Source organism: Melospiza georgiana, chromosome 20 (genome assembly GCF_028018845.1).
Source record: "Melospiza georgiana isolate bMelGeo1 chromosome 20, bMelGeo1.pri, whole genome shotgun sequence".
Classification (NCBI taxonomy): Eukaryota; Metazoa; Chordata; class Aves; order Passeriformes; family Passerellidae; genus Melospiza; species Melospiza georgiana.
This window is the reverse complement of record NC_080449.1, coordinates 4,263,555-4,334,882: the sequence shown is the minus strand read 5'-3', so window position 1 is coordinate 4,334,882 and position 71,328 is coordinate 4,263,555. Positions and strand designations below refer to the sequence as shown.

General features: G+C 46.9%; 1 protein-coding gene and 1 long non-coding RNA gene across 2 annotated transcripts; one reads left to right on the top strand and one right to left on the bottom strand.

The window, feature by feature from the left end:
- Window positions 1–47,370: 47,370 nt before the first annotated feature.
- On the top strand, window positions 47,371–51,848 carry LOC131091899 (uncharacterized). Its single transcript, XR_009115439.1, has 3 exons — window positions 47,371–47,485; window positions 47,748–47,849; window positions 50,608–51,848. It is a non-coding gene; the product is annotated as an uncharacterized LOC131091899 (long non-coding RNA).
- A 2,297-nt stretch (window positions 51,849–54,145) lies between these two features.
- On the bottom strand, window positions 54,146–68,838 carry TMEM268 (transmembrane protein 268). The gene is made up of 8 exons (XM_058038305.1): window positions 68,669–68,838; window positions 66,553–66,662; window positions 63,696–63,803; window positions 61,829–61,978; window positions 60,768–60,878; window positions 58,454–58,531; window positions 56,431–56,616; window positions 54,146–54,581 (listed from the first exon to the last, which is right to left on the bottom strand). Exons 1-8 carry the CDS (start codon window positions 68,766–68,768, stop codon window positions 54,426–54,428), a joined length of 999 nt encoding a protein of 332 aa, XP_057894288.1. The 5' UTR covers window positions 68,769–68,838; the 3' UTR covers window positions 54,146–54,425.
- Window positions 68,839–71,328: the final 2,490 nt, after the last annotated feature.

Genomic DNA, 71,328 nt, shown 5'->3' with positions numbered 1-71,328 from the left:
TATATTATATTATATTATATTATATTATATTATATTATATTATATTATATTATATTAATAATATAATATCATATTTTACGTTATATTACATTAATGCTATACTAAAGAAAGAGAAAGAATATATCAGAAGGTTAGAAAAGAATGAATAATAAAAACCTGTGACTGACCAGAGTCCTGACACAGCTGGACTGGGATTGGTCATTAAATTAAAACAATTCACATGCTGGGTAAACAATTTTCCAAATCACATTCCAAAGCAGCAGAACAGGGAGAAGCTGAAGCTTTTCCTCTCTAAAGTCTGTCCCCCTCTTTCTTACAAATCTCCTTTAAAGCCACAAAAATATCTCCTTGAAGCCTCCTCCTGTTATATAAGATCCCTTCTTGAGCAGCTCCTTCCTCTCAGTTATTTTTATGTGATAAAACAAATGTGGTTTTTTTAAGGGATAAAACATCCCCAGGCATTCATTCCTAAGATGTTTGACTTTTAACTCAGCCACTAAATAAACAAATTGTGTTGAGGATGCTCCAAAAAGCCAAGGACATGAAAACTCTGACAGACAGACAGAAAGATTCCCTGCAGTTATTCCAAGGATTGAACACTCCAAAACCTCTCCCCCAGCACCCCAATGTGTCCTTTTGAACACTGCTCATTCCCTAGAGCAAAATTAAGGAGTTGTTGGTGAAATTTGAGGTCAAAACAAGCAAAGGAGGAGAAGGAGAGACAGGATGAGCCCAGCACAGAAACGTGGAAACGGGAGGAAAAGCAGAACTGGGGCAGGACCTGGGCGCTGGAGACTGAAACTGCTTCTGCTCCACTAAACAAACACAAAGCAAAACCAAAAGTTGAATCTGAGTTCAGGCTCCTCCTTCCAGACCAGTGTCCCTGAGCAAGCTGTGATTATTTTGGGGTTTGTTGGGGATTTTCTGTTGGTTCTTCAAGATGAGCAACCTCACCCAGCTCCAGACACGTGGTGAGAATTACATCAGAGCAATTACACCCCCAAAGGCAGCAGCCACCTGTAACACTCCTCAGGTCCCTGAGCTGCTGGAAAGCCCAAATTCTGAGGTTTCTTATCAGCTAAAGCCTCTGGAAACCTGTGGGGAAGCAGATTTTAGGATCCTTTGGTGGCTGAATCCCCACCTGAGCAAGGCAGGTGTGGCTGGAACCCGAATTTCCATTCCTGGAGGCACAAACAGCTGGACCTGGTCAGTTCTGTAGCCAGAGCTCCAGAACAGCTTTTTCTCTTAGTAAGTCACCTCTGAATATCCCTGTCGTGCTCAGAGCTGCTTCTGGGGTGGTTTTAATCCAAACCTGACATCTCAGATGTTGAGGTTAGGAAAATGTGCTTTTCATGAATAGAGTGAGAATCTGACCATGCTGAGTTCAGGAATCCCACATCCTTCCTCACCTCTAAAAGTTCTGTACAATCTCCACCTGGAGCTCCCAGAGTTTGCTGCTCCTCTTCCAAACCCAACTCTGAAAAATACAAAAAGTATTAACCCCCCGCCCGAAAAAAACCCAAAAAACAAAACCAAAAAAGCCCCCAAACCAACCAACCAAACAAAACCCCCAAAACCAAAATTAACCCATTTTTTTTCTGTCTTTACTCCTCAGGTAAAAATCTTTGGAACCTTTAACCTCCAAACACACAAAGCTCTTTAGGCAGGCAGGGAATGAAATGTTGATTTCTCACAAAGTTTAAGGATTTTCCCTAAGCAAGTTTGATGATGGGAACATGGAGAGATTTGTGGCTTTAAAGTCCTGATCTATCACAGCCAAAAAACAGAACTTGCACCCCAGGGCAATTTCTGACATTTGGATTGGGTTTTCTTTACTTTAAAGTGAGATAAAAACCAGAAATACAGAAATTTGCTGCATAAAGATGCCAAATTCTTTTTTTCTGGGGAAAAAGGTGAAACAAAAACTTTTGTAATTTCTAAAGAAATGTATTTCCTCTCCAATGCCTGAAAATGCCTCCTCTGCTCATATCTAAATAAGGTTTTCCTCTATAATATAAAGCTCCCATTAAAAATGCCCAATTCCCATTAAAAATGCCCAATTCCCATTAAAAATGCCCAATTCAGTCTATCATTCATTGAATTATTAAGTAAAAAGATTTTATCCAACCTCCAGTTCAACAGCAGACCCTGAACCTTAATTAATAGCTTTCCTTTAATAAACATTTTCAAACCTCTGCACAGAAGAACCTAATACACAACAGAGGGACAAAATCTAGAATTAGGATTATTTTGATCCCTTCAAAATGTGTTTTTGTTTTGGTAGCACAGTGAAAGGACAAGGAATGAGCACTACAACCCTCGAAGGCAAAGGCATTGCATAGTACAGGAAATATTTGTGAGCTTTGCACATACTTTTACCACTGACAAGAAGCCAAAAAAATGACTCAGAGAATTTGTCAGAGGAGAAAATTTGCAGCTGAGGGCCTTGAACACATGAAATATGAAAAGAGAGAATGAGAGAGAATTGGGAAATGTAGCAGCAAGCAAAGAAATAAATTAAAAACTCAGGAAAAAACCCTCCAAATTTTACAAGGTGGTTTCCCCCAGAATAACTTTTCAGACATCAAAAAGGTCCAAAAAAAGGCAGAAAAAAAACTTTGTGAAGGTGAATGGGCAGAAGGGAAAGTCACCCACAAAATTCTTTGTTTTGTCTTTCTGCTTGATTTGCATGAAGCAACATCACAACTCACAGCTGCAAACGTTCCACAGGGTGAAATTTGGGTTTAAAAAACGAGGCAAACCAAGCCAAGACTTGCAAACAGTGACAACTGGATTGATTCCAAGCACAGCAAATTATTGACACTGCCTGTAAAGTCGGGAGCTTTTCCTCCCACTTTTTGAACAGCACAATTAATGTTTACTTTGACCTTTCCCAGAAAACATCTCCAGCAGCCTCCAAACCTGCAGGGACCACCCGGTGCCACCAGAAAATTTATTTTATTCCTTTTGTTGGGGTTCTTTTGAAGGCTGTAAGGCAGAGCTGCTGGCTGGATTGAAGCCTTGACAGGAGCATAAATAACTCCCTGTCTCACATTGCGTTTTCCATCCCTAATTGCCTTTGGCTGGCAGAGGACACCACACTCATTCCATGACTCCTGGCTGAGGGGGTTTTCCTTCAATGAGATGGTTCTGTGGAAAGATTGCTGGAGTTGACAGGACCTGAGGGAAAAGCTGGGAAATTTGGGGGTTTCCTGCTATTTACTCTTCTCCTCCTCTTATCTCATCGATGAGCTGGAGCAGGAGGTGCAGTTGTGGTGCTTTGATGAGTGGAGACAAGAGCACATCCCTCAGATGGCTCCTTCAGGGGGACCGGGGAGCCTGGCAGAGCCCTTGGTGTCACACCCTGCCAGGACACTCCAGGGAAGTCCTGCAGCAGCAGCTGCAGCCAAATTTTGGGGTGTGCTGAAATGCAGAAGGGGGGTGTGCCAGCCCTCCAGAGCCAGGAGACAGAGGCACCACAGAGCAGGGCTTAAACAGAGGAGTTTTAGTGAATAAAATCCCCTGAGGTTACAAAGTTGGGTCAGAAGGGAGACATGGAGCATTATTATTATTATTATTATTATTATTATTATTATTATTATTATTATTATTATTATTATTATTATTATTATTAATTTTTTATTTTCTTCTTATTTTTTTATTAATTCCTTATTATGTTTTTATTATTTTCTTATTATATTTTCATCATTGGGACATTGTTTTTATGTTTATGTTTATTAGTAGTGTTATGTTATTATTATTGTTATTATTATTATTATTATATTTTCTTATTCTTTTTTATTATTTTCTTATTCTTTTTATTATTTTCTTCTTATATTTTTATTATAGGGACATTGTTTTATGTTTATGTTTATGAGTTGTGTTATGTTATTATTATTATTTCTTTTTATTTTCTTTTTTTATTATAGGGACGTTGTTTTATGTTTATGTTTATGAGTTGTGTAATGTTTATTCTAATTCTTATTAAATTTTATTATTATTTGATTATTATTATTATTATTATTATTATTATTATTACTACTACTACTATTACTATTATTTATCTTTTTCTCCTCTGTCCATCACATCAAAGATTGAGGCACTCAGGACCTGAGTCCTGCCAAAATCCCCTAAGGTTATAAATTTGGTTCACAGGGGAGACATGAGGCTGCTTTTTTTTTTTTTTTTTTTTTTTTTTTATTGAGACATTGTTTTTATGTTTATGAGTTGTGTTATGTTTATATTTGTTCTTATTCTTATTAAATTTCATTATTTTTGGATATTATTATTATTATTATTATTATTATTATTATTATTATTATTATTATTATTATTATTATTATTATTATTATTATTATTATTATTATTGCTATTATTATTATTGCTATTATTATTATTGCTATTATTACTACTATTATTGTTACTATTACTATTATTTTATCTTTTTCTCCTCTGTCCATCACATCAAAGATTGAGGCACTCAGGACCTGAGTCCTGCCAAGGACAAGTGTCCCCTGCCCTGCTGTCCCCTCCCTGGGCAGGATGGAGCTCTGGCACAGAGACACCCTGAGACACCCAAACCCTCAGTTTGGCTTTGGCACCTCCAGGCGGGGACAGGGAGCCCCAGTGGCACCAGAGGCAGGGAAAATGAGCTGCTCATGAATAGAGACTGAAATGTTCATGAATAGAGAGTGAAAATCTCCCTGTGCTGAGCCCAGGTGGTGCCTGAAGGAGATGCAACAGAGGCTAGAGGGAGTTAAGGGGAATAAAAATGATATTTATAGAAGAGTCTTCAAAGGCCACAACCTGGCAGCACCCAGATGGCTCCAGATGGAAGCAAAGGAGAGCTTAGAAATGTATTTTGGGATCATTTTGGTTCATCTTGGGTGCAGCCCTGGCTGGGCTCTTGTGCTGCCCAAGGTGCATCCATTGAAGCTTTTAATAAATCCCTGCTTTATTCTTTAGCTCTGTTCAGCCTCTGTTCTAGAGCAGCCTGCACAAGGCATCAGCAGTGAGATCTTGTGATTTGCAGGTTCAATTTCCAGTGCCACTTTCCAGTTCTTCACTTTTTAAAATATCCCTTTTTAAAATTCCTCTTGTTAAATATCTCTTTTTAAAATATCTCCTTTTAAAACATCCCGTTTTAAAATATCCCTTTTTAAAATACCTCTTTATAAAATATCTCTTTTTCCTGCCTTTCTGCAGCTGGTCCTGAGGCCCCCTTCCCAGCAGTGAGGATGAACTTCCTGAAGCTGATGCAGTGAAGAAACAGCAAAAAGCTCCCAGGAAGACTTGAAAGAGACCAGTGAGGATGAGAAGCTTTGAGGTTTTGAGCGGCTTCAGGAGTGTTGCAAAATGTGATTAACTTTGGCCTAGAGCGTGGAATCAGGGAATAAGGAAACCACACATGGAAATATGAGAACACACAAAACCCCTGGCTCTCCCTCAGCAGGGGAGGAAGCAAACAAATGTTTTCTTTGTTAGGAGAGGCCAAAGCAGCCCACAGAACTCTTCCAGAAGAGTTTGTAACTCTGTGATGCAAATGAGTGAGCAAAGAGAGGGTTCCCTCCCTGCTGCCTCTTTTGGGTGCCAATTTCGAGTGAAAAACCTTCTCAGAACAAAGCTGAGTCATGAAAACATGAAATAACATCACTGTGCCTTGGAGCTGAGTCATGAAATAACATCACTGTGCCTTGGAGCTGAGTCATGAAATAACATCACTGAGTGCAGGACAGCAGTGCCAGAACCTGCCTGTGCCCTACAGAGCCCCTGGATGCTCTGGGGACAGCCCCAGGGGCAGTGGAAAATGACATTGAGAGGAAAAAAGCACAGAACAAAGTCTGCAAAGAACTCAAGACGTGCTCTGTGACACCCAACTCAAGGATTGAATTGAATTTTCTGCCTGGGGTGTTCAGTTTGTGAGGAAACAACCCCAAAGAGCTGAGATTGCCTGAGGCACAGGGAGAAAACCCTTCTTGTGTGACAGTGTTCACAGGGGTCCGAGGATGAGGGAAGAGACAAGGATCTGACTCCATGTTTCAGAAGGCTTGATTTCTTATTTTATGATATATATTACATTAAAACTATACTAAAAGAATAGAAGAAAGGATTTCATCAGAAAGCCAGCTAAGAATAGAAAAAGAAAGAATTATAACAAAGGTTTGTGGCTCAGACAGAGTCCGAGCCAGCTGACTGTGATTGGCCATTAATTAGAAACAACCACACGAGACCAATCACAGATGCACCTGTTGCATTCCACAGCAGCAGATAACCATTGTTTACATTTTGTTACTGAGGCCTCCCAGCTTCTCAGGAGAAAAAATCCTAAGGAAAGGATTTTTCAGAAAATGTGTCTGTGACACTTCCTGGACAGAAAATGGCCTTTCATGGCTCACAGATGTTACCAAGTGATCAGCAGAGGCTGTTCCTCTCTCAGGTGGGTGATGCCCAGTTCTCCCCCACCAGTTCCAGCAACAGACTGGGTTTCCCTCAAGTGTTCCTGTTAGAGCTGGGTAGGAGCAGGGGACCCAATGTTGTAATAATTAAGAAATCTAATTTAATTTCCAGTTGAAATGCCAGGAAAATAATTTGATTTTCCTTTTGATTCAAAGGTCTCATCCAGCTCTAAAATGCCACTGCCAGGTGCTGAGTTTACAGGAGGAGTGGGAACAGCCTCAGGCTGGGCCAGGGGAGGTTCAGGTTGGACATCAGCAGGAATTTCCCCATGGAAAGGGTGATTAAACATTGGCAGAGGCTGTCCAGGGAGGTTTGGAGTCCCCATCCCTGGAGGTGTCCCAGGAACCCCTGGATGTGGCACTCAGAGCTCCAGGGTGGTGACAAGGTGAGGATTGCTCACAGCTTGGACTCGATGATCCTGGAGGTCTTTTCCAACCTCAGCGATTCTATGACTCTGTTCCTCTGGGGAGCCAACCTCCATGACTTCACAAACAGGGATTTCATCACCTTTTATGAATTATTTCCATGACCCCTCTTTAAATCCTGAGGTGTGAGGAGCCCCAAGCACACCTCGCCCCAGGGGCCCTCCCGTTTCCTCAACAGTACAAACGATTCCAGGGCAATTACACCCAGAAACCTTGAAATGAAACCTTTCCCCATCCAAGGGCACAACATCTGCAGTCAAAAGGCTCCCCAGCCTCTCCCTTCCTGTGCAAACAGCATCCCACATAGGGATTAATCATTCCTCAGGAATAGCACAACCGATTTTAGAGTGCTTGGCACCTCTCCCATCTCCTGCAGAGCAGGGAACTCGACCCTGCCTGAGTCACCTTCCCAGGAGCTCTCTTCAAGCCTGAACCCATCACCTCCCAGGTGAGCAGACTTTTGATTGTCAGCTCCCAGCACTTTCACTGCTCCACTCTGGGCCAAATCAAACCTCCTGAAGAGGAGGAGCATGGCTGGCACTGCTGAGTGCAAACCTCACCCCAGCCCAGGCAGGGCAGCTGATCAGGGCACAGCTGAACAAATTTATTAGCTTCCTTTTGCTGGGATAGCAAGTTTGATTTGTTCTCCCATTCTCTGGAGTTTAGCAATGTTCTTCAGCACTTAAGAGTAAGAATAACAAAAATTAAACCAGAAAAAAAAACCACAACAAAATCAGATCACTGGTGGAACTCGCATTCCCTTTTTAGCACAAAATCCCCTTTCTGTTTAATAAGATTAAATATTAAATATTTAAATAAAGACATTTAAATAAGATGTCCTATTAAATAAGACAATTTTCTGGCCTCCCAGTCCATTTTGGATATGAACTTGCCAGGAGGGAAGTGGCAAAACAGCCCTGGAGCAGCAGCACTGCCCTGGTGCTTGCCCAGGAGCTGCACTTCGAGCTTCTCAGGTACAGAGCAAGTTAGGCCAAAAACTGTTTCAAAAATGCCACATTTACAATGAAAAGGGTGAAAATTCACCACCTATTTTCTTTCCTTCTGATGCAAAACTGGGGTTTTACTTGCACCCTAGCAAGGTGCAGAAAAAGAGGGAAATGCAATCCAGCAAAAGGGAGGATTAATGAAATAGGGGTTCAGCAGCTCATGGAGCCACTTGATGTTCAACACAATATTAACCCAAAAAAATCCACTTTTCTGTGCAGGATCGAACCAGGAACTGAGATCTAGACTAGGCCTGGACCCAAATGTTGTTCTGTTAAAGCAATCAAGGTGCTTGGGCAGATGAACATATTTGTCCCTCACTGATTTGTCCCTCAGTCTTACACAAGCTGGATGTTCCCAACATTTTGGAGCCAGTAAAATTCCCATACAAGCCTCCAAACTGATGGCACTGGAAGAAAACACGTGGGGCTTTTCCTTCAGGGTCAGGTGACAACAACTGCACAGCTGCAATCAGATCCAGAGCAGCTGTGAACAAAAATTAAAGGTGAGAAAGAAATTTGAGCGCTGTTCTCAGTGAAACTCCACCAATGATTCACCCGTGACAGAGAATCAAAGGCACCAAGACAAAAACAGAGATTCACCTCAGGCACCCAAAATTCTGCTCCCATCCATAACCTAAATCAGGATCTACCATGATAAAAATTCTTTCTGGTGGCACTTTTAATTTCTACAAGTGGTGTGAAATTTTAAAGCTGCCTTGTGCAAGCAAGAATTCTTCCCAGTAAGTTTGTGTCTGCTCATCCCCAGCATTAACTGAATAAAATGAGAATTTTCCCTTGCCTTGGCCTGGCTCTGGCATTGCTGCAATTATTCATGAGGCAACAGCTTGAATCACTTCCAACTGAAATTATATAAAGCTGTGGATAATGAAACCTCTATCAGCTCTGAAGCAAAGGATTTAGTCTTTATTATACCTGCAGGGACTTGAAGTTCTGTACTGAAACTTAGAGAGGGAGATGGGCTAAAGAAACTCTTGATGAACTTGAATATATTTCCAAGGAGTGTGGAAAATTCCTTGTGTCCTTCAGTAGAACACCCCAAAGGAAGCTCATTTGGAAGTGATGAAGACTTCTTTTTAAGAGTGTCTTAAGGAAGGAAATTTCAGCAGCACTGATGGGAGCTGATGAGGATTTCCATCCATTCCTGGCTGCACAAGGTCCTGCCAGGAGCTCAGCTCAGGGATCCCAGCAGAGCCCTGCAGCCCTGCCCCAGTCATCCCACTCTGGGCAAGGATGGCTCAGAACATCACTAAATGCAGCTTTCCAACCCCACACTGAGAGGTTTTGTGGTTTCTTTAACTACATCACCAAAAACAACCTTCATTTACACATGTAAGAAACAAAAAACCAATGTCAGTTATGGCAGCAGAGCTTTTCTACCGGTGGTAGAATCTGATACTCTGTGGGACACATTTTGTTTTAAATTCAGTGCCAAAGACACATTTTATTTTCATAAGGCTGTTCAGCTCAATTGCACAGATTTAAAACATCCTACAATGATGATGGACTTCAACAAATGAGCAACTAAAATATACATGCTTAATTTTCCCACATCACTAAAGACCTGCACTGGGCTTTTAAACTGGGAGAGATTTCCAATGGCAGATGCAGGAACTGAAATCATTCTATCCTCTCCTAAAATGTTATTCAGCTGTGAAAATCCCGTGGATTAAAGGTTGATTTAATGTTGCTTTCTTTGTTCAATGTTTGTTGTTCATCAGGAACTGCATGGTGATTAGACAAGGGGGAAACTGAATCAGAGGAGGTTAAGGTGGGATGTTGGGAATTAGGAATTGTTCCCTGTGAGGGTGGGCAGGCCCTGGCACAGGGTGCCCAGAGCAGCTGTGGCTGCCCCTGGATCCCTGGCAGTGCCCAAGGCCAGGCTGGAGCACCTGGGACAGTGGGAGGTGTCCCTGCCATGGCAGGGGTGGGATGGGATGGGGAAGAAATATATAATATTTTATATGTTACATTAAAAATATAATATGTAATCCTATAAAAATATAATCCCAGATTCCTGTTCCAAGGAGCATTGTGGAGCTAAATCATAGAGTCACAGGTTTAGGTTGGAAAGAACCTTAAACCTCATCCCATCCTACCCCTGCCATAGCAGGGACACCTCCCACCATCCCAGGCTGCTCCATCCCAAACCATTCCATGATCCTGTGATTCCATAAATCCTGCAGCTATTCACTCCATCCTGCTGGAGAATCTCAAATCAATTTGCTTTTCCTGTTCATATCTGCATGTAACCAGTGGTTATCTTTAACAAGGAAAATTCTGTTTGCAGCAGATGAAATTCCCTCCAGGAGGGTCCCACACCAGCCCAGGCTGGAGCAGGCACAGAAGCCCTCATGGCTCATGGACTCCAATCCCTGGGAATGTTCCCCTTGTGCTGGATAAAGGCTTGAGCTCAGTTCTGCTTTAGCATAAGAGTGAAAAATCACATTTCTCACCCTCCTCAGGGGACTTTTCCATAATTAAATGAAAAGCAGCACTAAATAACCAAACATGTGTCTCGTATCTGTTCCTTTGGCATTGACAGATGTTCCTGTTTCAGTCCTGGAGTGAAAAGGAAGCCAGGCTGCACTCAGATTTTGTTCTCTAAATGCCTCACAAACAGCAACAGATGCCAATGCAAACCTTCCTGCAGGTCCCTTTGGTAAACAGCTCCTTCTGGGAGGAATTTGGGCATGAGATCAGCAGTGCTGGGAATCCCCATGGCAGAGGGAGCTCAGGGGCTCTTCCCCAGCACAGAAATGGAGGAAAGGAGGAGGAATATTTCACTTTGGGCTGAGAGAAATCAGATTTCCCTTCCCAGAACCCACAGAATGAAGGGGAAATGGGTGCAGGGAGGAGAGAAACACTCAAAGGGAGCCCAAAGGATGCTGTCACCCAAAATCTGCTTTGTCCTTCACCTTGCCACAGGGACATCCACATCCTGTGGTGTGATTTCCATGCTTCTCACAGACCAAGCTGGGATTTTCATCCCCAGGCTTGAGTCTGCAGGGGAAAGCTCATAGAAAATCTGAGTTTCTTGCTCACAAGGAGGAAAACAGACTTGTTTAGGGAAGCAGGGTGGGAAGCAGATAAGCCTGCCCTAAGCACTGAGTGATAAAGAAGATATGCAGAGGCAGCTATTTGGAACTTCTCAGACAGTAAAAGCAGGGGAAGATTGGGAGGAAAATGACACATTTGAAATGAGGTGGCTGTCTAGTGTGCTATTTGAATTATTTTCACATGATGTAAGGCAGAAATGACGTGGTTTTGTTCCTTGTGTGATGAGGAAATTGTTCTTTTTAGGGAGACATCCTCTGGTTGCTGCCATGTGGAGTCAGGGCCCGTTATTGAAGGTGATGCAGAGATCTGAAGGCACTGAGAGGATGCAAAATCGGTGTGTTCAAAGCACAGAGATCACAGACAGGGTGGTGCTGGGTTAGAGCCACAGCCCCTCTCTCTGGAATCACCCCTTCCACCCTGATTTTGGTGGAGATGGGAAAAGTTGACTGAGTGTGACCCCCTCAGCCACAGCTCACAGACGTCCAAAAGATCCAAAATTACCACAGAGCTGCATGAATAATCCATGGGAAATGGGGAGATCAAGGACCTCTCCCAGCCTGTGAATCCCTCAGTGACTCTGCAGATCCTTCAGCAAACCCAAGCTGTCAGCCCCACCTCATCCCTGAATCCTCCCAAGCCTTTCCCTCTGCTGGTGGGTGACACCAGCTTCCCTCAGCAGTGGGGTCACCACCCCAATCAGGTCATGCTCGAAGGAAACAGCCATCAGGGAGTTTCCAGGGAATGTAAGGAATCAGCACTTCCCAGAAAAGTCACATTTTCCTTCCTTTTCACCCCCAGTAACTGGGTGGTCTCTGAGCTGAGTTAGCAATTGGTGGCAGAAGAACATAGGGGTGTGTGGGACAAAGCCCTTTGTGACCCAGAGATGTGGCAGCTGAGAGGTGTTTTAAAAGCATTTATTCCATTTTCAGTCTCATGAGAAGGGTGAGACAATACAGATGTTATAATATAAGGGTGAGACAACACAGATGTTATAATTCAAGCCCAAGCTGTCAGTCCCACCTCATCCCTGAATCCTCCCAAGCCTTTCCCTCTGCTGTGGGGTCAGCTGCCCTCAGCAGTGGGGTCACCACCCTGCTGCTCCTTTCCCAGGGGTGTATCCCAAACCTCAGACGTGCCTTGAGCAGCCAGCAAAGGCTCCTGAGCTGCCCACTGTGAAGAACCAGGTCATGCTTGAAGGAAACAGCCATCAGGGAGCTTCCAGGGAATGTAAGGAATCAGCGCCTCCCAAAAAAGTCACATTTTCCTTCCTTTTCACCCCCAGTAACTGGGTGGTCTCTGAGCTGAGTTAGCAATTGGTGGCAGAAGAACATAGGGGTGTGTGGGACAAAGCCCTTTGTGACCCAGAGATGTGGTAGCTGAGAGGTGTTTTAAAAGCTTTTATTCCATTTTCAGTCTCATGTGAAGGGTGAGACAATACAAACGTTATAATTCACACCATCACAATCAGAAGCTAATTACTTCCTAATTACAATATATTATAAGTGTTTCTTGGCCTATCAGCTTTAGCCATACCATGGTGTAGATGCCTTAAAGCCAATCATCTAAAATTACCCCTCATGGGTCCCACTACAATGTATATTTCATAGTTCTATTTCTCCAAAATATCCAGTCTTATTTGCAAGGCCATCTTTGGGAACTTTTTTCTAACTTTTTTCTCTCTCAACAATATCTATCCTATCCCACAGCATTTCTAAGCCAGCATTTCTTATCTCTAAGTTTATATAGAGACGCACATCCTTCTGTCAGGCTTTGAGATTTCCCTACAAATCCATTCCCCACACTGATCAGAGACCTCTCAGGTGTCCCAGGAAAACCAGTGGTGGGAAACCCAGCTGTGCTGCTGGCACAGGGAATTTGGAGAGCTGGAGTCTCTGATGCAGATCCAGGCAATGGCCAGTTCCTGCCATGAACCCTCCTGGCCATGGGCTGCCCCTGGGGCTGAGCTGGGAAGGCTTTTATGGGCATCCAGCTGCTGCAATGGCTCTGAGTAATAAAGGGCTAATTTTGTGTGTCCCAGACAGAGCATCCAGACACAACAGAGCTGCTCCTGCAGGACCTCAGGAAAGGAAGAAGCACAGCAAGACAGGAGGGATAACTCTGGTGGAGGGGTCATTCCTGTAATGAGATTACAAAACAGCCCAGCTGGTCCTTAACCTTTAGTGCTGGCTGAAGGAGGAAGGCAGAGTGTGGGCTTTGCCAGGAGCTGTGCACGCTCTGGGCTTGTGCCCTGACATCTGGGAAGAGGTGTGAGTTTTGTACTTGCTGGGAAATGTCCCAAAAAAGGCAGAAATTATGAATCTGTCTCCATGTTCTTAGAAGGCTAATTTATTATTATATTGTATATTATATATTATATATTATATATTATATATTATATATTATATATTATATATTATATATTGTATGTTGTATATTGTAGTAAATATAATATAATATAATATAATATAATATAATATAATATAATATAATATAATATAATATAAATTATTATTTATAAATATTTGTTATTTATTATTTTATTATCTTACTATTTATTATTTATTCATTTCTAATTATTATTTCTATTCTATTCTATTAATCTAAAGAATACAGAAAGGATATTTACAGAATGGTAAAAGGATAATAATGAAAACTCCTGACTCTCTCTAGAGTCCTGACACAGCTTGGCCCTGACTGGCCAAAGAGTGAAAACAACTCCCAGCAGAATGCAATGGAACAATCACCTGTGGGTGACAATCTCCAAACACATTCCACATGAGCACAACACAGGAGAAGCAAATGAGATAAGAATTGTTTTCCTTTTATCTGAGACTCCTCAGCTTCCCAGGTGAAGAACCCTGCGTGAAGGGATTTTTCCAGAGAATGTGAATGCCACAGTGTGGATGATGGAGGACTGGCCACAGGCTCAGAACAGCCTCAGTTCTCCCTCAGAACATGGGATTCCAGCCTGGGATCCAGCTCCCAGCACAGCCTGCACTTCCAAGGGATGAGTTGCTCCTGTCTGACACAGCTATCACTGTCCTCCTCATGGGGATGGAAAGAGGAGGCTGGAGAGGTTCCCAGCCTTTGGTGTGATTCATTCCCAGCATGGGGGCATTGCCTTGCCTTGGAATTGCCAGATCAAGTGATTCAGAAGCGTCCTGAAGCTGGGATGTGAGGCAAATCCAGGCAGCCATAGCCATGTTAGGAAATCATCTCCAAATGAGTAAATTTGAGTATATTTAACAGACACCAGATTTGTGCAATAACTGGTGTTGTTCCAGGGATTTCACAGACCTGCTCAGGCAGCACACAAGTGAGAGGTGACAGTGGCACTGCCACGTCACAGGCACCATCAGGACATGGCAGAGATGCTTTGTTCCCCTTTTCTCCACCTCAGTCCGTTCTCTTTGGGCTGGACCCCACAGTCACTGCTCAGCCATGGCTCCCCCTGACCTGTCAGCATCATTTCAGGGAGTTTCACTGTGTTTACCCTCTGCAGCACCACTTGAACATCCTGCCGCAGAAGGTCCCTGCATGTCAGAACCCAGGACATTCCTCTGGCTGCCCTGGATACCCTGGCAGGGGGCTCAGAGACCTTGGCACAGAGTCAAAACCACCTGTGCCTTTGAATTTAGCCCATGGAAAAAATCCCCAGCTTTGTGTGAAGACTTACAAGCCACAACGGTTTGAATATAATGATAGTGAATTTATCACCAAGTGAAAATGTAGAATTTTGGGGATTTAGAATGGGGGTTCAAGAAGCAGGATGGAGGAATCTGGGTGTGTCCTGTCCTCTTTCTTCTTATTGTTGTCCTCCATCTCCTGCTGTGATGGTGGCACTTTTGGATTGGTTTAGAGTAGAGACAAACTGTCTAACACAGGTGATAGGTATTGGAAAATTATTGTAAATAAAGTACATGTAGTTCTTAGTATAAAAAGTTAACACCACCCCAAGGGCAGGGACTGTGCCACAACCCAACCTACTGGACAGATCTCAGCAGGTCAGAGAAGGGATTTAATAGATAAGGAAAAATTAACAACCTTGAGAAGCAGAACTGATGAATCTCGACTTCTTCTTCAGTCATAGGGCTGGGAAAAAAGAGACTTTTTAATACTTCGGGGGTCATCTCAAGCACAGAAACCCGAGACTGCAGCTCAGGGCCAGGCAGGGTTGGTGGCTGCAGTGTCAATGAAGGCTCCCAGACAGGGCTGGTGCCAGGCCAGCGCTGTCCCAGCAGCTGCACCTTGTCCCTGCCTGCGGGAAGGAGCAGCCTGAGCAGCAGGGTTGTGTTGAAGTGAGGGGACAACGACTATCCTTTAACGCATCGAACTCAAGTTTATTGATCGATCAGCCAGTTTAAATAATAGTGTTAACGAACTTCATGCATATTCCAAAATCCAGGTTCATGATAGGCTAACAGAGAAAACTCTAACCACTCCTTTTGTTTTACAATACCGTTGATTGTTTACACAAAATAAAATCAGTGTTCCCACTGTGATATGAAAGGTTCCCAAAACTTCCATATCTGTTCCCAGGGTGTCATCTTTTCCCAGAGAGGGTGTTTCACTTGTTATGAGAAGACTGCCTGAGAACCTTATTGTTTATAAAGTGATGCCTGAGAGAGTCTAATTGTTTATAGAAATCAGGCTGGGAACTGCTTTTGGAACTGCTTCACAACTACCTTTTACTTTTCTCTCAATTGCATGGCTTCATGGCCTTTTTCTTAAGGCCATGCTTGAACTAAACTCTCCACAGGGTTGCAAAACCCCTGAAGGGGAACTGCTGCTTTCCCAAATGCTTCCCCCAGGCAGCTGGCACAGAAAGGGGAACCTGGGGACAGCAGGAACCTGGCAAACACAGAAATGCCCCAAGAGGGGGAGGAGGTGAGGCTGGGCCACAGCCACCCTTACTGTCAGTGTCCTGATCCTGGGGAGTGAGAGCAATAGTGAATTTGTCTTTACAAACAAGCTGTGGGTCTGCTGGGAGATAAAACTAGCACTCTCTAGTAAAACACAACATAAAAATATAAAACACAAAATAAAATATCTGGGAGAAAATAAAAAAAATATAAAAATAAATAATGAAAATAAATAAATAATAAAAATCAATAGAAATCAATAGAAATAAAAAATAAAAAACACAAAATAAAATATCTGGGAGATAAAACACTCTCTTGGGAGAGAAAAGAAACAATGGGAAGGATTCCACTGATTGATGAATGGAAAACGATATTTGCTTTTACAAATAAACTTTAGGTTTGCTGAGAAATGAAATTAGACATTGAAAGATGAAAGAAACAATGGGGAAAAAAACCCCCTAAATTCTGTAAGAATTAAAAATTAAAAGGGAGGGTTATACATTGGAGGGAAATCTTTGGTATCAGGTGTTCTGGGAAATCTGTACCTCTCAAGTACCTCAGAAAGGGGGAAAGAGAGAAGGGAAATGTGGCTGGAAATTGGGATAAAAAGGAGGCTGCATCCTCCAAAAATGTGAGAGACCCCAGGGGAATGTCCCATGGCCTCTCCCTTTATTGGAATAAAGCAAAAGGACTCCTCTGTCTCCTTTTTGGACATAAACCTCTGGTGTTTGTGGATTCATTTTCCTGACAAGAGGAAGAACAGCAGAGCTGGAAGAGCCTGCAGCCAAGGAGAGGGTTAGGCCAGCCAGGACTGAGCTGAGTTTTACTGGACTGGTCCAAAAGGTGATGGAAATGTGGAAAATGTGGTGCCCTCACAGTCGCCCACAGCAGAGGAGTCACTGCAGAGGGAGAGGTTTGGCAGGAGCTCCAGGGCTCAGGAAGCTGATGGAGCTGGATGTTCTGCAGTCTAGGGAAAGCTAAATTAAGTCATCTTTTTATATGTCAAATGAGTTAGCAGGACAGGCTGGAGGCTCCAGCAGTGTTGGTCTGACCTGGGAGGAGCTGCCAGGAAGAGGAATGTGAGGCTGAGTAAAACCATCAGGCACCATCAGGCGTTTCCAGGCACTGGCTTTCCAGCTGGGCTGAGGAATGTTGGGAATGTTAATGGCACGGGTGCTTAATGGTTTCTTGAGGTTTGGACTGAAGGTATTTGAGATAGTTTATGTCTGGACTTATGTGTTTATTATTTTTTATTAGTAAAATAGTCTCACAAGTATGAGTTTGGCAGCCTTTCATTAGTAAGGTACAAAATGGTTCACTATTTTTTGTGAGAAGGTCTTTTAAGACTAAACTATCCAATTAAGAAATGACACTTAAATTATTTTCCCTTTTAACCCAATAACTGATTTTTCAAAGTCCACAATGCAGACTATTCTGTCCAATTTCAAAATACCACTCAAGCCGATGAAGAAGAAGGAAGAAGAAGGTGAACAAGAACAATTTGCTTCTGCCTTAAAACTTCTACTTTGCTTCATATTTATTTTTATACTCTAAAATCTCAAATTTCAAGTTTTCTACTCTGTGATATTGCACACTTGTAACTAACTACACACTTGTAATCTTAGTGTTATTAATTCAATTTGGAAGCTTTCTCTACAGCCTTAGGTTAAATGCAGTGTTCTCTTGTGGGTCTGTGCTTTTCAGCACAGAAAGTTTAAAATTCTCAGCACCCAAGATTCCAACAGGAGCTGCTCAGTGCTTTCTCTATTGTCACACCTGGGACAGGTGACAGAGCACAGGGACCCTCCTGGGGGGACCTCCAGGCAAAAACTGCAGGGAGAGCCACAGTGAAGCATCTGGACCATGGAAATCCTGGAACCCTCTATCCCTCCTTCTCTGGACCATGGAAATCCTGCTACCTTTTATATCCCTCCCTCTCTGGATCTTTAAATACTGGAGCTTTTCCCCTATTCCTCTCTAGTTCATATAAATCCTGGAGCCTTTTATCTCTCTCTTTTCCTCTGGATCCTTTAAATCCTGGAGCCTTTTATTTACTCCCTCTCTGGATCATATAAATCCTGGAGCCCTTTACTTACTTCCTCCCTGGATCAATCCTATAAATCCTGGAGCCTTTTATATCCTTCCCTCTCTGGATCATATAAATCCTGGAACCTTTTACATCTATTTTTCTCTGGACCATATAAATCCTGGCATCCTTTATCTATCCCTCTCTGGATCAATCATATAAATCCTGGCATCCTTTATCTATCCCTCTCTGGATCAATTATATAAATCCTGGCATCCTTTATCCATCCGTCTCTGGATCATATAAATCCTGGAACCTTTAATATCTCTTTTTTTCTCTGCATCATTTAAATCCTGGCATCCTTTATCCATCCCTCTCTGGATCCTATAAATCCTGGAGCCCTTTATCCCCCCCTCCCTCTTCCCAGACATTTGTGATGCTCCAGCCAACTCCCAGCTCAGCGTGGGGCACATCCCTCACAGTTGGTGCAATACTTTATTTCATCTCTTCCCTGATTTAAAAACCTCTTTACAAACCTCTGAAACAACTCAGGTGGCCAGAGAAAAACAGGGGATGCTGCAATTCCTGCTCATAAATTGGCTGCAATCATATTTCAGTTTAAAAAAGAAGCAAAAATAAAGCTCTGCCATTGATCTCAGCGCTGCTGTTCTAAGCAGTGAACTGAGTTTTGCTTAAGCCTGCCACTGAGCAAAAAGGGAAAAACAATCACCAGAGATGCCTGGATGAAGCTCCTGATGAAGATAAATTTTGGTGGTAAAAGCAAAGTTCCAGGCCTGAGCAAAAGGAGCCCTGAGGCATTATGAATTAATATTGATAGAAATTGGGCCAGCAGACTCCTGCAGGGGAGGGTGGATTCAGGAGTGGGGAAGGAGGTGGAGAGGCTGAAGTGAAGCTCCATGGGTCTGTAGGAGAAATGAAGAGAAAGGGGAGGAAGGGAGGGGAAAACAATGTTCAAGGGAAAGATTTTTGGGGGATTCTGGGGATCAGCCCTTCCTCAGGCACCTGAAAAGGGACTGAGACAATAAAAGCAGCTACAAAGGATTGAAAATCAGCCTCTCTTTTGGTCAGTAGAGCCAGGGCCAGCCCAGCAGCAGCGAGGGATGTTGAAGATTGCAATGCAAGTTGTTTTCCATTCCCATCTGTATGGCAGATTATCTTTTGCCAAGTGGGCAGTTTGCCTTATCTCTCTCTATGAGTGACCACAATCACTCCTCCCTTGGGAGGGGATATCTGCTGATAACAGCTACTGAATGTCACTGCATGGCTGATAAGAACTGTAACATCCCATTGGGAGATGCCCCGCCCAGAGGGAGGAGCCAAGCATTGCTACCCAGATATAATCCAGAGGGTTTGAGACACCAGCACGGCTTTCTGCACTGGATTCCCCAGAGGAACAGCAGCTGCCTCTCCTTCCACTGGATCTTCAGAGGAAGAATACATCCTTCTGTACAGGATCCCTGCTCCAACAGAACCACCCCTGACACTGCAGGAGGGCTGCAGCCACATTTCCAATGGCACTGCCACCAACACCCTGACCCACAGGGTGTCAGGTTGGGTTCTGACTCTGTCAGTGTTGTTCTAGTGCACTGCATTGTTTATTTTATCCTTCATTTTTCCCCCTTCCCTATTAAAGAACTGTTATTTCCTGCTCCCATATTTTTGCCTGAGAGCCCCTTAATTTCAAATTTATAGCAATTCAGAGGGGTGGGGAAGGTTTACATTCTCCATTTCAGGGGAGGCTCCTGCCTTCCTTAGCACGCTCCTGTCTTTCCAAACCAAGTCAGAGACCATGCTGAAAACACTCAGAGATGTTCCTGCCCTTTGGGAAAGAGCAACCCCAGCCAAGCTGTGCAGTCCTGGCTTTCATACCTATGTTTGTGCATCCAGCACAGGAGATGACTTCAGCTCTCACTCCTCTTGTGATTCCCCTGCCCTGCTCCCTCCCTGGATGGTTTTTGCTGTTGTTCCTGGGAGTTTTGCCAATTGACAACGAGTGAAAACCTGTCCTGTGGCAACCAGGCCTTGCTCATCACTTCTCCCTGGTCTGATGGTGTTCACAGAGGTTTTAGGATGAGGGAAGAGACGAGGATCTGACTCCATGTTTCAGAAGGCTGATTTATTATTTTATTATATATATTATATTAAAACTATACTAAAAAAATAGAAGAAAGGATTTCATCAGACGGCCAGCTAAAAATAGAGAAAGAAAGAATGATAACAAAGGTTTGTGACTGACTGAGACAGTCCAGACAGCTGGGCTTGATTGGCCATTAATTAGAAACATCCACATGAGGCCAATCCCAGATGCACCTGTTGCATTCCACAGCAGCAGATAATCATTGTTTACATTTTGTTCCTGAGGCATCTCAGCTTCCCAGGAGGAAAAATCCTAAGGAAAGGATTTTTCAGAAAATATCATGGCTACACCCTGGGATGAACCAGGGGATAACAGGGTTAAACTCCAGCTGTGAGCTGGGCATTGAAAGCATCCTGGGCTGTGCTGGCACTGGTGTTTGGGCAGGATGAATTCTCTCAGGCTGGCTCTGAGGTTTCTCACACCAAGGAATTGAGGATCCATTTGCTCTTTCCTTATTTTCTTCCCTGGCAAAGCCACTTTGGGCCCCTGACCATGGCTCTGCTCCCTGCCCTGCAAGGCTGGGCATTGCATCCAGACTCCACCACCTTCACCTCCTCCTCCAGATCATATAAATCCTGGACTCTTTATCTATCCCTCTGAGCACAGACAGGATCCACTCCCCCTCCTCTAAAATCAGCCCCTTCCCTCCATCCCTGATGGCAGCAGGAGCACGGGGTCACTCCTGTCCCTGCCACTCTCCTTTCCCTGTCCCTCTGGTTTTGCCAGAATTATAGAACTCCACAAGAAACCACCTTCATTTTTCAGCCCTAGATGGTGGCACTGAGAAACAGCCGCATTTGTCACTCACTGAATAAATTTCTGTTTCACATCCATCATAAAATTAAGGTCAAAGCCATTAAAAACTTTTTTTTCTTCCTGAACATGGAGTAAAAAATTGTCAGGGGAAGGTCAGGGTGTCAAATTAAATCTTCTCATGGAGACTAAGCTTTTTTTTTTTTCTTTTTCCCTTTTTAATCAAAAGGTATCTAAATTTAACACCGGGGCCTCATTTAATAATGTAACATTGAAACATTCCATTCTGAAAAATGCTGAAATGCAGCACTCTGGGCTTCAAAACAAAAAAATTGAAAATCAATGCAGAATTTGACAGATTGTCTTGGTTGTCCTCAATTTGAGATTTCAATGGATAAACTGCTGATAAAAATATCTTGTCCAGTTCTAATTAGCACCATCACCATCAGCCAGGGGCTACCACTACAGTCTTGAGCTCTTAATAAAATGTAAGAGTGAGATAACCCCAAATGCAAAAAACTTTCCAGTCTCCTTGCCAGAATCTTGCCGTTTCTGTAATTCTCCATCATTTTTTGCATTCCCAGAGTAAGAGAAAAGGCTGCAGCAGCAAAGAGCAACACAATTGTCCAGACTTGATGAAGACACAAGGAAGGACACACATCCTGAGGCTGCTCCCACAGAGGGAGGGATGAGAGCAGAGCCCCTGGACAAGGAGCACTGGTTGTCAGCTCAAAGTGCTCCCAACACCCAGTGTCTGCTCACTCTTTGAATTTAATCAGTTTTGTGTCGCTTAATTTAGGTAAATTTAGTTAAACCTCAACTGGTGAGGGCACACCTGGAGTGCTGTGCCCAGCTCTGGCCCCTCAGCTTGGGAAGGACATTGAGATGAGAGCATCCAGAGGGGACAACGAGGCTGGAGAGGGGCTGGGAACACAAACCCTGTGAGGAACCCCTGAGGGAGCTGGGGGTGCTCAGCCTGGAGGAAAGGAGACTCAGGGCTGCCCCCATCACTGCACAGCTCCTGAAAGGTGCCTGTGCTCAGCTGGGGCTGGGCTCTGTCTGCAGCAGCACTGACACAGCCAGAGCACACAGCCTCAAGCTGTGCCAAGGGAAATACAGGTTGGATATTAGGAAAAAGGTTTTCACTGAAAGAGTGATAAAGTTGTGGAATGGCTGCCCAGGGAGGTGGTGGAGTCCCCATCCCTGGGTGTGTTTAACAAAGCCTGGATGTGGCACTGGGTGCCAGGGTTGAGTTGAGGGGTTGGGGCTGGGTTGGACTCAATGGTCTTGAAGGTCTCGTCCAACCCAGTGATTCTGGGAATTCTGTGAATCAGTGAAACCCAAGCAAGCCATAGAAACAGGGGCTGAGGAGCTGACTCTGCTGAAAAATGGCAGCTGTCTGGAAGCACTCAGAGTTCACAGACTCATATATTTACACCTGTAAGGATGGCTGCAAGGACTGCTTAACGAACTTGACTAATTAAAACAAATTCACGTTCAGGGGGGCTGAACCAAGGGGAGCATTGTGAGAAGGCAGCACCAACTCCTGAGAGAAACCCTCCTGGACGGGCAGGATAACCTTGGGATCATCCCCAGCCACAATGAGGAGATTTTCCTTGCCAAAGCAAAGCTCTCCAGGTCCATCCTCTCTATAAACTAATTAATCTGGACATAGATTAACACATAGGGCTCTTATTCCCCACAGTGCTTTGTGATGCTGCCTCCTCCGGGCTTGAGGGAGGTGAAGGGATTCAGCTCAGCCCTATGCCAGTCCCAAAAGTCCCTCCATGGCTCATCCCAACCCCTTCTGCAGCAACAGGAGCCCTCCAACCTCTGCATCTGCTGAGCCTCCTGTGAGAGATCAAAGGCTGATCCTTATCCCAGCACATCTGGGAACAGATGGGCCACGAGCCAGGTTGGATTTCCTCCAGGAAAAAGGGCTGGGATGGCTGGGAATGAAACAGGCAGTCCTGGAGATGTTTCCTTTCATTCCTCAAATGCCAGGAAATGCATGGACCCATCCCATCCATGCTGAGGAGATGTGTGCAGACATGAGGGAGTTGTTCAGGTGAAATATTCGTGAGTTTTCACTCTGCAAACACGTCAGGCATGTTCCCATGCAGGGATGTGCCAAGGGAAGGAAACCCCCAGCTCTCCATGCCAGCCAGCCATGGCAAAGTGTTCCCCTGAATGACCTTTGGGCAATTTAGCTTTTGATTTATTTGTAATGGAAATTAAATAGGTAATGTCATAAAGGAAAATTACCTCAGCTAACTGGCATGTAACGCCACGAGAATAAATTCTTGTTCTTGATGATTAAAATTTCCATATCTTACTAGAAATGGAACCTTTTTAGTCTTGATCTTCCCAGAGAGGTGGGCACACACCCCTCACACATCCACCTCAAAATTTATTTTATTTTTATCTGTTTTATACATTTTTATATATTCATATATTTTTATTTATTGTTTTGTTAAAAATAATAAATCCAGCTCAGCTCTCCCATTCCCTGGTGGGAAAAAAACCCCACCTTTTCTGCTGAAACAATCAAACCAGCGTGGCTTGCAATGCGTTTTAAACAGTAAAAGTGAAAAAGGAAGCCAGAATTTGCGGTGCAAAGTCCAGCCTGTGGACACAGAACACCTGAAACGCTGAGTCAGGTGAGTTTCACCCAGGGAAAATCTGCTTCACGCCTGGGTTTTGTTCCAGCTGACAAAGCCAGACACTTCAGAGTGAGAGAATTGGCTCTCACACTCGTTTCTGCGGGTGGGAAGGGAAAGCAGAGCTGCTGCCCGTGCCCTGCAGTGGCTTTGGGAGCTTGTGCCCCAGCACAGAGCAAAATCCTCTGTGCAGAGCTCCTGACCCAGCTCAGTCTGTCTGGATTTCCTGCTGCCTTCATCCCGATGGAGGAGGAGCTGCTGGGACAGCCTGGGGGAAAACAGCTCTGTTGGAGCAGCAGCCTGGAGGGAAAAGTGGAGAAACCTCTGAGGAAGCAGCTGCAGAAAGGGAGGTGAGATGGCAGAGGGGTGATTGCAGAACACAGAGCCAGTCCCGAAGGGCTCCCTGTGCCTGCACAGCACCAGGGGACACTGGAGGACACTGTGCTCTCTTCACAGAGAGCAGCAGGCACAGCTTCTCCAAGGATTTCTCCTGGAGAAGCACAGAGAGAAGAAGAGAAAACAATTCTTATCTCTATTTGCTGCGCCTGTTGTTTGGCACATGTGGAATGTGTCATGGAGATTGTTTACCCAAAGTGATTTGTTAAATGGACACCAGTGAGTGTCAGGACCCAAGACATCCCTCTGGCTGTCCTGAGAAGCCAACACCCCTGCCAGGGGGCTCAGAGACCCTGGCACAGAGCCCAAAACACCTGTGGGTTTGATTGTGACCCATGGAGCAAATTACCAACCTTATAGGAAGATCAGCAAGCCACAACAGTTTAGGTAGAATATTAGTGAAGTTATCACAGGGTGGAAAAGTAGATTTTGGGGTTTTTAGAATGGGGTTTCAGGGGGCAAGATGGAGGGATCTGGGCATGTCCAGCCTTTCTCCTTCTTCTTCTTGGCCTCCATCTTCTGCTGTGATGGTGGCACTTTTGGACTGGTTTAGAGTAGAAGCTCACTGTCTAACATAGGTGATAGATATTGGAAAGTAATTGTAAATATTGTACATGTAGTTTTTAGTATAAAGACATAACACTGCCCTGGGTGCAGGCAGAGTGCCTGGAACTGTCCTGCTGGATGGACCTTGGCAGGACAGGAAAAAGAATTTTATAGATAAGACAAAATGAACAACCTTGAGACCGAGAAATGAAGAGCTCTGACTCCTTCTTCCAGTGCCAGGCTGGGAAAAAGAGACTTTCCAACTTTTCTTGGGGTCACTCTGACAAGCTAAAGATCCTGACAAGTGAGGTTGTTTTGATTCCTTGGCCAACTGCGTCAAAGCTGTGTCCTGGCTTTCTGAGACAGTCATGAGGTTTTCTTTAGTATCTTTTTAGTGTAGTTATAGTATAGTATTAATGTAATATAATATAGCTTAATAAATAATTGTTCAGCATTCTGAAATCATGGAGTCAGAGCACATTATTCCTGGGCTGGGAGAACCCTGCATCAATAACACTGCAGGGGCATCCCTGTCCCCATTTCACTGCTGGGTTTATGGAAGTCAAACTTCTGCCACTCTCTGAGGCTGAAAACACCTCTGGGAGAAAAGCACCTGTGCAAAAGCAGTGTGAGACCCCAGCAGGGGAGCACTTCCACTGGTGGGAGAGTCCTGCACTCACTGCCTGCCAGAACCAGCCAGGGCTGTTGGGAAGGATGGAAGTTTGACAAGAAAGTCTCACAGCTCTGTGTGCTTGGCAGAAAGATCTCTGAATGTAGAACCTGAGAGCAGAATAGAGATGGGAACAAGTTTTGATATAGAAGAACAATGGATGTGTAAACTGAGGATTGCTGAGCCAGTCTTAGTGGACAACTAAAAAAGCAAAGGTTAAGTCAAGTTGGAAAGAGATTTTATGATTAAAGGATATGTTGACCACAAACAAAAATATGTTTTTTCCAAGTAGAAACAGCTCTTAGGAAAAGCAGAAAATACCACAGGCAAACAGACATGTTGATGTGGCAAGTAGAAAAAAGGGTCTAAGAATTTTCCACTGCAAGAAAACTGAGAAACAACTTTAAGCTTAAATTGTACCATACTAACTCATGTGATTGGATATTATCGAACATAATGGTAATAATAGTTATGACAGGCTATAGGTAAAAGTAAAGGTATTGTGTATAATGCTGATTGGTTGTTATGTATTAAGATGCTCATCACAGAAAAATATATAATGCATTGTAACCAGAACTAAAGGGGCTTCAGGTTTGTCTATAGCTGTAGCTGGCAGCTTTAGGTGTGGCTCTGTTACCATGACCCAAAACTGCTGTAAAATCTTCTATACAATAAACTGCATTTTGAAGAGCTGTAATATACAATAAACAGCATTTTGTATACAATAGAGAGCACTTTATATACAATAAACAGCATTTTGGGAGTCCCACATCTCAGGCTCTTACACAGGGCAGATGGGCAAAAGGCTGAAGTCAGGTTTAGTTTTCCCTCTGGGGTTCATAACTCACCTACAAACCTGTCTAGGTTTTGTGCTTTGTGCAGTGTGGGTGGCTGGGTGAGCAAGTGCTTTTTCTCCCTGAAGAAATGACTGAAGTACATAAGAAAAATGCTCTGAAACAGTTCCTTGTGCTAATATTTGTAAAGCATTTCCAGCCCACAGGAGCTCCAGAATGCCACCACAGGAAATCGGTGTTTCCCTCTGGGACAGGGCAGGGCGAGTTTGTGCAGCTCAGGATTATTCCATGCTGTTTCTAGGCATGGAGAAGAGGCTGGTGTGCCCCCAAAAAAACTCACTTTGTGTTATTCTCTGAGAAAAAGTGCATTTTAAAGACATTTTTCCCTACACTCCTGTTCTGCAGCTTGGGTATGGCCAAGTGGGAGCTCTCCAGTGCTGTTTGAGAGGATCTCTTTCCTTCAGAAGAAAACTGGAAGATGTATTTCATTATAGTCTAGAGAGCAGCCAGCTAGCAGAAACAATGAGACAGAACTAATTAAGTTTTGAAATTTATTAGGATGGGCTTTTTTCCTTGCATCCTGCTCTGTAGTGATGCCTTTTGGGGCTACCTAAAAACAGAGGCCAGACAAAATTAAGGCAATAAAAAGCAGGAATATTTATTGAAGGGCCTTCAGGCACATTTCAGGCAGACAAAGCCCTCCAGGGCCTACACCCAAAATGGATGATGGTTTCATAGGTTTCACACTTTTATAAGTTTGGCCATTTGTATATTGGGGTTAATCTGCCAATTACAGCTTCAGGTAATGAAGTCATTGACCCAAGTTTGCTCCAAACTCACTTTTGTTTCCATCTCTGGGGCCTGAGGCAGTGAGGTGTCCTTGATTGCCAGGCCTGGAGAGGAATTGTTGTGTCTGCCCCAAATGGGGAAGCAGCAGCTCACACTGTGTGTGGAGTTTGGAGTTACACACTAAAGAACTGCAGGGTTATAAAGGTAGGGAAAATATAAAAGCTAAAATGTAAAAGCAGCAATGGCTGCTGGGGATCTCCCTGAGGCAGCAAACACCCAGGCCCAGATTGAACCGTGCTGCTCCAAACAACCTCCCAGTGACATTCCACAGCCTCAGGAGAGCTCTGCTCCCAAACTAAACCTTCCCTCAGGGATATTTGCTTTGCCTCTTGGATGGGGAGAGTTCTGAGTCAAGTGAACAGCAGGTACATCTTGTAATGGAAAGGACATTTCTCTCTCTGAGTTTCCTGGCTCTGACGTAACTGGGAAGATGATTTCTCAGTGTGTCAGCTTTACTGTCAAGCCACAGCCTCGTGCTCACCATCAGGGCTCCAATTTGCTGTGCCACACCAGGTTTTACAGCTGGCATTTCATACCTGGCCCTCCCTGAGTGCTAATCCCAGGCTGGCCCTGCAGCTCCACCAGGGCTTGGGCAGCCAAGGGATGGAGGCACTGCAGGAAAATGCTTCTTTTCCTTCTAGCCACCTCCATCCCAACCCTTTCCATCTCTGCTGTGCATGATGGTTGGCAGAGGTGATGGGAAGTGATGAAGAGCTGCAAAGCTCTGAGCACTTTGAGTGTTTACCTGAGCACCAGAATCTTCTGGAGTTTGCAAAACCAGGCCGGAAATTGCTCAATGACAAAATTTCTATTCTTTCTCCTTCCAGTCAGGCTAAAAATAAAAGAAAGCCCTTGTGCCAGGCTCATTTCTGCTGCAAGCACACTGGTCTGAGCAGAGTTAATGGGGGTAAGGATGGGCCTTTACCATGTTGTTTTTCAGCAGTGCAACTTCCAGTCACAGCCAGAGCAGGGAAACAGAAACCAGTGGTGGGTGAAGCAGCCCAGCACTGCTCCCCTGGGCTCCTCACACCAGCAGCTCCCCAAGTTCCACCTCACCTCCTGCTCAGCACCAACAAGGTGTCTGTAAGGCAGCTTTTGGCTGGAGAGAACTGGGGCAAGGCCCAGCTCAATCCCATTCCTGTAAAGTCCAGGCTTTGTGTTTAGGCAGGACCTGGGTGCACCTGGAGGAGGTTTGAAGCTCTTATGGCCTTGCTTTTCCCCATCTTTACAAAATTGGCATCTAATTTTGGTTTTGTTTGCCTGTAGGTGATGAATTTCTCCTGGAAGGCCCATGAAGAGTGGAGAAGACAATTTGTTATTTCACCAAGGGTGAGAAGGAGCATTGCCCAACCCGATGGACAAATGGCCTGTGCTTCCACCCCGGCAGGGTCACAGCTGCAGTGGGACTGAGTGAGGGCTGTTCATGGAATTCCTGACATCCCAACGAGGTGCTGGGAGACAGGAATATGGGACACAGCCAAGACAGCAAGCTTCTGGCTGGACACTCTTTCCCATTCCAGGTATTTCCCCATTCCAGCACACCTATCTCCCACACAGGGGTAATTTTGCACCTGAATTTCCATCCCAGCATCACCCCCCAGCTGGGCTCAGGGGAAGGACAAAGCTGCCTTCATCCCCATGGAGGGAGGAGCTGCTGGGCACCCTGAGGGAAAACAGCTCTGCTGGAGCAGCAGCCTGAAGGGAAAAGTGGAGAAACTTCTGAAGAAGCAGCTGCAGAAAGGGAGGTGAGAGGGCAGAGGGGTGATTGCAGAACAGAGAGCCAGTCCTGAAGGGTTCCCTGTGCCTTCAAGACCCAGGGAGATGTCCCAGCACCAGGGGACATTTTGCTGTAGCACGTGACAGAATATCCTGAGCTGAAAGGGACCCCAAGGGTCACCCAGTGCCAGCCTTGGCCCTGCCCAGACCCCCAGCAATCCCACCCTGTGGTCCCAGTTCTGGTAAGGAGGAACAGGAACACAGCCTGGGATTAAATCACTGCCTGTGGGGGACAGGATCTGCACTTGCTGAAAAGGGATGGGAAACTCAACTGGTGCTGCATGGACTGAGGGAATCAGAGTAGCACAGAATATCCTGAGCTGGGAGGGACTGAAGGGATCTCCCAGCCCAGCCCCTCAGTGTGTGAGCAGTGACTGCAGCCCATAAATAACTCTCTCTTTTACAGCACCCAGGGAAGTGTCACCAATCCCCAAGGGCACACATTGTTCCAGTCATCACCCCTCAGAGCCAGGGAAAAGAACATTCCCAAGGATGGCTTAGTGTGTGCAAAGTGCCTCATGGTTGGTGCAGGGCAGGCAGGTGCTGGTACAGAGCTGAGCACGGGAAATCCTGAGCTGGAAGGGACCACAGGGATCATCAAACCCAGCCCCTGTCCCTGCCCAGCCCCCCCAGCAGCCCCACCCTGGGCACCCCTGGCAGCGCTGCCCAAAGGCTCCTGGAGCTCTGGCAGCCTCGGGGCCGTGCCCATTCCCTGGGCAGCCTGGGCAGTGCCAGCACCCTCTGGGGGCAGAGCCTTGCCCTGAGCTCCAGCCTGAGCTGCCCTGGCCCAGCCCCAGCCATACCCTCACAGTGCCCTGTCACTTGTCAGTGTGACAGATTTGTGTCTGTCCTTCCTCATCCTCTCACGAGGAAGTCACAGGTCCACAGACAGTGATAGGAAGGTGACATCAGCTCTGGCTGTGCTGAGCTCTGCTGGGAACAGGAACTGAGCAGCACAGGGCAGGGCTGGCTGTCCCACTCAGCAGCTGAGGACGTTGCAGAAGCCACAGGGTGACCTGAGATGCCTCCTGAGAGAGTCTGGGCTGTGCTCAGGGGTGGCTGCGTCACTGCTGCCAGGGGAGGAGGGAACAGGGCCCAGTTTGGCGTTTAGAAACCAGCAAGTCCCAAGTGCCTTTCAGGAACTGTTTGTGTGTGGCCCTGAGCCAGGACATGGCTCTTCCTTTGGACCCTGTGAACTTCCCACCTCCCCCATGCTGCCGCCCACCCTTCAGAGATGTGTCTGTACATCCAAGGGGTGTTAGAGGGCTACACTCAAACACAACACCCAGCAGAGTCACTTCAAAACAGCCCTTTCAGAGCCCTCGTGCTCCTGCCACACACAGGAGAAGCTGCTCCCACGAAAAAGTCACACTCCAGCATCGTTTGACATCCACAGCTTCCTCCACAGCCACTGCCAAGCTCACAGAGACATCTCTGAGCACTGCAGAACAGAAACCTGTCCCTGCACAACACCACCATGTTTGTTCAAAGCAAACACAAACCTCTCCACCTCCTGCCAGGTGAGGAATGGCTCAGCCAAGAGGAGAAGCTTTGGGTCTCCCTTTTCCACCTGCTCCACATCAGCCTGGATCTGCCCAGGGCTCAGGTAATCAGGATGGATCTGGCTGCATTCCTGGAGGTTCCCTGCTGAGCCATTCCCAGGGCCATGGAAATGTCTCAGATGAGCAAAAGGAATCAGCTGGGGGCAGTTTCTAACACAGCAGAACCTGTTGCTGTTAATAACTGCAGGCTAAATCTTACCTGGCTTGGAGCAGGCATCTCCTTTCCTTCTGCATTCAAAAAAAGGTGAAACCACCCCAATTCTGGCGTTGGAGCTCAGAGCTTCAGCCAAGAGGTTTAATGGTTGTTCTGGTGCCACAGCCAAGCTCAGAGAGCAGCACCATAAACCCGGTTTGGGTGTGGACCTGCTGCTGTAAGTTCAGATCAAACAGGAGGGATGTGCCTGAACAGGACAGGATTATCACTCGCTAATGAGCATTTCAGTGAGAGGTTATTGCTCTGCTCTGCGTGACAGGAGGGTGAGAACTGGGGCACTGAGGTGACAGGAACAGGAACAGGGCTCCGTGGGCTGTGTTATCACAGGCTGGAAGGAGATAAGGCTCAGCTCCCTCTGCAGAGATTTCAACAAAATTGATAATTTAAAACTCTTGCAATGTCTAGCAACAGTAATTATATTTCATACCTCAGATGACTTAAAAAGATTCTCCAGTATCCTATGGTATCTGTGACAGGGAGAACGTGGGGCTGAGCATTCCCTTGGGGCAGGATGTGCAGATCACTGGGAAAGAAAAGAGTGGATAAGGTTAGACTGACGTGCAGATCCTGAAATTTTTCCAACCTTTTCTCATTTTTTTAAACAGTTCTGAGCTGTGGAGGGAAAAAAAATTAAGCTGAAGGACATTTAATTTATACATCCAAAACAACAGAGTTGGGACCTTGAGTTTCTGACCCTGACTCCACTTACTCAGTTACCACAAATGACTTCAGCAGCCACCTCTTAAATCAGCTCAAAAAATGCATGGAAATATTTAGCAACAACAACGAAAAAATCCACCTCATCTTTCCATTTAGTCAGACACACACTGGCAAGCACCTTTTGGGCTGACACAAAAGCCAACAGCAATGGCTGAAAGCGTCTGCGGTCCCCTAAAAGTCCCCTGGCCCCTGCTGGCCCCTCTCTCGGTTAAAGTTCACAGAGAACAGGTACAGGGGACAAAGCTCAATCAGGAAACAGAGTATGGGGTGGAAGGGGAATTCAACAAAGCAGGCCTGCTGGTTGTGCTGAGGTCGGGAACACCTCCCAACACCCAGTGCTGACGGTGTGATGTTCACTCCAACCACATGAGAAAGGACTGTCAATGACTGACTGCTGACTCAGCTGCCACCATTACTCACTCACTCTGTCCCTCCTGCTGCTTTCTCTGCTCTCCTTCATCCTGCCAGGCACTGGGAGGCACCTCAGTCTGTGCCTTCATCACCAGCTGCTCCTGCCAAAGGGGACTGTTAGGGAAGATGAAACAGGAAAGCCTTATAAATATGATTTTCTGGCAAAAGATTTTGAACATATGGAAACTATAAGTGAGATTGAAATGAAAACAATCTTTGAGATACCTCAGTTACTGAACAACTGGAAAACAATGGTGTGGCCAGCTGAAGGTGATCCCCTTTTGATGGAACAACACCCTCTGCTTGCAGACAGGCCCAAGGGTCAGAGCAGACCCTACAGCTTGGCAGAAGGGGCCCAAAGAGGAGTTTTGAGGGTTTAAAATGTAACACAGTGTGGTGATGTAATGATTCTTATAGGCTGTAAATGCTATAGGATTTGTATCTTGTACTAGATTGGTTAGTGAGAATTAGAATCTTCAACACAAAAGAAGATTTATTGTATTGTAATGGGAACCTCACTCTCTTACCCTTTTACGCTCTTACCTTTTTAACTCCCTTACTCTCTCACCCTCTCACCCTCTCTCCCCTCTCTTCTCTCATTCCTGCTCTGAGCTGTGTTTGGCAGCTCCCAGCAGGGCCCTGCCCCCAGGCCCTTTGCAATAAACCCCAAGATCCAGACCTGGCTCCAGAGATCTCTCGTCTCCATCCATCCATCCCAACCATTCTACCCCCCGACACTCCTACAGGGGACAGCAGGCAGAGAGGACACAAGGTTGAGCCCAAAACTCCCCAAACCCAATGTTTCATCACATCCCACCCGCCTGCACCAAACAAATCAAACCTGCCTTGAATCCTGACTTCCTCCAAGCATCTCTCATAGCCCAGAGAGGGACCTGCAGCAAATCTGTGCCCTGAAACCCCACAGAGCCACAGAAACCTTGTGTCTCCCCCCTCTTTTCCACACAGCCAGGCAGTTTTGCAAGCAGAAGGGTTGATCAGGACAATCCTGCCAATTTGCCTCATCACCCACAAGATTTTCCTAATTTTGCTGAGATTTGGAACCACCCCAAGAGACTTGATAGACTTTTTTATTTGGCTGTGAGTGCTGGCTCAGGCTCTCTACTCCTCCACCACTTTGACAGTAGCCAGAGGTGTCTGGATGTTTGCACAGGAGACATCTGAAAGGTGGATACACCAACAATTCCTGATCTCAGATATAAATCACACCTGTGTGCTCTGCTGCCTGACAGTGGCAGCTCTATTCATCAGCAGATCAATTATGCTAATCACACTCATAAATAACTCTCCTGTTGGTAGAAGTAGCTCTAGGTGTGAATGTGACTTGTCTAACATGCTGAGGGGCAGGATCACTCATCCAGCATGAACTCAAGCAGAGTTCTTAACCCTGATTTTTAACCTGATAATTCCACCCAAGAAAACTTGTTCACCCATTCACTTTTATTGTTCTGCATCCGTTGCAAGTTTGGAGAAATTTCATGCCTGCCATTCCTACTCTGGGCTTTTCCCCATCCCCAGGTGCTGCCGTGTCAAGCAGTGTGGGAATCTACAAAATTAGAGGGAAAATTAGAGGGTTTTGGGAAAGCTGCAAAAGGCAGGCTTCAGATACAACAGAACTGTGATTAGAGCTAAGCAGCAGCTATGAGATTGGTCAGCAGAAAAATTATTTAAACTGTAGAAAAAGCAAGGGCAAATAGAACAATGGCCTGTGTATTAACGCTTGCCTAGAATAACTCCCTAAGCTACAGAAAAGTTTATCTAGCAAGATATTAGGAACATTAAAGCTTAATAATGGAGCTCTGTGTGTTATGTTTTAAGGCTCACAAGCAGGTATTGTATTCAAAATAAGCAAGCATTGTTTGAACCAAAGGTCCGTGTGCTTATAGTGATTGGATAGAACTACTGTCAGTGTGCTTTTGCTTTGTATGATTGGTCAAGAAGCTTATAAAGTAAGTTGTAACATTAAGTTTTTTGGCCTGCTGCCTAGATTATGAGCTGCTGGCATCTTCCCATTGTCATAATCATGTAATGAGACTGATGCTGGAAAATAAACAGCTCAAGGCGCTTTCTACAGCAGTCCCATCTCATTCGCATCTGTAAATAGCCCCCCTTGCTGGCATCAAAGCAAAACCCACTCAAACACCCAGAAATTACTGGAAAGCTGCTATTGGAAAGCAGAGATGCTCAAAAATCCTGCAGCTTCCTGTGGGCCAGGCCCTCACTCCTGCTGTCATCACCAGCTTCCCCTGTGAGCAAAAACCACGTCTGGCATCCTGTGCCCACAGCTGGCAGGAGGTGACGTGATTCTGTCACTTGGGTGATTCACAGGAGGTGAGTCCCTTCACAGCAAGGAGCTGACAGGGCACTGGGGACTCATCAGCCCTGCCCACGGTCCCCACAGTGTCACCATGGTATTTTCTGAAAAATCCTCTTTGCCCAAGATTTTCTCCTGGGAAGCTGAGAAGCCTCAGAGAGGAATGAAAACAACAATTATCTGATTGCTGCTCCTGTGCTTGCTGCTTTGGAATGTGGCTTGGACATTTTTTACCAACAGGTGAATGTTTGATTGGTTCCATGTGAATTATTTTTAATTAATGACCAATCATGGTCCAGTGTGTTCAAGGCTCTGAGGAGTCACAGGTTTTTATTATTCATTCTTGTGAAGCCTTCTGATAATTTCTCTTTCTTTAGTATAATTTCAGTATAGCATAATGTAATGTAATGATTAATATAATATAATATAATATAATATTATATAATATTATCATATCTATCAGCCTTCTGAGAACATGGAGTCAGATCCTCATCTCTCACCTCATCCTGGGCACCCTCACAAACACCACAGCTCCCTGGGGTTGTCACCAGCACTGGGGAACAAGGTTGCTGTGCTGTGTCCTGTTAGTCTTAAGAGCTCAGGGTGGTGGAAATGGGAATGTGATCAGCCCAAGCAGGACCAGGGGACCTCTCAGGGTCATCTCCTGAAAGCCTGGAGACGTGACAGACCCTTCAGGCCAAAAGATTTTCCATGCCTGGAGCCCATCCCAGCAGCTGTACCTAACAAAAAAAAAAAAAAAAAAAAAAAAAAAAAAAAAAAAAAGTCCTCTTTTTGTATTTTACTTTTAAGGGGGATTGGAAATGACCTTAAAAACCATCTCACCCCACCCCCTGCCATGGGCAGGGACACCTTCCACTATCCCAGGTTGCTCAGACCTGGACTTCGACACTTCTAGAGATGGGGCACTCTATGTTTTGAAGATGATTCCAGGATTTTCTGCAAACCCAGCTCCTCCAGGAGGCCCTAGAGCCCAGCCAGGGAAGGGCTTTGAGCAGCTTTATCAGCACTCATGTGACACGGTGGGGCACGGGGTGTCAGCGCTGCTCCCTGCTCGGTGATAAGGCTGTCACAGATCCCTCGGGCTGCACACACCCAGAGATGCCTTTATCACCCATTTCCTACTGATAAGGGGCTGAGACACAGAAAAACTCAGCCTGCACTGGAGCCCCAGTGCCTCACCCATCACTGAGTGTGTGCTGCCCTGTTTGAGCAGTGACTGCAGCCCATAAATAACTCTCTCTTTTACAGCACCCAGGGAAGTGTCACCAATCCCCAAGGGCACACATTGTTCCAGTCATCACCCCTCAGAGCCAGGGAAAAGAACATTCCCAAGGATGGCTTGGTGTGTGCAAAGTGCCTCATGGTTGGTGCAGGGCAGGCAGGTGCTGGTACAGAGCTGAGCACGGGAAATCCTGAGCTGGAAGGGACCACAGGGATCATCAAATCCAGCCCTGTCCCTGCAACCCCACCCTGGGCACCCCTGGCAGCGCTGCCCAAAGGCTCCTGGAGCCAGGGAGTACTGAGAACTCTAATTTTCCAGTTAAGTGAGGAAGGATGATTTATGAGATCTTCCATTATTTGCATTATTTGCATCATGCTGTTTCATGTACAGAAGTCCATAGGCATGTAATACTCCATTGTGGCCTCTACGCCCTTCAGTTTCAGGCTTACCTATAGGCAAAAGCTCTTCCCAGACAACTCCAGATGTGAAAAAATTTATTCAGATGTGAATATCAATTAATTTATTGAAAAGAGTTTAACTGAGAACTACATCTTTCCCCAAACCCACATATTCTTCCATTGCATCATTGGGTCACTGAGAAGAACCTTTCCCTGAGCTCAGCCTGAGCTGCCCCAGCCATTCCCTGGGCAGCCTGGGCAGTGCCAGCACCCTCTGGGGGCAGAGCCTTGCCCTGAGCTCCAGCCTGAGCTGCCCTGGCCCAGCCCCAGCCGTGCCCTGGCTCCTGTCCCTGGCCCAGAGCAGAGATGGGAGCTGCCCCTCGGGAGGAGCTGCAGCCCCGGGGAGCTCTGCCCTCACTCTGCTCCAGCTGAGCAACCCCAGAGCCCTCAGCTGCTCCTCACTGCCCCTCCAGAGCCTTCCCCATCCCTGTGTCCCTCCTTTGGACACTCTCTCACAGCTTTAGGTCTTTATTGCAGTGCCCAAAACTCCCCCAGCACTTGAGGCTGCCCCAGCCCTGGGCAGGACAATCCCTCCCAGCCTGAGCAGTGATGCTGTCCCTGATGTCCCCAGGACAGGGATGTCCCTCCTGCCTCCAGGGCACTGCTGACTCACATCCAGCTGGCCAAGTCCACCACCCCCAGATCCTTTCCAAGCTGCTGCTCTGTGTTTTCCTCCAGCCCTTTGCCCTGGCTCCATTGCTAGACTGGGAATTCCCACTGCAGGTCACGAGCTGCACAAACCCCTGGCTGGTTTGCTTTTCCACCCTGTAAATAACCCTCATTTCCCAGCCTGCCAAGTGGAAGCAGCTGTTTGAGCAGTAAGGTGCTTATCTGGGAATGTAAAGCCCTTGAATGAGCTGTTCCAGAGCGGGGAGCTCAGATCCGGTAACCCGGGCTATTTTTAAGTCTCTTGTTTTATTCAACACAGCTGAATTTCCACACTAGCCCAGATATAAATAGAAATAATCCAGGATATAAATAGAAATTAATCCAGGCCTGGTCATGGTTATCTCCTGCAGCCCTTGCTCCTGGCAACCAGACAGGGGAGGAAGGACCCAGACGTCACCAGGAACGTGAGCAGCCTTGGCCCTGCTCACACAACAGAGATGAGGTCACCCCTTTGTAAGGAAAAAATGTCAAAAATTACTTGCCCAGGACAAAAAGAGGCCTGGGAATTCATCCCACACTCAGCTTGGCACACACTGTGGGAAGAGAAGGATGGTGCTTACAGCAAACTCAGCTCTGTTGCTGCTCCAAGCTTCTTTGGCTGCCAGTATCCCAGTGAGGGAATGGGCGCCTCTGGGTGCTGAAATGGGGTGAATTCCCTGGCCAGGGATACACAGAAAAGGATGGTGGGAGGAAATAAAATCCAAAATGTTGTGCCTAGCATGGGGGAAGAAAATATATGATATTTAATATATTATATTAAAAATATATGTGATTCTATACAAATATAATCCTAGAATCCTGTTCCAAGGAGTGTTGTGGAGCTAAATCATAGAGTCACAGGTTTAGGTTGGAAGGGACCTTAAATCCCATCCAGTGCCACCCCTGCCATGGCAGGGACACCTCCCGCTGTCCCAGGTGCTCCCAGCCCTGCCCAGCCTGGCCTTGGGCACTGCCAGGGATCCAGGGGCAGCCACAGCTGCTCTGGGCACCCTGTGCCAGGGCCTGCCCACCCTCACAGGGAACAATTCCCAATTCCCAATATCCCATCCAGCCCTGCCCTCTGGCAGTGGGAGCCATTCCCTGTGTCCTGTCCCTCCATCCCTTGTCCCCAGTCCCTCTCCAGCTCTCCTGGAGCCCCTTCAGGCCCTGCCAGGGGCTCTGAGCTCTGCCTGGAGCTTCTCCTCTCCAGGTGAGCACCCCCAGCTCTGCCAGCCTTTCCTCACAATATATTTCATATTATGAGGATATAGATATAGATATAGATATAGATATAGATATAGATATAGATATAGATATAGATGATATAGATATAGATATAGATATAGATATAGATATAGATATAGATATAGATATAGATATAGATATAGATATAGATATAGATATAGATATAGATGTAGATATAGATGTAGATATAGATAGATAGATATAGATATAAGGCCAATGACTACGAGAGAGTCACCAAATTCCAGCATTTTCCCAAAGGGCTGGCTATTCCACAACAGGGGCTGCTCAGAGGATTTGTTTCCCTTTTCCCAACTAGAGTAAACAATGGTCCTGCCAGATGGCAACTGAGGAAGAATCTGCACAGGGATCCAGCCAGCAGCATCCTCCAAAGCAGCTGCACATCTGGGAAACCTCACAGCCCTCCCTGCCAGCTGCCAGCACATCTGCACCAGCCCTGCCCCAGAGCTCTCCCTGCCCCAAAAAGGGGCTTTGGGGTGGGTTTGGATCCAATAGCACCTCCTGGGTCACCCCCTAGTCCCCTGCCAGGTTTCAGAGGTCAGGGCTGTGAAAGTGGCTCTGATCCCTGCAGGACTGTCCAGAGCTGCACTGGTTTTACTCCTTCTGGACAAATTATTTGAGCTTCCCAAGGAGCAGCCTCTCCCTGATCCTTCTTTGAACTGGCATCTCCCAGCCTGGCACAATCAGCTTTAGGGAAGGGGCTGCACTGAGAATTCTGGTTAAAAATAGTTAACAATAAATCATTAATAGTTAATAATAAATCAGGAGTAGTTAATAATTAATCAGTAGTAATCAATAATAAATCATAATAAAGCTAATAGTTTAAAATAGTTTAAAAGAGGGGATCATTGCCTTAAATGCTTTGTGGGGAGATACAGAGCCCTAGAACAGGAGAAGGGTTTGAGAAGGGCTGGCTCCCTGTCAAGGGGAAGCCTGGGATAAAGCCCAGCTAGCAGATTTTGCCACAGTAATTTGTAACACAGAAATCCTCCCCTCTCCTCTTTCCATCCTCTCCAGGAGCCGCAGTGCCAATGGATGTGGCACCACAGAGCTGCTGGGATGGATTAGGGACCGAGCTTTTGCCACCAGAAATATGGATGAATGCTAATTTATAAATGCCCCTTTAATTCACAGCCTATCAGAGGAAATGAATTCCAAACCATTCTCCAGGAAAATAACAGCTCTGGCAAATTTCATCATGACATTTAATCTCCCTCATACTTTGTCATTTTTTACCCTGTTTAAAATAAGGTAAAAAATATTAAAAAATATTCATAATATTTTAAAAATATTTAACAATATATATTGTTTAAAATATTTAACAGTATAAAAATATAAAAATATTTAACAATAAAGTCTAAAAACATTTAACAATATAAGGTATTGTTATATTTTAAATATATAACAATATACAATATTTAAAATAAAATATTTAACAATATATAAAATAAAAATATTTTTAAAAAATATTTAACAATAAAAGATTTAACAATAAAAGATTTAACAATAAAATATTTAAAAATAAATCAGTAGTAGTGCTCTGGATTCTGTGCTCTCCCCCTGCCTGTGCTGAGGCTGATGAAATCAGTTTACCTCAGAGGGGTGGCTCAGGCCTCTGGTTGGGGTTTTCCAAGCTCCACAGCCCACAGCACAGAGGGTTGTGAAGTCCCACGGCCAATCTGCCGGGTGGTTCTCAAACCCCGCGCTGAGATTTCAGCATCGCAGAAGTTTTGGCTGCCTGGGCTCTTTGCAAAGACATCAATTTCACCCTCTAATAGGCACAGCAAACTTGATTTCAGGCCCACTTACAATGCTGTGAATCCAGGCTAACCATATTAAACTCAGGGCAGCTGATGCCAGAGACTTAAAAACCAGCACAAATAAAAGTCACCTCAGGTGTGTGCAGCCAACAGCCTGGCCCGAGGCCACCCTGGGCTGCTTTACAAAGCAGCCCAGAGAAATTTCTCTATAAATGTTCCATTAATATTAACAGCTAAATCCCTGGCCTGCCTTAAAACCCTCAGCCCCACCTAAGTTAGCAGCAAGAGTTCTGATTTAATTTGCTCCCAAGGCTGTCAGAGCACAGCAGCAGTGGCTGCACGCTGATGTAGCTCCTCTGGACTTAATCACATTTATTTCTGTCTCTAACAGGGGTATAAACACTGCCCTGGCTGAGGAACAACCTCCTGCTCCATCCCTTTTCAAGGCACAGGAGAAAATCTGAATGGAAACCACCAAGTGCTACAACTTCTCCAAATTTTCACCTAAAGTTCACCTAGAGAAAAATTCCCCAGCAGTAGGAAAACAAGTGGGTTATTTTCTCCTTCAAGAAATTATTTTTGAGGCTTTCTAGAAATCTCCCACTACGAGGAAGAACTTTAAAACACACCCTGGAGCTGATGCATCGGTCCTTGAGCTATGCCCAAAACAAGGGGTACATCAGGAAATATTAATTTTTTAATAGTAAGGAAAGACCTTTTTCACTGAAATAAAGGCAGCAGCAGCCAAGCACAGCCCTGGTCCATCCTGCCCCTAATAAATCCTTTGGCACAGATTTCCCTGTGGCTCCAGACAAGCTGAGCTCAGCAAGGCACGGCTCAAACCTTAAAATGTCCCTCCCTGATGAACCACGTCCCAAACCAATCCCAAAGTAATGGTTTCACTGAGGTGAGGAGGAGGAATTAAACACAATTTAATGTAATTAATAACCATTTAATAGCTATTACCATTTCATGTAATTAATAACTATTTAAACAGAACAGCCTGAGCCAGAGGGAATTTCTTGCCAGCTGCTTCTCTGTCCCACATCCCAGTAAACCCAGCCTGGGCACTGGTTTGTACTGGTGTGATTGCACTGGTGCCCACACCGAGTGAAAAACACAAGCACAGCTTTTACAAACAAGGCAAATTTGGGCTTTTGAATTGTTTCAGATCCTGTGAACAGTCAGTTTCCGTTTCTGTTCATTACGTGAACAGCCTGAAACCTGAAACCAGAAAGAAATCAGAGAGAAGCAGAAGAGTGGGCAGCTTGTAAGAGAAAAGAAAGGCTCAGCAGCAAAACCTCCTCATTCAGAAAAATAGAAAGTGTTAGGAAGAACCAGCAGAGTGGCAAAAGAAGACTTTCAGAAAATCAGAATGAGAAATACAACACCTAGAAATGAGGATATCAGCGTAAATACCATCCAAGAGAGGCACGGGGATTTAGTGATAAATGTTAAGATGTAAATGAGATAAATAAATGTAAATAAAAGGGTTAAAAGAGATGCCAAAAAAAGGGGTTCTGAATTCTTCTGAACTAAGAGAAGAAAAGCAAACAAGGGAAAGTCACAGTATTAAACACCCTTCTTGTTTCAGTTTTCTGAGAGAAAACCCATGCTTCATTCTCCCCATGTGCCCAGCAACGAGGCAGGAATAAACTAAAAATAAAGGCTGTCTGTAATACAGTTCTTTATTTATTTATCTATTTATTTTAAAAAGCATCAAATACTCTGGTATTGAATACTCTGGTATTTAAAGGGTAAAAGGCTCCAAGAGCTACCAGGCACCCCAAAACCTCCTTGCAGACAGTGGAAGGGGGCCAGAGGAAGGCCAGTGATGAGCTGGTCACTCTGAGGGAAGTGGAGCAGGGATGTCAAGAACATCTAAAGAACACTCTGTGCATGAGCCCTCAGATGATGCAACAGCAAGGGAACCCAAATGACCTTACTCAAGAATAAACTGTGCCACATCAAATTCTTTCTGACACCCATCTGGCTGTGGCTATAAGATGGAAGATGAAATATCCCAATTTACAAGGTTTGGGGCACTGTTTTCCACGTACACCTGGGTTTTCCATGTAAGACCTGGTTTGCCTGGGTTTTTATGGCCACCCTACATGGCACAGACTGCTGAAGAGCACACACACAAGTCCTTGAAGCTCTGAGCCATTTGTTCCCTCATTTCTGGGAGGAGAGGAGGTCCCTCCAGAGGAGCTGCCTGGAATTTTTATCTGGTGTTCTGCAGGCTAATTATACCAAAACACTCTTCCTTCCGAGGCTGCCAGTAGTGGCTGGAGGTGCCCTGCCAAGGATGGCAGCAGCAAGGAGGCCAGGCAGGGAGATGGCTCACAAGCCAATGGAATGATTGGTTCACACAACGTTGGAATGATTGGTTCACACACCATTGGAGTAATTGGCTCACACACCAATGGAATAATGGTTCACACACTGCTGGAATGGTTGGCTCACACAACGTTGGAGTGATTGGCTCACACAACATTGAATTGGCTCACACACCATTGGAATGATTGGTTCACACAACGTTGGAGTGATTGGCTCACACACCACTGGATTGGTTCACACATCATTGGAAGGATTGGCTCCCACACCAATGGAGTGATTGGCTCACACAACGTTGGATTAGTTCATACAACGTTGGAACGATTGGCTCCCACACCAATGGAGTGATTGGCCCACACAACATTGGAGTGATTTGCTCCCACATCAATGGAATGATTGGCTCAAACACCAGTGGAGTGATTGGCTCACACAACGTTGAATTGGTTCACACAACGTTGGAGTGATTGGCCCACACAATGTTGGAGTGATTGGCTCCCACACCAATGGAATGATTGGCAAACAGCAGGGATGGAATACACCCTGAGGTAGCTCCTGCCTTGGCCCTGGTGCCTGGGCATGTGCCAAACCCAGCTGGCATCACTGCCAACGCCTGCCCGTGCCCCACAGGGCACAAACCACTCTGCTGACACAGCCCAGGCTCTGCCATGTCTGCTCCTCCTCCTGAAACCTCGTTGGGCTGAGCATTTTCCATGTCGTGGCTGGCTGTTCTGAGCTGTGTGGGTGTCTCTCTTCCCTCCCAGCAAGGATGTCACCGTGCCAAGGGCTGGGGAAGGGAAAGGATTTTGGAGATTTTGCCCTAAAAAGATCAGAGTCACCTTGATCTCTCCTCAATTTGTGAATATTGGGATGGAATACTCAGAAATATCCTGTTATTTATAGGACTGGAGAGGAAGAGCCAGGCTGGGCCGGTGGCACAAAGAGGCCACCAGGATGACAAGAGCCACAGCCAGCTGAGGAATGTTTGATTCAACAGAAATTCCCCACTGTCCATGCCAAGAACAAAGCATCTGGAGAAGCACAGTGCCAGCTTCGACTCCCAAAACAATCCTCTTCCATGTCTTGTCATCCACAGCCATGGATTGCTATTGCAAGGGTCTTCTGGGCACTCTGCCCATCATGCCAGACCTCTGTGGGGACACTGGGCTTTCTTCTGAATGGGATCGGATCCCTAAATGCACTTTCCCTGTTTATTCCCTTCTAAACAAGCTGGTGTTCCATGAAAGGTGTCACCACAGAGCTAAGCTGGAGTTCTGGGAGAAGGGCAGGTGTAGCAGGGCTGAGGGTAAAATCCACCAACAAAGTGGGAAAAATTGGTGCATTTCTCTAAAAGAGCTCCAAGAGAGCTGGAGAGGGGCTTTGGACGGGGGTCTGGAGTGATGGGACAAGGGAAAATGGTTTAAAATGACAGTGAGCAGGGCTAGGCTGGATTTTAGAATTAAATTCTCCCCTGTGAGGGTGGGCAGGCCTTGGAACAGGGTGCCCAGAGCAGCTGTGGCTGCCCCTGGATCCCTGGCAGTGCCCAAGGCCAGGCTGGGCAGGGCTGGGAGCACCTGGGACAGTGGGAGGTGTCCCTGCCATGGCAGGGGTGGCACTGGGTGGGCTAGGAGGTTCCTTCCAACCCAAAACTGAAAGTCTATGATTTAGCTCCACAACTCTCCTTGGAACAGCTGTGGATGAATTCAGGCCTGTGCAGAACCCACAGGTCATGGAGAGGGTCTGAAATGGCATCAGGCTGGTTGGTGGCTGGAGATGGGGTCCCTCAGGACCTTCAGGTGACATTCTGTGCTCATGGGCAGTAGGAATTGGGATGGATGACAGGCTTTTTGCAGTTCATTTTTAGGGATTTTTGCACATCTGGAGCAGAATCAAGAGACTGAGGAGCCTCTTTGTCAGTAAAATTCCGGTTTCACATCAGCACTGGGAGAACTGCGCTGCTTTTTGCAAAATCCTGGAGCTCTGGGTGCTGCTCCACAGAAACCATGGGCTAGAGCAGCCTGACACAAATCACAAAGTGCTGAGCACTTCTGGCTGTAATTTGCTGCTTACAAGGAGACTGAGCTGTTCTGGAAACCCAGCCCAGATTATGGGTTTCAAACGCCAGAAAATCTCTAACTGAGCTCTTAATCCAGTTTATGGGTTCGTCACAAATGGAGCTGAGCCATTCTTGGAAAGAAAACTTGGCCAAAGGAATCTTTCTCCACTGAAAACCACATACAAAGCTCAGGCCAACCAATCTAGATTGGGGAGTAATTAAAACATGCCACAGCCTCTGTCTGTGGGTGAGGGAAGTGGGGACAGCAGGGCAGCTGCCAGGGCTGAGTGACAGCAACAGGAGGGACACCAAAACCCACCTGGAGGCTGGGCAGTGTCACACACCTGGGGGGCAACCAGAGGTTCTCAATTCCAGCCCTGCCATGGTGCCACTGCCATTTCCACCCCTGCAGGCTGGGCCCTGGGGCCATCAGGGTGCAGGAAATCATCTCCCTCTGCACAGGCACGGGGTGAGGAACTCAGTTCTCCTGCTTCAGAGCTTCACAGAGTCATTCTCTGTCGCAGACATCTTTTATGAAGAATCCTTTCCTTAGGATTTTTCCTCCTGAGAAGCTGAAAGGCCTCAGGAACAAAATGTAAACAATGATTATCTGCTGCTGTGGAATGCAACAGGTGCATCTGGGATTGGTCTCATGTGGTTGTTTCTAATTAATGGCCAATCACAGTCAGCTGGATCAGACTCTCTGCCCGAGCCACAAACCTTGGTTATTCATTCTTTCTTTTTCTATTCTTAACTAGCCTTCTGATGAAATCCTTTCTTCTATTCTTTTAGTATAGTTTTAATGTAATATATATCATAAAATAATAAATCAAGCCTTCTGAAACATGGAGTCAGATCCTCGTCTCTTCCCTCAACCTGAGACCCCTGTGAACACTGTCACAGTTCTCCACATTTTATATTTAATAAAAAAAATAAATAAATAAAATAAGAAAATAAAATTAAATTAAAATAAATAAATATAAAAATAATTAAATTATACAAGTAATACAAATATAAATATATACTATATAGATTTATCCAAAAATATAATAATAACCATTAAAATAATAAATATTAAATATAAAAGTAATAAATATTAAATATTTTTACAGATTAAATAAATAAATTTTAAAAAGAAGCAGGCCTGAACAGGGCTATTCCTTTTTACAGTCTCTTCTATCAGCAGCTCTCTTTCAACAGCTCATTTACTGCCCATGTCGAACTCCACAGTGAAATCTGCTCAGCCATAGATGTAAAAGACTTCCCTTCACACTAATTCTCAACAATCCTTGCTGTTCTCTGGCAGCCAGGCTGGCTTCTCTCTTGATTGCCCACATCAATAAATCATACATTATCTATGCTTGAATTTGGGGAAGATTCTGGTTAATGATGCATGAGATAGAAGAGGACGCAGCTGATGAGTTGTGCTGCTCAGTTAAAAACTGGTTTGAAGAGGGAAAAACAGCCAAGATGGATTTTTGCCATTAAAAACCCACTTGTCTGGTCTCGTGCATGGATAGGAGCAGATGCACTGATTAAAGTCACGATGGATTTGTGCAGTCTCACACACCAGCAAGTGGAAGGAGAATCTGGGATGTGTTTGCTGCCAGTAGACGCCAGGAGCACCTGCAGGAGTGCTGGAAAATGGAGAGGGAGATGATCTCCTCACCCAGGAGAGCTCAGCAGCGCCCGGAGGGGCAGCCCGTACTGCCAGGCCTCTCCCCACCCACCTTTTCTCTTTATCTTAGCACCATCTAGAGGGACGTGTCTGCACACCCGAGAGGAGAACACCCACACACGGGGTGTGGAGCCTGGGGAAGCCACACCTCAGAGGAGCAGAGCACTCCTCCAGACGCCTTCACAAGGTTCAGGCATCCTCCTTGTCCTGCTGAGCTCATCTGGAACTGGGACAATGGGTCCTCCAGAGGGATTGGGGTTGAGAGGTTCATGGGGATGTGTCCCAGACATCTTTTATGGAAAATCCTTTCCTTAGGATTTTTTCTCCTGAGAAGCTGAGAGACCTCAGGAACAAAATGTAAACAATGATTATCTGCTGCTGTGGAATGCAACAGGTGCATCTGGGATTGGTCTCTTGTGGTTGTTTCTAATTATGGCCAGTCACAGTCCGGCTGTCCAGACTGTCTCAGTCAGTCACAAGCCTTTGTTATCATTCTTTCTTTTCTATTCTTAGCCAGCCTTCTGATGAAATCCTTTCTTCTATTCTTTTAGTATAGTTTTAATATAATATATATCATAAAATAACAAATCAGCCTTCTGAAACATGGAGTCAGATCCTCATCTCTTCCCTCATCCTCAGACTCCTGTGAACACCATAACAGGGGTGGTCTGGAGGGTCTTGCTCAGGGTTTGGGGTTTTTTCCTTGATATTTTTCACACCTACAGATCTTGCAGGTTTCAACAGAGGCCACATCTGGAGTGCTGAGTCCACTTGGGTTCCTCAGCAGGGTCAGGGAGCTCCTGGAATGGCACCAGCAGAGGCTGCAGAGATGAGGAAGGGCCTGGAGCATCTCTGTGCCCAGAAAAGGCTGAGGGAGCTGGGGCTGCTCAGCCTGGAGAGGAGCCCCAGTGAGAGGGGCCCTCAGCCCTGAGTGTCCCTGACTTTCCCTGGGTATCCCTGTCTGTCCCTGCCTGTCCCTCTCTGTCCCTGTCTGTCCGTGTGTCCCCCAGTCTGTCCCTGTGTGCAGAGGTCAGAGCAGGCCCAGGCCCTGCTCCAGGTCCAGCGATGGCCCCAGAGCCATGGGCAGGGCCTGACCCAGCAATTCCCCTGCCCAGAGGCAGAACTGCTGCCCTGGGCAGTGCCCAGCCCTGAGCAGAGCCCAGGGAGGCTCTGGGGTTTTTCTGATGAGAATATTCCATTCCTGACCTCCAGCCCCATCTCCAGCCAGCCTCACACAGGGGCAGCAGGAATTGGGATGGATGACATTGGGATGCATGGCAGGCTGTTTGCAGCACATGGATTAATGTGACAGCTCATTTTTTAGAGATTTTTGCACATCTGGAGTAGAATCAAGAGGCTGAGGAGTCTCTTTGTCAGTAAAATTCTGGTTTCAGGTCAGCACTGAGAGAAGTGCCCTGGTTTTTCCAAAATCCTGGAGCTCTGGGTGCTGCTCCACAGAAATTATGGGCTCAAGCAGCCTGACACAAACCACAGAGTGCAAGGCCATGGAAAGCAAAGTCCAACCAGCCCAGATCAGTGTGGGCTTGGTGCAGAGATAGAAAGGGAAGCACTTTGCCCTGGCCAGAGGGTGAAGCAAGAGCTTTCAGAATTCACCTGACTGGGATTAAAGAGCACAGAGAAGCACAAATAGTAGCAAGGTCTCGCAAAGGATGCACAAAAGCTGCATTTCTTCAGTAGCTGGCTTTAGTCAGGACTAAATCAGTGCTCTGGAGGTGGAATGGGGTAAAGACTCTGGAAAAACCAAGGACAACATCTGCCTACATTTTGTCTGTTAGGGATTGTCATTCCTACCACCCTCATACAATGGGTATCAGAGGGTTTGAAGGTCTGACATGGGGACAGAAGGACATGGAAGAGGGGTTGAAATTCGATGATCTTTAAGGTCCCTTCCAACCCAAACCATCCTGCAACCCTCAAACTGTCCCTGCAGTGTTGAGAGAGCAGCAGCAGAGGAGAGGGAAGGTTCCTTTCCTCACCTGTGCCCCACACAAGCTCAGTGCCCACTGCAGGGACCCTCTCCAGCTCAGTTTGGGATCTCAGCACAAGGTTCACCTCCCACATCCCAAACCCAGCTCCTCCAACAGCCACAAAGCAACACCAGCAACCCTCCAGGGGCAGTGCCAGGCTGAGCCCTCCCCGGGCGTTCCGGGAGCAGCATCCCCGGGGGAGGGAGCCAGGCAGGGAGCCAGGCAGGCAGGCAGGGAGGGGGAAGGAGGAAGCCGAGCTGTTGAGTCAGTGCTGCAGAGCTGCCTGCGAGAGCAGAGAGAGGCACAGCTGCAAAGGACAGATCTGCTGAGCCACGGGAAAATGGTTTGAGTAATAATCAACGGTAAGGAAACCTCTGCTTTGGGGAGAGAGCTTACAGGGGAAATACTCTGCGTGTTTCATGGTCTGGGCTGGTGCTGGAGGGGTTTGGAGCACAGCCAGGATGGCAGGCACAGAAATAAATCCTGTTTATCCCAGTTAATCCCGTTTATCCCGGGAAATCCAGTCCCTCCCTCCCTGTGCTGGGGTCCTGGGCTGGCTGGGGAGGCTGCTTTGGGGGGGCTGCTGATTCCCGGTGTCACAAAGGTGATTCCCTGTGCCCCCAGCCTGCGGCTATGTGGCCAGGAGGATGAGGAGCCTGTGCAGCCGGGAGCCACGGGAGCCACCGCCCTGCCCGGCACAGGCAGCGCCACAGAGCCGGCACCGGGGTAAGTGTGGGGTATTTGGGGACGGGGACATCCACATGTCCCAAAGCCACCATCGGGGTAAGTTTGGGGTATTTGGGGACATCCACATGCCCCAAAGCCACCATCGGGGTAAGTGTGGGGTATTTGGGGACATCCACATGCCCCAAAGCCATCACCAGGGTAAGTGCAAGCTCTTTGGGGACATCCATGTGTCCCAAAGCCAGCACCAGAGTAAGTGTGGGGTATTTGGGGACAGGGACATCCACATGCCCCAAAGCCATCACCAGGGTAAGTGCAAGCTCTTTGGGGACATCCATGTGTCCCAAAGCCAGCACCAGAGTAAGTGTGGGGTATTTGGGGACATCCACATGTCCCAAAGCCACCAGGGTAAGCATGGGCTCTTTGGGGACAGGGACATCCATGTGCCCCAAGGCCACCACCAAAGTGTGGGCTCTTTGGGAATAGGGATATACACATGTCCCAAAGCCAGCACTGGAGTAAGTGTGGGGACAGGGACATCCATGTGCCCCAAAGCTACCACCAGGGTAAGTGTGGGCTCTTTGGGACAGGGACATCCATGTGTCCCAAACCCAGCACCAGAGTAAGTGTGGGCTCTTTGGGACAGGGACATCCATGTGTCCCAAACCCAGCACCAGAGTAAGTAGGACTCATGGGTTCATCCACATGCCCCAAAGCCAGCACCAGGGTAAGTGTGGGTTTGGGGGACAGGGACATCCTCATATCTCATCCCAGACCTGCAGGGACAGGGGGACAGGGCTCAGCTGGGCTCAGCCAGGGCACCTCCACACTGCCCATCTGTGCTCCCAGCACCAAGCTGCAGAGGTTTCTCTTCTCTCCTGCTTTATTTCTCCTGTCTGGTTTTGATGTTAAATGTCATTCCAGCCCCTGGCAGAAGAGCAAACAGCAGCCTTTGGAAAAGGGGACAGACATGCTGTGGGGTGGGATTAGGGGCACAAGAGGATGTCACCTGCTCCCCCAGACAAGTGTCCCTGGGACACTTTGTAAGCTATAACCCTGCCATACACCGAGCTGGCAACGAGAGATCCCTGACCTTGCCTCCCAATCTTCCCTTCCTGGCCCATTTAAAGCAAACATCTGAAGCACAGTGGCTCTGCAGATAAAGCACAGCCCCAGTTTGTCATGGTGGGTACAGCAAGGACCACCCTGGCTCCTCTCCCTGGCCCATTTAAAGCCCACATCTGAAGCACAATGGCTTTGCAGATAAAGGAGAGCCCCAGTTTGGCATGGGTACAGCAAGGACTATCCTGGCTCTTCTCCCTGGCCCATTTAAAACAAACATCTGAAGCACAGTGGCTCTGCAGATAAAGCACAGCCCCAGTTTGACATGGTGGGTACAGCAAGGACCATCCAGTCTTCCCTCCCTGGCCCATTTAAAGCAAACATCTGAACCACTGTAGCTTTGCAGATAAAGCCCAGCCCCAGCTTGACACAGTGGATACAGCAAGGACCACCCTGGCTCCTCTCCCTGGCCCATTTAAACCCTTCATCTGAACCACAATGGCTCTGCAGATAAAGGAGAGCCCCAGTTTGATATGGTGGGCACAGCAAGAACCATCCTGGCTCCTCTTCCTGAGTCATTTAAAGCAAACATCTGAAGCACAGTGGCTCTGCAGATAAAGCACAGCCCCAGTTTGACATGGTGGGTACAGCAAGGACCATCCAGTCTTCCCTTCCTGGCCCATTTAAAGCAAACATCTGAAGCACAATGGCTCTGCAGATAAAGGAGAGCCCCAGTTTGATATGGTGGGCACAGCAAGAACCATCCTGGCTCCTCTTCCTGAGTCATTTAAAGCAAACTTCTGAACAACAGTGGCTCTGCAGATAAAGCACAGCCCTAGTTTGGCACAGTGGGTACAGCAAGAACCATCCTTGCTCCCCTCCCTGGCCCATTTAAAGCCCATATCTGAAGCACAATGGGTCTTCAGATAAAGCACAGCCCTAGTTTGGCACAGTGGGTACAGCAAGAACCATCCTGGCTCCTCTCCCTGCCCCAGCCAAGGCATGGAAAGTTCTCCAGCATCACCTGACTGCACTGCCCAGGTGCCAAAGCTCCCTGTGAAAGTGAGCTCAGCTCTGAGCAGCAGGCAGAGGGATCTCAGCACAGCAGGGGTGTGCCCCAGCCGTACTGGTTGCACTGGTTTGGCTGAGTCACTGCTGAGCAAACATTCCCAGGCAGCTGCCCCAGGGTCACGCCGTGCCCGTCACCTCCTGCTTCTGCCAGGAGCTTGGAGCTGGCCCTGGACACTCCAGGGAAGGCTCAAGGCTGAGCCATTCCCTTCCCACTGCCCCATGAGCTGTGCGGGAGGGGAGGAAGGGGAATTGTGTGCACAGGGGGTGCTAAAACATGTCCAGAATTTCACCTGCCCCTAAAGGAACAGCTGGGTCCTGATCAGGGAAGGGAAAGGGGATGTGTCCCTTCACTGATGCCTTGATTGAGGGTGTGTGAAGGAGAAGCAGAAGGAAGGAGCAGCTGCCATCCTGCAATGGGAGCCAGGAATTTGCAAAGGTTCCAGGAAGATCAGAGAAGATCAATGATACATCACTTGGATGTATCAGGGAGGGGAATCAAACTCCTCCTTTGAGCAAAGCTGTTCAGCTCCTTTCTGCAGTTAATTGCTGGGTGTTTAATTGCAATCAGGATAGCTGAGGTTTTCAGAGGACCTTACTGTCCCTTCCAGAATCTTTCCTCTTGGCTAATCCCAAATTCTTCTCTTTTCTCCATGCTTGTCATTTGCAGATGTAAAACCAGAGCTACCAGCACCCCCTGAAGCACCAGCCTCACTCCCCAGCAACACCAAACCCAGCCAGTGCAGGTCCTGACAATAAATCCCTCATGGTCCTCCCATGAAGGCCACAAGATTCCTTCCCACTGATTTTTGCTGGATATCCTTCATCCCAGGGATTGGAAAATATCAGCAAATCCCTGCTGGATCTGCTCTCATCACAGAAGCACATTGCTAGAAAATGTCCTGATTAGTGTCTCATGACCAGAATTTTCTGGTTGGCAGGGGGAAAAAAAAGAAGATTTCTAATGTGTAACAGGAGATTCCCAATGAGTATCAGAAGATCCCCAGTGTGTATCAGGAGATTCCCAATGTGTATCACAAGAACCCCAAGGTGTGTCAGAAGATTTCCAAGGTGTATCAGAAGATTCCCAATGTGTGTTAGAAGATTCCCAAGGTGGATCACAAGATACCCAATGTGTATCAGGAGATCCCCAATGTGTATCAGATTTCCAATGTAAATCAGAAGATTCCCAGTGTGTATCAGAAGGTTCCCAGTATGTATCAGAAGATTCCCAATGTATATCAGAAGGTTCCCAGTGTGTGTCAGAAGGTTCCCAGTGTGTGTCAGAAGATTCCCAGTGTGTATCAGAAGATCCCCAACATGTATCAGAAGATTCCCAATGTGTGTCAGAAGATTCCCAATGCGTATCAGAAGATTCCCAATGTGTATCAGGAGATTCCCAAGGTGTGTCAGAAGATTCCCAATGTGTATCAGAAGATCCCCAACATGTATCAGGAGATTCCCAATGTGTGTTAGAAGATTCCCAATGTGTATCACAAGATCCCCAACGTGTATCAGGAGATTCCCAGTGTGTATAAGAAGATTCCCAAAGTGTATCAGATGTTCCTGGCACCCGTGGGCCATGGAACCCCAGGGGAAGGGCAGGAGCCATTGCGTCCTAGCAGGGAAATCGATTTTTATACAGCGAAACCAAATTATGCTCCCAGCGATGTTGGTACAAATTCAGACAATTTCCAAATCAGCTCCTGGGATGGAATAAGGAGTTTTGGAGCTCGGGTGTGTGGGAATCCCTTTCCCAAGCCCAGTGCAGCACCCCCAGAGCAGAGGCTGTCCCCAACCCTGCCCTGTCACAGAGCAATGACAGCAGGGCCCCAAAGCCCACAGCTGTGGGGGGGACCCTGCCTGACCCCTCCTGTGACAGCGGGACCACAGTAAAGGTGGATGAAATCAGCTGCCTGGGAGTGTGGGGGTTTTTATTCTGGAATGAGTTTGGGGTCACTGCAGTGCCTGGGATCCTGCACTGGCAGCACAGGGGGATAAGGGGATCACATGGGGGGGCGCTGATAAGGGAATCACATGGGGGGGCACTGATAACGGGATTATCTGTGTTTGGGGGGTCACTGAAAAAAGGATTATGTGTGTTTGGGAGGGGGTCACTGATAAGGGAATCACATGGGGGGCACTGATAATGGGATTATCTGTGTTTGGGGGTCTCTGATAAGAGGATCCTTTGTTGGGGGTCACTGATCATGCATTGGGGAGGTCACTGATAAGAGGATCCTTTGTTGGGGGTCACTGATAAGGGGATCCTTTGTTGGGGGGGTCACTGATAAGGGACTGATAAAGGGATTCTTTGTGTGGGGTCGCTGATAAGGGGATCCTTTGTGTGGGGTCACTTATAAGAGGATCCTTTGTGGATATCACTGATAAGGGGATCTTTTGGTTGGGGGTGTCACTCATAAGGGGATCTTTTGGTTGAGGGTGTCACTGATAAGGGGATCTTTTGGTTGGGGGGTCACTGATAAGTGGATCTTTTGGTTGGGGGTGTCACTGATAAGGGGATCTTTTGGTTGGGGGGGTCACTGATAAGTGGATCTTTTGGTTGGGGGGGTCACTGATAAGGGACTGATAAGGGGATCCTTTGTGTTGGGTCACAGATTAGGGGATCCTTTTTGGGGGTGTCACTGATAAGGGGATCCTTCATTACGTGGTGGGTGGGGGGTCACTGATAAGGGGGTTGGACATTGGGAGGGAGTCACTGATAAGGGGATCCTTTGTTGGGGGTCACTGATAAGGGGATCCTTTATTGGGGGGTGGTCACTGATAAGGGACTGATAAGGGGATCCTTTATTGGAGGTCACTGATAAGGGGATCATGTGGAGACCTCGCTGATAAGGGGATCCTTTGCCTGGAGTCACTGATTAGGGGGGTCCTTTGTGGAGATCACTGATAAGGGGATCATGAGTTAGGGGCTGGCTGCTGAGGGAATGTGCTGGGGCCTGAGGCAGAGGAGATGGATCTCATGTCACCATTCCTGCTGACAGGAACAACAGGAGAAGGAGCAGAGTCATCCTGTACCATGGCAAGTGCCAAGTCCTGGTGCTCCAGGGCTCAGCCTCCTGCTGCCACCCCAGCAAAGCTCTGCCCTTTGCTTGCATGAGGTTCTGTGAGGGGGAAATGGCTGGTGGCAGGAGGGTGTGGACACAAACGAGTCCCAGGCTGTCCCTGGATTGTTTCTGACCCCTGAGGCACCTCCTCATCACCCAGCTGGTGGGCAGGAGCTCTCCAAGGTGAGCAGCTTTCCTGCATCTTTTATTAGAGTCCTATTTCCACTCATTCATCCAGGACAAGGAATTAGAGCTCCCTTCTCTGCCCCATGACTCCTCCACACTGGAGTGTGGGGACAGTTCTGCTTTGGTGTTTTCCTGTCCCTCTGGCCACTTGGCCCAGCTGTGGTGGGTGTGGAAATAAATCTGGTCAGTGAGAGAGAAAGCCAGAGACGCTTTCCCATGAATTGGTCTGGGAAGTTTTAGTGAGGCAGAGAGAAAAAGAACGGTAAACAAATGATAAACTATCTGCAGGTGTTGTTTTCAACAAGTTGTTTTCCTCCTAAGATGTTTTACCAAAGGGTGTCTTCTTAATTAGCCAACCAAGTGAAATGTGTTGATTAAATGACCAATCAGGTCCCCCTGTATCCAACCAGGCTATAAAAGAAGGGGTTCCAATAAAGTCAGGGCTTCTGGCCTCTCGTCCTTCTGACCTGGAGTCTGTGGACAGGTCAGGACACGAAATGAACGCCATGCACGCTGAAACTTCTAAGGTAAAAAGAAGAAAGTTTATTTCTTGACTTTGATATATATAGACTTTCAAAAGTGACCCTGGATTGGAGGATGAAACTGTTACTTCTCTAATGGCCCTGGTTAAACTAACAGTCTATCAAATTTCTCCTTTTCTAGAAAAGAATACAAAAACAATCGTGATTTACATAAAAATGCATGAGAAACTCCATTACAAAAATATAAATTTGAGAAGGCTTAGAAGAACTTAAAAGAACAGGGTGACATTCCTTGTTGAGTTTGTGAGGGTCTTCAGGATGAGGTGAGAGATGGGGATCTCACTCCATGTTCTCAGAAGGCTGATTTATTATTTTATTATATATATTATATTAAAAGAAAATTATATACTAAAACTATACTAAAGATAAAGAAGACTATAAAAGAATGGATAATAAAAATCTGTGACTGACCAGAGTCTTGTCACAACTGGACTGGGATTGGCCATTAATTAAAAACAATTCTCACAATCCTTCAATCAAAGATGCACCTGTTGGGAAGCAACCTCCAGACCCCAATCCAAGCAATCAGAAAATTATTGTTTACATTTCTTTTCTGAGGCTTCTCAAGAGGAAAATCCTGGCAAAAAGGATTTGTCAGAAAATATCATGGTGACAGTGCATGAGAAACTCCATTACAAGAATGTAACCATCAGAAGGCTTAGAAGAGCAGGGTGACGTGTGTCATTCCTGGCTCAGGAGCAGAGCAGCGTGCTCTGGATGAACTGGCAGAGGCAGGGGGTGCTGCTGTGGCCCAGGTGTCCCCCTGGGCTGGCCCGAGGCAGCCGGCCCGTCACCAGGAGCCGCACGTAGCACGCGCTGAACAGCACCAGGAGCTGCTGGGCCATGGCCTGCAGGGAGCAAGAGATCTCTTAGAGCAGCTGTGTCACTCTGCCCCGTGGTTTATTTGGTGTGGGGTCGCTGAGGTGAGCGATGGAAATGACCCTGGCTCATCCCAGGCTGCAGGGGCTGAGGGGGGAGGACTGGCTGCTCTCTGCTTCCCCTTTAGTTTGGGGTTTTGTCTTATCCCAGACCAGCCTGACTTCAAGCCAGCCACTGGTTTAAAATGTGGAATTCAGGTTTACAAATGTGGAATTCAGGTTTTTCAGGGTTTCCTCCTCCTCATGGCTTCAAACAAGCCCCTTGTTTTAAACCAGGCTTCAAACCGGAATTCAGGTTCACAAATGTGGAATTTGGGTTTTTCAGGGTTTCCCCCTCCTCCTAGCTCCAAAAGCAGCCACTGGTTTTAAACTTGGCTTCAAACCAGCCAATGGTTTTAAACCAGCCATTCGTTTAAAATGTGCAATTCAGGTTCACAAATGTGGAATTCGGGTTTTTCAGGGTTTCCTCCTCCTCCTGACTTCAAACCAGCCACTGGTTTAAAACATGGAATTCAAGTTTACAAATGTGGAATTCAGGTTTTTCAGAATTTCCTCCTCCTGCCTTCAAACCAGCCTCTCGTATTAAACCTGCCTTCAAACCAGCCACCGATTTAAAATGTGGAATTCAGGTTTGCAAATGGGGAATTCAGGTTTAGAAGTGGGGAATTCAGATATTTTTCAGGGTTTCCTCCTCCTCCTGCCTTCAAACCAGCCACTGGTTTTAAACCAATCATTGGTTGGTTTACACATGTGGAATTCAGATTTTTTTCAGGGTTTCCTCCTCCTCCTGGCTTCAGAACAGCCACTGGTTTTAAACCTGGATTAAAACCGACCCTGGGCTGTGTTATTTGGGTCCTGGCTGTCCCGAGGGCATCACCTGCCCCAGCTCTGCTCCCTGGGAGCCCAGCCCAGCATCCACAGGGATGGGAGGGGAGGCATGGAGAGATTCCTTCCTTAACCAGCCCCTCCCAGCTGTGCTTTGTGCACTTCAGCCCCCAGCCCTGCCTCCAGGCCCTGGCAGCCCACATCACTCACCTGCAGGGGACACAGGTAAGGGACACTGGGGACAGCCTGGGGACACGGGCAGGGACACTGGGGACAGCCTGGGGACACGGGCAGCTCCTGCCCCAAGCCCGCACGGGGGGCGGTGGAGGTGAGCAAGGACAGAGAAGTGGCCCAGGTCCCCTTGTGGCCAGCGGTGCTGGCACACTGTCCCCACAGGGGGTGACACCGAGTCACTGCTGGCCTGCAGGTGGCCCTGGGGACCTGCCCACCCTATCTCTGCCTCCTCGGGCTTGTTTTGGCCTCTAGACAGCCAGAGAGCTGCAGGGATGTCACCTGCCCTGAATTCACTTAGTGACAGGAAAGAAAATAAATCAAAATCATCCCATCCGTGCTGAGCAGGAATCAGGGCACATTTGTGGCTCAGCGTGGCACAAGTCTTTGAAGGCACTTTCCATGGAGGGGAATCAAAGGCTGGGCTCATCCACGGCGCAGCTCAGCCCTGGCAGGGCCATCAGGTCCCTGGGGAGAGGTTTTCTTCCAAATAGGACCCTTGGGACCAGCAAGGAAAAGCCCAATCCATGAGTTCCTCAAGGATTATCCCCAGCTGCTCAGACAGCTTTGAACTCAGGTTTACAAATGTGGAATTCAGGCTTTCTCCTCCTCCTGGCAGCACCAGGGCTGGAGAATGTCTATGTGGGCTTCCAGGTGCTTCTGCTGGAGGGAAAGGTGGTGTCCCCCTGGCTGGGATGAGTTTTGGAGCTGAGATGCCTCAGGGGTGATTTGGTGCCTCTATAAAGGGGATATTTCTCCTCACCTGGGGTGGGCCCTCGGGGATGAGGTGCAGGAGCTCACTGCAGGTCACAGGATCTTTATTCAGGGTCACCCTTCTGGATAAAAGAGGGGATTCTTCACATGGAGCCTCCTCCTCCACCCCCAGCTCGGGCTGAGCTGCCACATCCATGACCACCCAGAGCTTGTTCAGCCTGTGCCTCAAGCCTGCCTGCAAGAGAAGGAGATTTTGAGGCTCTCCAAAGGCAGGGAGCAGTGTTGTCCTGTGGAGAGCCTTTATAAGGTACCATGTGTGGGATCTCAGCACCTCAGGATGGAGGTGCAGAGTGGCCGAGACCACCCTTGGGGGGCTCGGGAGTCCTGGAATGTTGCCAGAAGTGTCTGGTGGCTGGACTTTGATCCTACACAGGAGACAACACCTGTATGAGGATGGGAGGATCTCACTGGGTGAATGGTGGAGGGATAAGTTAATTAGAGTGTGAAACACAGGGTTTAGGATTTCTGTACAGGGGGGTCTAGAGAAGTAAGATGGAGGAATTGGGGCGTGTCCTGTTCTTCTTCTTCTTCTTCTTCTTCTTCTTGGCCTCCATCTTCTGTGGTGATGTTGGCACTTAGGGATTGGTTATTACTAAAAGTGCACTGGTTAATAAGGGTAAAAGGTATTGGGGAAAAATGATAAATATTGTATACGTAACTTCGAGTATAAAGATAGGTGACCACCCCGGGGGCTCGCAGTGTGCTCATGGCTGGCTGCTGTGCAGACCTCTGTTGGGCTGAGAGAAAATCTTTTAGATAAACAATTAATAAACACTGAGACCAAGAAAAGATCTGAAGTCTCTCCTCGTCCTTTGAATCGCGGGCTGTTCAAGGCCATCCCCGAGCCTTTCCAGGTCACCTAAACAGCCGAGAAACTGACAACCATGGATTTAAATCCTAGGATTTCCCACCCCAGGCAGCAGTGGTGTCCTGTGGAGAGCCTTTATAAGGCACCATTTATCCCTGCATGGTTTCTACTCCTGGGATTTCCCACCCCAGGCAGCAGTGGTGTCCTGTGGAGAGCCTTTACAGGGCATCATTTACCCCTGCATGGATTTATTCCTGGGATTTCCCATCCCAGGCAGCAGTGGTGTCCTGAGGACAGAGTTTAAAAGGTACAATTTTCTCTTTTTTTTGCACATTTTTCACTCCTGGAGTTTCCCATGCCCAGCACTTGGAGCTGGGTGTCCCTGCCATGGCCTGGCTGCCCTCAGTGACAGTGGCTGCTCCCAGCACCACGGACACAGCCTGGCATGGAGAATCCTGTCTTTAAAAACAGAGTTCTCTCATCCCCTGTGTGAATTCAGGAATTGCTGTCCCTCCCTGAGCTGAAGCTTCCAGGGAGATGAGCAGCCTGGAGATTTCAGGGCTCTCACCTCACAAAAGCAGTTCAGTGGATATTTACTCACCCACAGAGAGCAAAACATTTTCTGAAGGCCAAGAGGACAAATTTTTTATATAATTAACTCAATGCAGCAATTCCTGCTCCTCCAGGCTATTCCACTTTTTCCAGGAGGACAGCTCAAGGTGGCAGCTGTTCCAAGGTGTTGCCACATGCTTCCAAAATTTGCCTTTCATTCCTGATGACTTTCCATCATTAAAGCTGCACTGTTAATTATCCAGACACGCACATTCCATGGGGTCTGGACAAATTCCTGCTGAACTGGGCAGGGACAGGTGCACTTCATTCACCGCCCAGTCTGTCCAGTTCCCAGGGTACTCAAACACTCATTTGTCCTTGCCCATCTCCATCCCAGGCCAAAACAAGCCCGAGGAGGCAGGGACAGAGTGGGCAGGTCCCCAGGGCCACCTGCAGGCCAGCAGTGACTCGGTGTCACCCCCTGTGGGGACAGTGTGCCAGCACTGCTGGCCACAAGGGGACCTGGGCCATTTCTCTGTCCTTGCTCACCTCCACCGCCCCCAATGCGGGCTTGGGGCAGGAGCTGCCCGTGTCCCCAGGCTGTCCCCAGTGTCCCTGCCCGTGTCCCCAGGCTGTCCCCAGTGTCCCTTACCTGTGTCCCCTGCAGGTGAGTGATGTGGGCTGCCAGGGCCTGGAGGCAGGGCTGGGGGCTGAAGTGCACAAAGCACAGCTGGGAGGGGCTGGTTAAGGAAGGAATCTCTCCATGCCTCCCCTCCCATCGCTGTGGATGCTGGGCTGAGCTCCCAGGGAGCAGAGCTGGGGCAGGTGATGCCCTCGGGACAGCCAGGACCCAAATAACACAGCCCAGTGGCTGGTTTGAAGCCATGATGTTAGGAAGGATGAAAGTTTGACAAGAAAGTCTCACAGATATGTGTGCTTAGCAGAAAGATTTTTAAATGTAGAGTCTGATGAAGGAATAGAGATGGAAGCAAGTTTTGATATAGAAGAAAAGAATTGCTGAGCCAGTCTCACTGGATAACCAAGGAGGTAAAGGGTGTGTTAGTTAGAAGGGGTTTTTATGGCTTAGAGCAAAGGATAAACCCACCCCAAACAAGAAGATGTTTTTACCAAGCAGAAAGACAGCACAGGCAAACAAGTCAGCAAAGTTGCAAGTAGAAAAAAGGTCTCAGAACTTTCCAGTGCAAGAAAACTGAAAAACAACTTCTAGCTTAAACTGTAATGTACTGACTTTTAGTGATTGGAGAGCAGTAACATGAATATGGTAATTACAGTAGTTATGATGGGCTATAGATAATAGTTAAGGTATAGATTGGTTCTGCTGTATGAAGATGCTCAGCAAAGTAAAGTCTCTAATGCATTGTAACCAAACCCAAAGGGTCTCCAGGCCTGCCTGCAGCTGGAGCTGACAGCTGTGGGCACAGCTCTGTCACCCACCACCCGGGGCTGCTGTAACCTCTTGGATACAATAAACTGCATTTTGGATACAATAAACTGCATTTTGGATACAATAAACTGCATTTTGGAGAGCCCCTGGAGTCCCACATTTCTCATTTCGGCTCTTACACCATGAGGAGGAGGAAATCCTGAAAAACCCAAATTCCACATTTGTAAACCTGAATTCCACATTTTAAACCAGTGGCTGGTTTGAAGCCAGGCTGGTTTGGGCTAAGACAAAACCCCAAGCTAAAGGGGAAGCAGAGAGCAGCCAGTCCTCCTCCCTCAGCCCCTGCAGCCTGGGAAGAGCCAGGGTCATTTCCATTGCTCATCTCAGTGACCCCACACCCTCAGCTGCCCTAAACCCCTTCCTGCTGTCTCTCCTTTGTTTCTAGGGATTCACTCCACTGATTTTTCACAAAATTGCCCATTCTTAGTGCTGGTCATGGGACACTTTTGAGTAGAATTTTCCAAGAGCAGCGTGTTGGGGATGTGAGTCCTGCCAGCTGAGGCAGCCAGAGCTCTGTCCTTGTGCATCTGCTGCACCTGCCAGCAGCACAGGGATGCAGGAAAAATGCAAAATCCAGAGGGTTAAAATGGTTCTGACATTGGAGCAGACAGAGCCATTGTAAATCTCTGGGTTATTTGCTGCTCTCAGACAGTTTTGGGACAGGTAGGTCGAGGTGAAGGCTCCCTGGATTAGTCCTCTAATGGACCATGCTGTCCTGAATAAATGTTGAATTCAGGTTTGCAAATGTGGAATTCAGGTTTTTCAGAGTTTTCTCCTCCTCCTGAATGACTTTGCCCTCCTGCAGTGTTCCCTGTCCCCTTCCCTGCTTCACTCTGGCTTCTCTCTCCATTTGTATTTTAAGCCTCTCTCTGTGTCTCTTTCACCTTCCTTCAACACCTTCTTGGAGCCTTAAAACTCTCTCCATTCCCCTAAATCCCTGTCTAGTGCAGAAAAATCCTCTCTGAAAAGGAGCAAATGAGCCCAAGGTTTTGTTTTTCTCCATGTTAGAATTTTTGAGGGACTGTTTGGTTTTCTCCCTCTTGTTTTTTTTTTTTAGCAGTTTTTCAGTTTTGGTTTTTTTTTTTGGTTTGGTTTTGGGGTTTTTTGGGGTTTTTTGCCATAGGAACTTTGTTATCCCTCTGCCTATAGGCAGAATCATCAGTGGCACATAATTATAACATATTTTTAGGAATAATTGTCTGCACTAATGAATCCCACTTTAATCCTTTAGACTCATTATTTCCAATCACTTTTGGGCATATCTCAATCCCCACTTACAGAAGAAATAAAAACATCCCAATTCCTCATACTCTCCCCATAGGAAACAAAGCAGATCCTAGGAATGCCATCCTCTGGATCACAGCATCAATAATAATTGATGCTGTGATAAATTGATAAAGGTAATTGATGGAATTGATAAATGTCTCCAGCAGGAGGAATTTATCCAGGAGGGATCTGACCAATTTCCACTAATTCCCTGAGCAATTCCCACCAAGGATACTTGCAGGATGTTGCGTGGTCCATCCAGGACATCTGTAATCCCCAGGATTATGCTGTGTTTGATAAAGATTTCATTGACAGCTGCCAGCCTCACATCTGTGTTCACATTTAGCTGTTAAAGAATGCAAGGAAAAATAACACAATCCACAGCAAAACTGCAGCTGGATGATCCCAAATACTGCAGCTCGGAAAGGAGAACAGTGGGGTTGATTTCCAGTGTCATGTTCACCCTTCCACCCCCCAGCAATCTCCTTTCCCGAACCTCTGAACCCCCACATAAAATATTCTTGGAAGAATAATTTGCTCCATATCCCCCTCTGGATTTTGAATCAAGATTTTCCAATCTTTCCAATCTTATTCTTCAGCCAAAGAAATGGTGCCAGTGATGCCAGAGGCAGCAGGGAATGCAAGGAGGAATCACCGGGAGCAGGGCAGGAGCTGGGAGCACAATCCACGCTCTGCAAGGGTTGCTCTGCAGGGTAACCCTGCTGGGGCCTCTCAGTGCTCAAAGAAGATCCAGGAGAGCTGGAGAGGGACTGGGGACAGGGATGGAGGGACAGGACACAGGGAATGGCTCCCACTGCCAGAGGGCAGGGCTGGATGGGATATTGGGAATTGGGAATTGTTCCCTGTGAGGGTGGGCAGGCCCTGGCACAGGGTGCCCAGAGCAGCTGTGGCTGCCCCTGGATCCCTGGCAGTGCCCAAGGCCAGGCTGGGCAGGGCTGGGAGCAGCCTGGGACAGTGGGAGGTGTCCCTGCCATGGCAGGGGTGGCACTGGGTGGGATTTAGGGTCCCTTCCAACCCAAACCAGGCTGAGATTCTCTAACCCTCTGCTCTCCACCAGCAGGAGGTCTGAGCCAGCCTGAGCAGCTCCAACCCTTCCCTCTCAAGCATTCCATCCCCTCCCTTGGCTGCAGAACATCCCTTGCCTTCCCCGAGTGCTGTAAAATTGTTCCCTCCTCCCTGGATCATTGTATTCTCTGCCTGCAGCCAGGAAATGCCCCAGCAGGAGGAATCCTACTCCCCTCTCTACACATTCCCACTCCAGGAGCCTCCTCTCACCTTCCTGTGGTGCCCATCAATGACCAGGATCACCAGGACAGTGAGAGCCAGGGCCACCAGTGTCACCAGCACGCCAGCCCCCCAGGAGTGGCCCAGGGAACACAGCTGGAGGGTGGAGTAAAGGTTTGTCCAGAGAGAGATGTAGAATACCTGGGGGAAAATAGAGAGGCTGGTGAGAGTCACGAACCCATGAAAGTGAGAAAAGTCACAGCAAGAAGGAAATAACAATTCTTTCTCCCTTACAAATTAGGTCCCATGAGATTTTTCACGGGGTGAGAAAGGACAAAATTTCTTTCCAATAATAAATAGAGCAAAGAAAGGATTGGAAGGACTGAGTGAGCCCTAGTTTATTTTAAAAAATCACCACTCACCAAAGACAAAGAGTGAATTATTAATGATGATTCATCCCTAGGAAGGATTTCAGCTGAGTTCTTCCATTTAGATGAGGAATGCACTCACTGAGGCATATTGATAATAATTCTCAGAGTGCCTGGATTTAGAAAGTTCCTATTTCAAGGTGGTGCAGACACCACTCCATTACAGTAATGCTCAGCCAGGGGGCACTGACACAGGGTTAAAGGGCTGGGTTAAAGTCAGGGGAAAATGGATTCCTTCACCTCACAGAGGATGGATTTGGGCAGGAGATTGCCTAGGAGCAGGTGTGACATGTAGGGCATGGCATCATCTCATAATGACAAAATTCAGGTGCACCAAACCCCTCAAAACTGAACATTGAACATTCCCAGTATCAGTGAAAGGAGATTTGCATAATGGCTATCAAAACAAACAAACAAATAAATAAATGAATAAATAAATATTTGGGTTTGATCACACCCTCAGCACACTGCAAAGCACCAGCCTCACAGCAGATGCTTGTGGTTGGGTCTCTGAAGAAGTTTCTTTCACCAGAAGACAAGACCAAAAGTTGACTGATTTATTTGTCTAAATTAGCATCAGGACCAGAATGCCTTCAGGTCTTTAAAATCAAGTTCTAAACCAAGCCTATTGTAGGTGCTGTCACCTCAGCAAGTGCTGGTCACCCATGGGCAGCCTGGGTGGAGACAAGACACCAGCCTTTGGTGGGACTTCACTAACAGGGTGGAGAGAGGCCCTGCCCTCCATCTGCAGCAATTCTTTGAGCTGGAATGGCAGAATTCAGGACATCCCTCTGGCTGTCCTGGACTGCTCGAGCCCCTGGCACAGAGCCCAAGACACCTGTGACTTTGATTATGACCCATGGAAAAAATTACCAACCTTATATGAGGATCTGCAAGCCACAAAAGTCTAAGTAGAATGATAGTTAGCTTGTCACAGGGTGAAAAGTGGATTTATTGGGGTTTTTAGAATGGGGCTTCAGGAGGCAAGATGGAGGAATCTGGGCATGTCCAGCCTTTCTCCTTCTTCTTCTTGGCCTCCATCTTCTGCTGTGGTGGTGGCACTTTTGGATTGGTTTAAGATAGAAGCTCACTGTCTAACATAAGTGATGGGTATTGGAAAGTTATGGTAAATAATGTACACGTAGTTTTAGTATAAAAAGATAACACCACCCTGAGGGCAGTCAGTGTGCCTGTGTTTGACCTGCTGAATGGACCTCGACAGGCCAGAGAAAGAATTTTATAGATAAGAAACAATAAACAACCTTGAGAATGAGAATAGAGGAGTTCTGACTCCTTCTTCAACTGCTGGGCTGGGAAAAGAGATTTTCTAATGCATCTTGGGGTCATCCTGACCAGCAGAAGACCCAAGACTGGAATTGCCAAGAGAACCCACCAGGAACGTGTCAGAACCAGGATTTGCTGCCCAGCCCTGCTCCCTCCCTGGGCACAAGAACCCGGGTGCCAGGCTGGGCAGCCCACAGTGCCCTCACCATGGCCATGGCAATCTGGCAGCCCCTGGAGCTGTAGAACAGGTACCGCCTCACTCGGGGGCTCAGCACTCCCTCCTGGATCAGCCTTCTCCATGGATCCATTGGCACCTGCCAGGAACAGACACAGAACCACAGCCAGCCTCCAGGGTGGGCTCCAACCCCAGCAGAGCCAGCTGGGCAAAGCTCCTGGGTGCTGGGGCTCAGTAAAGAAGGATGTTGTGTAAGAGCCTGAGATGAGAGATGGGGGACATCAGGCACCTCTTCAAAATGTTGTTTATTGTCTACAAAATGCTGCTTATTGTATACAAAATTTTGTTTATTGTATATTACAGCTCTTCAAAAGGCTGTTTATTATATATTACAGCTCTTCAAGATGCTGTTTATTGCATACAAAATGCTGTTTGTTGTATACAAAATTCTGTTTATTGTATATTACAGCTACTCAAAATCCTGTTTATTGTATATTACAGCTCTTACAAATGCTGTTTACTGTACATTACAGCTCTTCAAAATGCTGTTTATTATATACAAAATGCTGTTTATTGTATATTACAGCTCTTCAAAAGGCTGTTTATTATATATTACAGCTCTTCAAGATGCTGTTTATTGCATACAAAATGCTGTTTGTTGTATACAAAATTCTGTTTATTGTATATTACAGCTACTCAAAAGTCTGTTTATTGTATATTACAGCTCTTACAAATGCTGTTTACTGTATATTACAGCTCTTCAAAAGGCTGTTTATTATATACAAAATGCTGTTTATTGTATATTACAGCTCTTCAAAATGCTGTTTATTGTATACAAAATGCTGTTTATTGTATTTTACAGCAGCCATGGCTTGTGGTAAAGTTGCCAGCTACAGCTTTATGCAAGACTGAAGCCCCTTTAGTTCTGAATTAAAACCATATTTTATATTATATTTTATATTTATATTATGTTTTAACATAAAGGAAATTATATATTAGGAAAAATATACATGTATTATATAAAGAAAATTATATATTTTTTTCTTTGCTGAGCATCTTAATACATGCTAATCAATCATCATCATATACAATACTTCTACTATTACCTGTAGCCTATCATAACTATTACCATATTACAGTCAATATTATCCAGCCACATGAGTTAGCATGGTAGAGTTTAAGGCTAAAGTTGTTCTTCTCTTTTCTTGCAGTGAAAAATTTTTAGACCTTTTTTCTGTGGCAGCAGCTCTTTGGCCACAGAGAGCAGCACAACTCTCCCAGGTCTTTCTGGGAAAGGCTGTGAGAAAATCAGAGAAAAGAATGAGAAACAATTCTTATCTTAACCTGCTGCACCTGTTGTTGTGCACATGTGGAATGTGTTATGGAGATTTGTTTACCAAAGGGTGGTTTCTTAATTAGCCAGTGGTGATGATGTTTGGATTGGAGGAGCAATTGGGTCCAGGTGTATCATAACTGTCTATAAAAGCAATGGGTTCCTTAATAATGAGATATATAATAAAGAGATGGATCAGCCTTCTGTGAATCATGGCACCAATGCTAATTATTATCCAGCTGGAGGCCACTGAAATGACATTTTTCTATTTGTCACATCTACATGTTTGTTTGCCTGTGGTATCTTTCTGCTTTTCCTGAGACCTATTTCTACTTGGTAAAAACATCCTTTTTCTTTGTGGTCAATATATATCCTTTGCTCTAGTCATAAAATCTCCTTCCAGCTCAAATTAACCTTTGCTTTTTTAGTTGGCCACTAAGACTGGCTCAGCAATTCTTAATTTAGACATCTGTTATTCTTCTATATTAAAACTTGCTTCCATCTCTATTCTGCTCTCAGGTTCTACATTCAGAGATCTTGCTGCCAAGCACACATAGCTGTGAGACTTTCTTGTCAAATTTTCATCTTTCCCAACAATGCAGGACACGTTGTATGGTGCAAAAAGACAAGATCCATCCCAGTTTATTTCTCACATCTCCTTTTATAGGGTTTTTTAAGAACATCCCCTGTCTACTCCCAAGTGGTCAGTAACAAATTGTTATTCTGTATTGATTGGTCAGTCAAACCCTCAGAGTGTACGTGCAGGAAAAGTTGTTTGTGAGAGATAGTTTTCATTTTTCTATCTAACAGTGTAAAAACAGTTTATACAAGTGGCTCATGTTTATCACAGCTCTAGAGCTCTTTCTCAGGTAAAACAAGTTGTTTTTCACTGCTGCAGGACTCTGTTCTCACCAAGAGCTGTCAGCTTTCTCATGGTTTGTTGGCTCGAGTCAGGATTTGGTTTGTAGGCCTTTGGCCTGCTGTTTCACTGTGAGAAATGAATTTATGGAACATTTTTAAAGTTTGATAGAAGCTTTATATAGCATGTATAAATTTTATGTGTAAATTTTCTGCAAATTCATTTCTCACATTTCACTACAACTCCTCGTGGGGCTCTGCAACCCAAATGTGTGTCCCAGAGCTGCCTCCCACAGGGAGCATCTCCAATCCCACCCACAGAGCTGCCACAGACCCAAAATTGTGTTCCTGCCTCAGTTGCAGTGAGTAAAACCTGCCTGGGAAGGGCAGGGACAGTCACAAGGGAAGAAAACGCCTTTTTGTGATGAAGGACAAGACAAGGCAGATGTCCCAGGGATGTTCTGCCCTATCAGAGTGAATTTTAAGCAAAATTCACTCCAAACTATCTTCAAAGAGTTTCTTCACAGAGATTTAAGCCAAGTTCATCCCAGTTGACTTCCAGCCCACAGGGAATAGACTGAAGTTGGGCTGAAACAAGCAAATCTCAAACCAAAAAAAAACCCCAAAGCCATCTGGGCCGTGGGTGTAAATGCAAATTATGCAAATCCAGCTGGAATTAACTCCCAGGGGAGCTCACCTGGATGCCAAGGGACTGCAGTTTGTCAGCACAAAGGTCCATGTCAAAGGAGGAGCTGGGGCAGGTGTTGTCCATGCTGAGCACCAGCAGCACCTGGCCTTGGGGGGGTTCTGCAAGAGCCCAAAAGAGCCATGAGCACATCACGGGGGGGCTTTATCCCACAGCCAGGCAGCTCCTGGCAAAGGGGAGCCTGAGAACACAAACCACCCTAGTGTGACTTAAACTGATCCAGAATCCCCTCCTTGGCCATTGCTAAAGAGCTCTGCAAGCAGCCTGAAACCCTCTGGAAGGAAACAGACTGCAGAAAGGGAGGAAACCCCAAAAAAACATCCCAGGAGTGAGCAGCCAGAGATAACATGAGATAACAGATGCTCTGATCAGCAGCCCAACCATGTTCTGCCTCAGCAACCCCTGACTGGAAGTGTGGAGGTCAAAAGCAGGCCAAAGGCCTACAAACCAAACCCTGACTCAAACAACTTGTTTTCCACACTCTTAGAGATCTTTCTCAGGGAAAACGAGTTTTGGAATTGGATGGAGCAGGTTCTAACACATTGCTGGTGGGTTTTCTTGGAATTGCCAAGAGAACTCCCAGGGATGTGTTAGAACCAGGATTTGGGTTCTTGTGCCCCGCTCCCTCCCTGGGCACAAGAACCCAGTGCCAGGCTGGGCAGCCTGTGGTGCCCTTACCATGGCCATGGCCATCTGGAAGCCCCTGGAGCTGTAGACAAACCAGCTTTGGATTTCTCAAAAACCAATTTTGGCCTTCTCAAAAAACAGTTTTGGCTTTCTGATGGTTTCTCTTGGCTCGAGTCAGGATTTGGTCTGGAGGCCTTTGGCCTGCTGCTTCACCACCACATGGAGGGACAATGGGCTCAGGCTGATCAGTGGTGCTGAGGCTCACTGCCCTCTTGGAGACCCCCATCACCATAAAAACCAACTAGAGCAATGAATTCAAGTGCTTTCCAGCAATCCCTTTGCTTGGGAATGTGGCAGGGCAGTCCTGGAGCACCCCTAGGCCCCCCAGCAGCGTGGCTGCAAGTGTGGCTCTGCTCAAGGCTCTTCCAGTGTCAGCTCAGGGCAGGATCACAGATGCATCCTAGACTCAAGTCAGGAGCCTAAAGAGTGTGAGGACAGCCTGTCCTAGATTTGAGGAGCAGCACAGGAGAGCTGTGATCTCCCATCTGGCACCCACCTAGAGCTTACACAAGCTGTGCTGCAGAGAGAGGAAGAGTTTGGGCCTGAGGAAGTGGCTGAGATGCTGCTTCACTGAAAGGTTTCACCCTAATTTCCTTCCCCAGGAGACACTGAGAGCAAACATGGGGCCCTGCTGGAGGGTGTGGGGGGTGTGAGTGAACAGCAATCCATGGCTCTGCCAGAGGGTTCCAAGGCCTGTCCAGCCTGGCCTTGGACACTTCCAGAGATCCAGGGCCAGCTGCTCTGGGCACCCTGTGCCAGGGCCTCACACCCTCACAGGGGAAATTCTTTCCCAATATCCAATCTAAACCCACTCTCTGTCAGTTTAAAGCCATTCCTCGTTGTCCTGGCACTCCAGACCCTTGGACAGTCTCTCTCCATCTTTCCTGGAGCCCCTTCAGGCCCTGCAAGGCCACCCTGAGGTCCCCCCAAAGCTTCTCCTCTCCAGGTGCACAATCCCAGCTGTCCCAGCCTCTCCTCCCAGCAGAGCTGCTCCATCCCCTGATCCCCCTGGAGCCTCCTCTGGATCTCTGCAGCAGCTCCAGCTCCTCCCTGTGCTGGGCCAGGGCTGGGGCAGCTCTGCAGGTGGGGTCTCACCTAAGCACAGGGGCTCCTGTGCCCTGCTGCCCCCAGCACAGGTCAAGTTTCCCAAAGATTTCTCAGCTTCAAAGGTCAAAAGGAAAGGCCTTGCAGGGGCTGCTTGTCTATAGGTTGATTTGTTCATTCCTGCATATCAGGCATTAAAAAAAACCCTCAAAGCATCTCCATCCCCTTCCCAAACTGCTGAAACATCCACAGTGTTTTGGTACCTTCACAAGTGACATGCTGTTAAAGAGCATCTTTGGTAAAATCTGTCAGTGGTTATTTTAAGGACACTGAGCTCAGATCTGCCTCTCCCCTTAGCAATGAGCTACTCCCTTACCTGGCACCCACTGCAGGGCTCCTTCCTTGAGATCATTCTTGCTGTACAGGAGGGAGGACCCATTTTTCTCAGTTCCACCAGTCTGACTTTTCTGGGCCATGCTGAAGGTGTGTCTCCTGTGTGTGTTTTCTGGTCAGAAATTCAGCATTTCTCTCTCTAATTCAGCATTTTTCTCTCTCTCCCTGCTGGGAAGCACCAAGCAGCCCCACAGCAGCTGAGTGGGGAGCAGATTGTGAAACCCTCACTCCCACTGCTGCCTTCCTGCTTCCCATGAGCCACGAGGCATTTTTGAGCCCTGAAAAGAGAAAAAGAACGTCCCAAATCTTGCAGAGACAGCAAATAAAGGATAACAACAGAGACTCTGCTCCTGGGCGATGTCAGCACCTGGTGTTGGCCAGTGTGAGCTCAGTACACACTGACTCACTTTTTATGTTTGGTTTTTGATGAGAGGTGGAAAAGTTATCCTTAAACATTCCTTAAATTATCCTGACATCCATCAGCATTCACATTTTGCAGGCAATTAGCAAGGAACAGGCAGAGTTTCTCTTTGCCAAGCCTCTTAGTCATCACCTTCAGAAGGACCTGGAGCTGGTGGAAATGCCCCTCCCTGGAAGTGACACAGGGACAGATCCTCACCACAGGAGGGGAGAAGTGCAGATGAGGCAGAAAAATGCATCTGCTGAAGGCAGAGTCAAGCAGGAGCTCCCACCCACAGCAGTGAAGCCTTTGAGGGTCTCTGCTTTCCCTTCCCTTCTCTGCTTTCCTCTCCCATCTCCTCTCTTTTCTCTCTCCTCTCTTTTCCTTGTTCTTCACCTCTGCTTTCCCTTCCCCTCTCCTCTGATTTCCCTTCCCCTATTCTCTGCTTTCCTTTCCTTTCTCCTCTCTTTTGCTCTCCTCTCTTTTCCTTTCTTCTCTTCTCTTCTCTTCTCTTCTCTTCTCTTCTCTTCTCTTCTCTTCTCTTCTCTTCTCTTCTCTTCTCTTCTCTTCTCTTCTCTTCTCTTCTCTTCTCTCTCTTCTCTTCTCCTCTCCCCCTTCCCTTCCCTTCCCTTCCCTTCCCTTCCCTTCCCTTCCCTTCCCTTCCCTTCCCTTCCCTTCCCTTCCCTTCCCTTCCCTTCCCTTCCCTTCCCTTCCCTTCCCTTCCCTTCCCTTCCCTTCCCTTCCCTTCCCTTCCCTTCATCTTATCTTCATCTTCATCTTCTCCTTTCTCCTCTCTTTTCCTTTCCCTTCTCTTTTCCATTCTCCTCTCCTCTCTTTTCCTTCTTCTTCTCTGCTTTCCTTTCCCCTCCCCTCTCCTCTGGAAGTTCTCCCAGCACACACAGTGCCCAAGGTTTTCCAGGTGTTTTTCCCCTGCTGACACAGCTCTCCAACCTCCTGCCAGCACCTGTGGGTGGCTGTTCAACGCTTGGAAGACTCTGGAGTTTATTTTTCAATTACCTTCCACTCCAGCTCTCCAAAACCACCACTCACTATTTAACCTCTGCTCAAACCAGGAGCCTGTTGGTGTCTCTTGGTGGGAGGATCCCTCACAGATCTCACCCACTCTCCTTTCCAAAGGGGATTGATTTGTTTCTGAATTTTTTTCTATTTTTTTCTGATGGTTGTGGCTGTATTTACCCCCTTGCACAAAGCCAGGACAGTCTCTGGTTGAAGAATGTCAGAAAGGAAATGGAGGCAAGAAAAACAACATGGAAAATACCATGGAAACACAGGAGGAAAACATGGAAACACGGGGAAAAACCATGGAAACACAAGGGAAAAAAACCTTGGAAACACAGGGGAAAAACATGGAAATACAAGGGGAAAACATGGAAATACAAGGGAAAAAAAAAAAACCCAAAGGGCTGAAAACTCCTTTAAAAAGCTGAAACTTATAGGATCCTAAAGAGTCTGAACTTAAAGCATCCCTGAAAACTTAAAGGATCCAAGCAGGGAGTGTGTGCCCACAGGATGGGCACAGCACCTGCTCTTCACCTGCACAGGTGAGGAGAGGTTCCCTGGGCACAGCTCTGCCATGGGGATCATGGGCACCATGTGTCACAGGGCACATCCCAGCACCAAAATCAGACTGGGTTTTCTCACTCCTTTCCCTCTTTTGCCACCCAACAGAAGGGAGTATAAAATCAAGACAGAAAAGCCCACAGAGGACAGACGCAAAGAGGAAACTAAAGAAAAAATAAATTAAAAACTGAAGTAAAACCTGTTTAGAACCAACCACCCCATTGCTGCTGCTGGCACATCCATTTGGAGATGAATCCAGGCTCTCTGGCTCAGATGATGAGGACTTGGGGGCTTTGGAGGACAGGAGGTGACAGTGAAGGTGCAGCAGCCCAGCCATCCCCAGGAGGGAAATGCTGGGAGCTCCTCAGCCAAAGCAGCTTTGTTTTTACCTCTCAGTGCAGCACAGTTTGGCTGTGTTGCCTTTCCCTGCAGAACTGCCCATTTGGGGGATTGGATCCCCCCAAAGCTCTCTCTGATCCCTCCTGAGGCACCTCGAGGAGCAGCCTCTCCTCTCCTGCACTCCCAGGCTCTGTGCTCTCTACATTTCTTCTTTTTCTTTATGCAATGCCAACACCCCTCTGGTCAATTCACTTCCTTCTTTTTTGGACACCTCCGAGCCCTCACTAAACAGCAGAGAAACACACCCAGCAGGTCCTTCTGCC

Coding starts and splice junctions, on each gene's coding strand:
- TMEM268 (XM_058038305.1), bottom strand. CDS start 68,768: ATGGCCCAGAAAAGTCAGACTGGTGGAACTGAGAAAAATGGGTCCTCC. Junction 66,663..68,668: donor AGCCCTGCAGTGGGTGCCAG/GTAAGGGAGTAG, acceptor GGGCTCTTGCAG/AACCCCCCCAAGGCCAGGTG. Junction 58,532..60,767: donor GACCACGCAACATCCTGCAA/GTATCCTTGGTG, acceptor AGCCCCTCCCAG/CTGTGCTTTGTGCACTTCAG.